Below are 72089 nucleotides of genomic sequence, written 5' to 3' on the forward strand. Positions count from 1 at the left end.
CACACACACACCCACAGACACACTTACACTGACACACACACAAATGACACACACACAGACACAGACACACACACTCACAGACATACACAGAAACACACACACACAGACACAGACACACACACACACACACTCACACAGACACACACAAACAGACACAGACACAAACACTCACACACACACACCGACACACACACACACTTACACTGACAAAGACACAGACACACATACTGACAGACACAAACACATAGACACAGCCACACACACACAGACACACACACACACACAGACACACACACAGACACACACACTCACATACACACACAGACACAGACACACACACACACACACACACAGACACAGACACAGACAGACACACACACAGACACACACACAGACACAGACACACACACACTTACACTGACACACATAAAGACACACACACACAGACAAAGACACACACACACAGACACAGACACACACACAGACACACACACACACAGACACAGACACACACACTCACACACGCAGAGACACACACACTGTCACACACACTCACACACAGACACAAACACACAGACACAGACTGACACACACCCACACACACACAGACTCACACAAAAAGACACAGACACACACACTCACACAGACACTCACACAGACACAGACACACACACTCACACACACACAGACACACACACACAGACACAAGCACATAGACACAGACACACACATTCACACACACACACACACACAGACACACACAGACACACACACTCACACAGACACACACACACCCACAGACACACTTACACTGACACACACACAAATAGACACACACACAGACACACAGACACAGACACACACACTCACACAGACACACACACTCACAGACAAACACAGACACACACACAAACACACTTACACTGATACACACTCACACACAGACACAAACACACAGACACAGACACACACACTCACACACACAGACACACACAGAGACACAGACACTCACACACACAGACACACACACACACTCACACACACACACAGACACACACACACACACACAAGCACATAGACACAGACACAAACACACACACTCACACACACACAGACACACACAGAGACACAGACACTCACACTCACACAGACACACACACACACTCACACACACAGACACACAGACACACACACACAGACACAGACACACACACTCACACAGACACACACACACACCCACAGACACAATTACACTGACACACACACAAATGACACACACACAGACACAGACACACACACTCACAGACATACACAGAAACACACACACACATACAATGACACAGACACACACACACTCACACAGACACACACAAACAGACACAGACACAAACACTCACACACACACACTTACACTGACAAAGACACAGACACACATACTCACAGACACAAACACATAGACACAGCCACACACACACAGACACACACACACACACACACACACACAGACACACACACAGACACACACACTCACATACACACACAGACACAGACACACACACTCACACACACACAAACTCACACACACAGACACACACACTCACACACACACACAAACGCACACACACACTTACACAGACACACACACAGACACAAACACATAGACACAGACACAAACACTCACACACACACACCGACACACACACACACTTACACTGACAAAGACACAGACACACATACTGACAGACACAAACACATAGACACAGCCACACACACACAGACACACACACACACACACAGACACACACACAGACACACACACTCACATACACACACAGACACAGACACACACACACACACACACACACACAGACACAGACACAGACAGACACACACACAGACACACACACAGACACAGACACACACACACTTACACTGACACACATAAAGACACACACACACAGACAAAGACACACACACACAGACACAGACACACACACAGACACACACACACACAGACACAGACACACACACTCACACACGCAGAGACACACACACTGTCACACACACTCACACACAGACACAAACACACAGACACAGACTGACACACACCCACACACACACAGACTCACACAAAAAGACACAGACACACACACTCACACAGACACTCACACAGACACAGACACACACACTCACACACACACAGACACACACACACAGACACAAGCACATAGACACAGACACACACATTCACACACACACACACACACAGACACACACAGACACACACACTCACACAGACACACACACACCCACAGACACACTTACACTGACACACACACAAATAGACACACACACAGACACACAGACACAGACACACACACTCACACAGACACACACACTCACAGACAAACACAGACACACACACAAACACACTTACACTGATACACACTCACACACAGACACAAACACACAGACACAGACACACACACTCACACACACAGACACACACAGAGACACAGACACTCACACACACAGACACACACACACACTCACACACACACAGACACACACACACACAAGCACATAGACACAGACACAAACACACACACTCACACACACACAGACACACACAGAGACACAGACACTCACACTCACACAGACACACACACACACTCACACACACAGACACACAGACACACACACACAGACACAGACACACACACTCACACAGACACACACACACACCCACAGACACACTTACACTGACACACACACAAATGACACACACACAGACACAGACACACACACTCACAGACATACACAGAAACACACACACACATACACAGACACAGACACACACACACTCACACAGACACACACAAACAGACACAGACACAAACACTCACACACACACACTTACACTGACAAAGACACAGACACACATACTCACAGACACAAACACATAGACACAGCCACACACACACAGACACACACACACACACACACACACACAGACACACACACAGACACACACACTCACATACACACACAGACACAGACACACACACTCACACACACACAAACTCACACACACAGACACACACACTCACACACACACACAAACGCACACACACACTTACACAGACACACACACAGACACAAACACATAGACACAGACACACACACTCACACAAGCAGACACACACACAGACACACACACACACAGACACACACACTCACGCTCACACACGCAGAGACACACACACTGTCACACACACTCACACACAGACACAAACACACAGACACAGACTCACACACACTCACACACACACAGACACACACACAAAGACACAGACACACACACTCACACAGACACTCACGAAGACACAGACACACACACTCACACACACACAGACACACACACACAGACACAAGCACATAGACACAGACACACACATTCACACACACGCAGACACACACACGCAGACACACACACTCACACAGACACACACACACCCACAGACACACTTACACTGACACACACACAAATTGACACACACACAGACACACAGACACAGACACACACACTCACACAGACACACACACACAGACACAGAGACACACACTCACAGACAAACACAGACACACACACAAACACACACACTGATACACACTCACACACAGACACAAACACACAGACACAGACACACACACTCACACACACACAGACACACACACAGACACAGACACTCACACTCACACAGACACACTCACACACACTCACACACACACAGACACACACAGACACACACACTCACACAGACCCACACACACCCACATACACACTTACACTGACACACACACAAACAGACACACACACAGACACAGACACACACACTCACACAGTCACACACACACACAGACACAGAGACACACACTCACAGAAAAACACAGACACACACACAAACACACTTACACTGATACACACTCACACACAGACACAAACACACAGACACAGACACACACACTCACACACACACAGACACAGACACTCACACTCACACAGACACACACACACACTCACACACACACAGACACACACACACAAGCACATAGACACAGACACACACACTCACACACACAAACACACAGACACACACACACAGACACAGACACACACACTCACACAGACACACACACACAACCACAGACACACTTACACTGACACACACACAAATGACACACACACAGACACAGACACACACACTCACAGACATACACAGAAAAACACACACACAGACACAGACACACACACACTCACACAGACACACACAAACAGACACAGACACAAACACTCACACACACACACCGACACACACACACACTTCCACTGACAAAGACACAGACACACATACTCACAGACACAGACACACACACTCACACACGCAGAGACACACACACTGTCACACACACTCACACACAGACACAAACACACAGACACAGACTGACACACACTCACACACACACAGACTCACACACAAAGACACAGACACACACACTCACACAGACACAGACACACACACTCACACACACACAGACTCACACACAAAGACACAGACACACACACTCACACAGACACTCACACAGACACAGACACACACACTCACACACACACAGACACAAGCACATAGACACAGACACACACATTCACACACACACACAGACACACACAGACACACACACTCACACAGACACACACACACCCACAGACACACTTACACTGACACACACACAAATAGACACACACACAGACACACAGACACAGATACTCACAGACACAGAGACACACACTCACAGACAAACACAGACACACACACAAACACACTTACACTGATACACACTCACACATAGACACAAACACACAGACACAGACACACACACTCACACACACACAGACACACACACAAATGACACACACACTCACACAGACACACACACACCCACAGACACAGACACACACACTCACAAACACACACACACAGACACAAAAACACACAAACACAGACACACACATTCACAGACACACACACTCACACACAGAGACACACACACAGACACAGACAGACACACTCACACAGACACACACACAGACACAGACACACACACACTCACACAGTCACACACACACGCACAGACACACACACAGACACACACAGACAGACACAGACACACACATACAGACACAGACACACACACACAGACACAGTCACACATATTCACTGACACACACAGACACACACACACACACACACACACACACAGACAGACACACACACAGACACACACGCAGACACAGACACACACACACTTACACGGACAGACACAAAGACACACACACACAGACACAGACACGCACACTCACACAGACACAGACACACAGACACAGACACACACACTCAGACACATACACAGACAAAGACACACACACACACAGACACAGACACACACACTCACACACACACTGACACAGACACACACACTCACACACGCAGAGACACACACACTGTCACACACACTCAAACACAGACACAAACACACAGACACAGACTGACACACACTCACACACACAGACTCACACACAAAGACACAGACACACACACTCACACAGACACTCACACAGACACAGACACACACACTCACACACACACAGACACACACACACAGACACAAGCACATAGACACAGACACACACATTCACACACACACACACAGACACACACACTCACACAGACACACACACACACCCACAGACACACTTACACTGACACACACACAAATAGACACACACACAGACACACAGACACAGACACACACACTCACACAGACACACACACTCACAGACAAACACAGACACACACACAAACACACTTACACTGATACACACTCACACACAGACACAAACACACACACTCACACACACACAGACACACACAGAGACACAGACACTCACACTCACACAGACACACACACACACTCACACACACACAGACACACAGACACACACACACAGACACAGACACACACACTCACACAGACACACACACACACCCACAGACACACTTACACTGACACACACACAAATGACACACACACAGACACAGACACACACACTCACAGACATACACAGAAACACACACACACAGTCACAGACACAGACACACACACACTCACACAGACACACACAAACAGACACAGACACAAACACTCACACACACACACTTACACTGACAAAGACACAGACACACATACTCACAGACACAAACACATAGACACAGCCACACACACACAGACACACACACACACACACACACACACAGACACACACACAGACACACACACTCACATACACACACAGACACAGACACACACACTCACACACACACAAACTCACACACACAGACACACACACTCACACACACACACAAACGCACACACACACTTACACAGACACACACACAGACACAAACACATAGACACAGACGCACACACTCACACAAGCAGACACACACACAGACACACACACACACATACACACACTCACGCTCACACACGCAGAGACACACACACTGTCACACACACTCACACACAGACACAAACACACAGACACAGACTCACACACACTCACACACACAGACACACACACAAAGACACAGACACACACACTCACACAGACACTCACGAAGACACAGACACACACACTCACACACACACAGACACACACACACACAGACACAAGCACATAGACACAGACACACACATTCACACACACACGCAGACACACACACGCAGACACACACACTCACACAGACACACACACACCCACAGACACACTTACACTGACACACACACAAATTGACACACACACACAGACACACAGACACAGACACACACACTCACACAGACACACACACACAGACACAGAGACACACACACAAACACACACTCTGATACACACTCACACACAGACACAAACACACAGACACAGACACACACACTCACACACACACAGACACACACACAGACACAGACACTCACACTCACACAGACACACTCACACACACTCACACACACACAGACACACACAGACACACACACTCACACAGACCCACACACACCCACAGACACACTTACACTGACACACACACAAATAGACACACACACAGACACAGACACACACACTCACACAGGCACACACACACACAGACACAGAGACACACACTCACAGAAAAACACAGACACACACACAAACACACTTACACTGATACACACTCACACACAGACACAAACACACAGACACAGACACACACACTCACACACACACAGACACAGACACTCACACTCACACAGACACACACACACACTCACACACACACAGACACACACACACACAAGCACATAGACACAGACACACACACTCACACACACAAACACACAGACACACACACACAGACACTGACACACACACTCACACAGACACACACACACACAACCACAGACACACTTACACTGACACACACACAAATGACACACACACAGACACAGACACACACACTCACAGACATACACAGAAAAACACACACACAGACACAGACACAGACACACACACACTCACACAGACACACACAAACAGACACAGACACAAACACTCACACACACACACCGACACACACACACACTTACACTGACAAAGACACAGACACACATACTCACAGACACAGACACACACACTCACACACGCAGAGACACACACACTGTCACACACACTCACACACAGACACAAACACACAGACACAGACTGACACACACTCACACACACACAGACTCACACACAAAGACACAGACACACACACTCACACAGACACACACACACACCCACAGACACACTTACACTGACACACACACAAATGACACACACACAGACACAGACACACACACTCACAGACATACACAGAAACACACACACACATACACAGACACAGACACACACACACTCACACAGACACACACAAACAGACACAGACACAAACACTCACACACACACACTTACACTGACAAAGACACAGACACACATACTCACAGACACAAACACATAGACACAGCCACACACACACAGACACACACACACACACACACACACACAGACACACACACAGACACACACACTCACATACACACACAGACACAGACACACACACTCACACACACACAAACTCACACACACAGACACACACACTCACACACACACACAAACGCACACACACACTTACACAGACACACACACAGACACAAACACATAGACACAGACACACACACTCACACAAGCAGACACACACACAGACACACACACACACAGACACACACACTCACGCTCACACACGCAGAGACACACACACTGTCACACACACTCACACACAGACACAAACACACAGACACAGACTCACACACACTCACACACACACAGACACACACACAAAGACACAGACACACACACTCACACAGACACTCACGAAGACACAGACACACACACTCACACACACACAGACACACACACACAGACACAAGCACATAGACACAGACACACACATTCACACACACGCAGACACACACACGCAGACACACACACTCACACAGACACACACACACCCACAGACACACTTACACTGACACACACACAAATTGACACACACACAGACACACAGACACAGACACACACACTCACACAGACACACACACACAGACACAGAGACACACACTCACAGACAAACACAGACACACACACAAACACACACACTGATACACACTCACACACAGACACAAACACACAGACACAGACACACACACTCACACACACACAGACACACACACAGACACAGACACTCACACTCACACAGACACACTCACACACACTCACACACACACAGACACACACAGACACACACACTCACACAGACCCACACACACCCACATACACACTTACACTGACACACACACAAACAGACACACACACAGACACAGACACACACACTCACACAGTCACACACACACACAGACACAGAGACACACACTCACAGAAAAACACAGACACACACACAAACACACTTACACTGATACACACTCACACACAGACACAAACACACAGACACAGACACACACACTCACACACACACAGACACAGACACTCACACTCACACAGACACACACACACACTCACACACACACAGACACACACACACACAAGCACATAGACACAGACACACACACTCACACACACAAACACACAGACACACACACACAGACACAGACACACACACTCACACAGACACACACACACAACCACAGACACACTTACACTGACACACACACAAATGACACACACACAGACACAGACACACACACTCACAGACATACACAGAAAAACACACACACAGACACAGACACACACACACTCACACAGACACACACAAACAGACACAGACACAAACACTCACACACACACACCGACACACACACACACTTCCACTGACAAAGACACAGACACACATACTCACAGACACAGACACACACACTCACACACGCAGAGACACACACACTGTCACACACACTCACACACAGACACAAACACACAGACACAGACTGACACACACTCACACACACACAGACTCACACACAAAGACACAGACACACACACTCACACAGACACAGACACACACACTCACACACACACAGACTCACACACAAAGACACAGACACACACACTCACACAGACACTCACACAGACACAGACACACACACTCACACACACACAGACACAAGCACATAGACACAGACACACACATTCACACACACACACAGACACACACAGACACACACACTCACACAGACACACACACACCCACAGACACACTTACACTGACACACACACAAATAGACACACACACAGACACACAGACACAGATACTCACAGACACAGAGACACACACTCACAGACAAACACAGACACACACACAAACACACTTACACTGATACACACTCACACATAGACACAAACACACAGACACAGACACACACACTCACACACACACAGACACACACACAAATGACACACACACTCACACAGACACACACACACCCACAGACACAGACACACACACTCACAAACACACACACACAGACACAAAAACACACAAACACAGACACACACATTCACAGACACACACACTCACACACAGAGACACACACACAGACACAGACAGACACACTCACACAGACACACACACAGACACAGACACACACACACTCACACAGTCACACACACGCACAGACACACACACAGACACACACAGACAGACACAGACACACACATACAGACACAGACACACACACACAGACACAGTCACACATATTCACTGACACACACAGACACACACACACACACACACACACACACAGACAGACACACACACAGACACACACGCAGACACAGACACACACACACTTACACGGACAGACACAAAGACACACACACACAGACACAGACACGCACACTCACACAGACACAGACACACAGACACAGACACACACACTCAGACACATACACAGACAAAGACACACACACACACAGACACAGACACACACACTCACACACACACTGACACAGACACACACACTCACACACGCAGAGACACACACACTGTCACACACACTCAAACACAGACACAAACACACAGACACAGACTGACACACACTCACACACACAGACTCACACACAAAGACACAGACACACACACTCACACAGACACTCACACAGACACAGACACACACACTCACACACACACAGACACACACACACAGACACAAGCACATAGACACAGACACACACATTCACACACACACACACAGACACACACACTCACACAGACACACACACACACCCACAGACACACTTACACTGACACACACACAAATAGACACACACACAGACACACAGACACAGACACACACACTCACACAGACACACACACTCACAGACAAACACAGACACACACACAAACACACTTACACTGATACACACTCACACACAGACACAAACACACACACTCACACACACACAGACACACACAGAGACACAGACACTCACACTCACACAGACACACACACACACTCACACACACACAGACACACAGACACACACACACAGACACAGACACACACACTCACACAGACACACACACACACCCACAGACACACTTACACTGACACACACACAAATGACACACACACAGACACAGACACACACACTCACAGACATACACAGAAACACACACACACAGTCACAGACACAGACACACACACACTCACACAGACACACACAAACAGACACAGACACAAACACTCACACACACACACTTACACTGACAAAGACACAGACACACATACTCACAGACACAAACACATAGACACAGCCACACACACACAGACACACACACACACACACACACACACAGACACACACACAGACACACACACTCACATACACACACAGACACAGACACACACACTCACACACACACAAACTCACACACACAGACACACACACTCACACACACACACAAACGCACACACACACTTACACAGACACACACACAGACACAAACACATAGACACAGACGCACACACTCACACAAGCAGACACACACACAGACACACACACACACATACACACACTCACGCTCACACACGCAGAGACACACACACTGTCACACACACTCACACACAGACACAAACACACAGACACAGACTCACACACACTCACACACACAGACACACACACAAAGACACAGACACACACACTCACACAGACACTCACGAAGACACAGACACACACACTCACACACACACAGACACACACACACACAGACACAAGCACATAGACACAGACACACACATTCACACACACACGCAGACACACACACGCAGACACACACACTCACACAGACACACACACACCCACAGACACACTTACACTGACACACACACAAATTGACACACACACACAGACACACAGACACAGACACACACACTCACACAGACACACACACACAGACACAGAGACACACACACAAACACACACTCTGATACACACTCACACACAGACACAAACACACAGACACAGACACACACACTCACACACACACAGACACACACACAGACACAGACACTCACACTCACACAGACACACTCACACACACTCACACACACACAGACACACACAGACACACACACTCACACAGACCCACACACACCCACAGACACACTTACACTGACACACACACAAATAGACACACACACAGACACAGACACACACACTCACACAGGCACACACACACACAGACACAGAGACACACACTCACAGAAAAACACAGACACACACACAAACACACTTACACTGATACACACTCACACACAGACACAAACACACAGACACAGACACACACACTCACACACACACAGACACAGACACTCACACTCACACAGACACACACACACACTCACACACACACAGACACACACACACACAAGCACATAGACACAGACACACACACTCACACACACAAACACACAGACACACACACACAGACACTGACACACACACTCACACAGACACACACACACAACCACAGACACACTTACACTGACACACACACAAATGACACACACACAGACACAGACACACACACTCACAGACATACACAGAAAAACACACACACAGACACAGACACAGACACACACACACTCACACAGACACACACAAACAGACACAGACACAAACACTCACACACACACACCGACACACACACACACTTACACTGACAAAGACACAGACACACATACTCACAGACACAGACACACACACTCACACACGCAGAGACACACACACTGTCACACACACTCACACACAGACACAAACACACAGACACAGACTGACACACACTCACACACACACAGACTCACACACAAAGACACAGACACACACACTCACACAGACACAGACACACACACTCACACACACACAGACTCACACACAAAGACACAGACACACACACTCACACAGACACTCACACAGACACAGACACACACACTCACACACACACAGACACAAGCACATAGACACAGACACACACATTCACACACACACACAGACACACACAGACACACACACTCACACAGACACACACACACCCACAGACACACTTACACTGACACACACACAAATAGACACACACACAGACACACAGACACAGATACACACAGACACAGAGACACACACTCACAGACAAACACAGACACACACACAAACACACTTACACTGATACACACTCACACATAGACACAAACACACAGACACAGACACACACACTCACACACACACAGACACACACACAGACACAGACACTCACACTCACACAGACACACACACACACTCACACACACACAGACACACACACACAAGCACATAGACACAGACACACACACTCACACACACAAACACACAGACACACACACACAGACACAGACACACACACTCACACAGACACACACACACACCCACAGACACACTTACACTGACACACACACAAATGACACACACACAGACACAGACACACACACTCACAGACATACACAGAAACACACACACACAGACACAGACACACACACACACACTCACACAGACACACACAAACAGACACAGACACAAACACTCACACACACACACCGACACACACACACACTTACACTGACAAAGACACAGACACACATACTCACAGACACAAACACATAGACACAGCCACACACACACAGACACACACACACACACAGACACACACACAGACACACACACTCACATACACACACAGACACAGACACACACACACACACACACACAGACACAGACACAGACGGACACACACACAGACACACACACAGACACAGACACACACACACATACACTGACACACATAAAGACACACACACACAGACAAAGACACACACACACAGACACTGACACACACACAGACACACACACACACAGACACAGACACACACACTCACACACGCAGAGACACACACACTGTCACACACACTCACACACAGACACAAACACACAGACACAGACTGACACACACCCACACACACACAGACTCACACAAAATGACACAGACACACACACTCACACAGACACTCACACAGACACAGACACACACACTCACACACACACAGACACACACACACAGACACAAGCACATAGACACAGACACACACATTCACACACACACACACACACAGACACACACAGACACACACACTCACACAGACACACACACACCCACAGACACACTTACACTGACACACACACAAATAGACACACACACAGACACACAGACACAGACACACACACTCACACAGACACACACACTCACAGACAAACACAGACACACACACAAACACACTTACACTGATACACACTCACACACAGACACAAACACACAGACACAGACACACACACTCACACACACAGACACACACAGAGACACAGACACTCACACACACAGACACACACACACACTCACACACACACAGACACACACACACACAAGCACATAGACACAGACACAAACACACACACTCACACACACAGACACACACAGAGACACAGACACTCACACTCACACAGACACACACACACACTCACACACACAGACACACAGACACACACACACAGACACAGACACACACACTCACACAGACACACACACACACCCACAGACACACTTACACTGACACACACACAAATGACACACACACAGACACAGACACACACACTCACAGACATACACAGAAACACACACACACAGACACAGACACAGACACACACACACTCACACAGACACACACAAACAGACACAGACACAAACACTCACACACACACACTTACACTGACAAAGACACAGACACACATACTCACAGACACAAACACATAGACACAGCCACACACACACAGACACACACACACACACACACACACACAGACACACACACAGACACACACACTCACATACACACACAGACACAGACACACACACTCACACACACACAAACTCACACACACAGACACACACACTCACACACACACACAAACGCACACACACACTTACACAGACACACACACAGACACAAACACATAGACACAGACACACACACTCACACAAGCAGACACACACACAGACACACACACACACAGACACACACACTCACGCTCACACACGCAGAGACACACACACTGTCACACACACTCACACACAGACACAAACACACAGACACAGACTCACACACACTCACACACACACAGACACACACACAAAGACACAGACACACACACTCACACAGACACTCACGAAGACACAGACACACACACTCACACACACACAGACACACACACAGACACAAGCACATAGACACAGACACACACATTCACACACACGCAGACACACACACGCAGACACACACACGCAGACACACACACTCACACAGACACACACACACCCACAGACACACTTACACTGACACACACACAAATTGACACACACACAGACACACAGACACAGACACACACACTCACACAGACACACACACACAGACACAGAGACACACACTCACAGACAAACACAGACACACACACAAACACACACACTGATACACACTCACACACAGACACAAACACACAGACACAGACACACACACTCACACACACACAGACACACACACAGACACAGACACTCACACTCACACAGACACACTCACACACACTCACACACACACAGACACACACAGACACACACACTCACACAGACCCACACACACCCACATACACACTTACACTGACACACACACAAATAGACACACACAGACACAGACACACACACTCAAACAGGCACACACACACACAGACACAGAGACACACACTCACAGAAAAACACAGACACACACACAAACACACTTACACTGATACACACAAAGACACACACACACACAGACACAGACACGCACACTCACACAGACACAGACACACAGACACAGACACACACACTCAGACACATACACAGACAAAGACACACACACACACACAGACACAGACACACAGACAGACACACACACACAGACACAGACACACACACTCACACACGCAGAGACACACACACTGTCACACACACTCACACACAGACACAAACACACAGACACAGACTGACACACACTCACACACACAGACTCACACACAAAGACACAGACACACACACTCACACAGACACTCACACAGACACAGACACACACACTCACACACACACAGACACACACACAGACACAAGCACATAGACACAGACACACACATTCACACACACACACACAGACACACACAGACACACACACTCACACAGACACTTTTACTCTGACACACACTCACACAGACTCACACACAAAGACACAGACACACACACTCACACACACACAGACACACACACACAGACACAAGCACATAGACACAGACACACACATTCACACACACACACACAGACACACACAGACACACACACTCACACAGACACACACACACCCACAGACACACTTACACTGACACACACACAAATAGACACACACACAGACACACAGACACAGACACACACACACACACAGACACACACACTCACAGACAAACACAGACACACACACAACCACACTTATACTGATACACACTCACACACAGACACAAACACACAGACACAGGCACACACACTCACACACACACAGACACACACAGAGACAAAGACACTCACACTCACACAGACACACACACACACTCACACACACACAGACACACACACACAAGCACATAGACACAGACACACACACACTCACACAAACAAACACACAGACACACACACAGACACAGACACACACACTCACACAGACACACACACACCCACAGACACACTTACACTGACACACACACAAATGACACACACACAGACACAGACACACACACTCACAGACATACACAGAAACACACACACACAGACACAGACACAGACACACACACACTCACACAGACACACACAAACAGACACAGACACAAACACTCACACACACACACTTACACTGACAAAGACACAGACACACATACTCACAGACACAAACACATAGACACAGCCACACACACACAGACACACACACACACAAGCACATAGACACAGACACACACACTCACACACACAAACACACAGACACACACACACAGACACAGACACACACACTCACACAGACACACACACACAACCACAGACACACTTACACTGACACACACACAAATGACACACACACAGACACAGACACACACACTCACAGACATACACAGAAAAACACACACACAGACACACTCACACACACTCACACACACACAGAGACACACACACACACACAAGCACATAGACACAGACACACACACACTCACACACACAAACACAGACACACACACACAGACACAGATACACACACTCACACAGACACACACACACACCCACAGACACCCTTACACTGACACACACACAATTGACACACACACACAGACACAGACACACACACTCACAGACATACACAGAAACACACAAACTCACACACAGACACAAACACACAGACTCAGACGCACACACTCACACACACACAGACACACACACACAGACACAAGCACATAGACACAGACACACACATTCACACACACACACACAGACACACACACACAGACAAACACACACCCACAGACACACTTACACTGACACACACACAAATAGACACACACACACACAAATAGACACACACAGACACACAGACACAGACACACACACAGACACAGAGACACACACTCACAGACAAACACAGACACACACACAAACACACTTACACTGATACACACTCACACACAGACACAAACACACAGACACAGACACACACACTCACACACACACAGACACACACACAGACACAGACACTCACACACAAACAGACACACATACAGACACAGACACACACACTCACACAGACACACAAACACACCCACAGACACAGACATACACACTCACAAACTCACACACAGACACAGACAGACACAAACACAGACAAAGACACACACATTCACAGACACACACACACACACTCACACACACAGACACACACACAGACACAGACACACACACTCACAGACACACACAGACACACACACACAGACACAGACACACACACTCGCACAGACACACACACACACAGACACACACACTCGCACAGACACCCACACACTCACACTCACACACACAGTTACACTGACACACACACAGACTCAGACACACACACTCACAGACACACACAGACACACACAGACACATTTACTCTGACACACACACATACAGACACACACACTCACAGACACACACAGACACACACAGACACTTTTACTCTGACACACACACAGACACAGACACACACACACTTACACTGACACACACAAAGACACACACACACACAGACACAGACACGCACACTCACACAGACACAGACACACAGACACAGACACACACACTCAGACACATACACAGACAAAGACACACACACACACAGACACAGACACACAGACAGACACACACACACAGACACAGACACACACACTCACACACGCAGAGACACACACACTGTCACACACACTCACACACAGACACAAACACACAGACACAGACTGACACACACTCACACACACAGACTCACACACAAAGACACAGACACACACACTCACACAGACACTCACACAGACACAGACACACACACTCACACACACACAGACACACACACAGACACAAGCACATAGACACAGACACACACATTCACACACACACACACAGACACACACAGACACACACACTCACACAGACACTTTTACTCTGACACACACTCACACAGACTCACACACAAAGACACAGACACACACACTCACACAGACACTCATACAGACACAGACACACAAACTCACACACACACAGACACACACACACAGACACAAGCACATAGACACAGACACACACATTCACACACACACACACAGACACACACAGACACACACACTCACACAGACACACACACACCCACAGACACACTTACACTGACACACACACAAATAGACACACACACAGACACACAGACACACACACACACACACACACACACAGACACACACACTCACAGACAAACACAGACACACACACAACCAAACTTATACTGATACACACTCACACACAGACACAAACACACAGACACAGACACACACACTCACACACACACAGACACACACAGAGACAAAGACACTCACACTCACACAGACACACACACACACACTCACACACACACAGACACACACACACAAGCACATAGACACAGACACACACACACTCACACAAACAAACACACAGACACACACACAGACACAGACACACACACTCACACAGACACACACACACCCACAGACACACTTACACTGACACACACACAAATGACACACACACAGACACAGACACACACACTCACAGACATACACAGAAACACACACACACAGACACAGACACAGACACACACACTCACACAGACACACACAAACAGACACAGACACAAACACTCACACACACACACCGACACACACACACACACTTACACTGACAAAGACACAGACACACATACTCACAGACACAAACACATAGACACAGCCACACACACACAGACACACACACACACACACACACACACAGACACACACACAGACACACACACAGACACAGACACACACACTCACACACACACAAACTCACACACACAGACACACACACTCACAGACACACACAAACGCACACACACACTTACACAGACACACACACACAGACACAAACACATAGACACAGACACACACACTCACACAAGCAGACACACACACACAGACACAGACACACACACTCACACAGACACACACACACAACCACAGACACACTTACACTGACACACACACAAATGACACACACACAGACACAGACACACACACTCACAGACATACACAGAAACACACACACACAGACACAGACACACACACACTCACACAGACACACACAAACAGACACAGACACAAACACTCACACACACACACACCGACACACACACACTTACACTGACAAAGACACAGACACACATACTCACAGACACAAACACATAGACACAGCCACACACACACAGACACACACACACACACAGACACACACACAGACACACACACAGACACACACTCACATACACACACAGACACAGACACACACACTCACACACACACACACACTCACACACACACAGACACACACACTCACAGGCACACACAAACGCACAAACACACTTACACAGACACACACACAGACACAAACACATAGACACAGACACACACACTCACACAAGCAGACACACACACAGACACACACAGACACAGACACAGACACACACACTCACGCTCACACACGCAGAGACACTCATACTGTCACACACACTCACACACAGACACAAACACACAGACACAGACTCACACACACTCACACACACACAGACACACACACAAAGACACAGACACACACACTCACACAGACACTCACAAAGACACAGAAACACACACTCACACACACACAGACACAGAGACACAGACACAAGCACATAGACACAGACACACATTCACACACACACAGACACACACACGCAGACACACACACTCACACAGACAAACACACACCCACAGACACACTTACACTGACACACACACAAATTGACACACACACAGACACACAGACACAGACACACACACTCACACAGACACACACACACACAGACACACACACACACAGAGACACACACACACACACAAGCACATAGACACAGACACACACACACTCACACACACAAACACACAGACACACACACACAGACACGGACACACACACTCACACAGACACACACACACACCCACAGACACACTTACACTGACACACACACACAAATGACACACACACAGACACAGACACACACACACTCACAGACATACACAGAAACACACACACTCACACACAGACACAAACACACAGACACAGACGCACACACTCACACACACAGACACACACACACAGACACAAGCACATAGACACAGACACACACATTCACACACACACACACACACACAGACACACACACACACACAGACACACACACACCCACAGACACACTTACACTGACACACACACAAATAGACACACACACACACAAATAGACACACACACAGACACACAGACACAGACACACACACACAGACACAGAGACACACACTCACAGACAAACACAGACACACACACAAACACACTTACACTGATACACACTCACACACAGACACAAACACACAGACACAGACACACACACTCACACACACACAGACACACACACAGACACAGACACTCACACACAAACAGACACACATACAGACACAGACACACACACTCACACAGACACACAAACACACCCACAGACACAGACAGACACAAACACAGACAAAGACACACACATTCACAGACACACACACACAGACACACACACTCACACACACAGCCACACACACAGACACAGACACACACACTCACACAAGCAGACACACACACAGACACACACACACACAGACACAGACACACACACTCGCACAGACACACACACACACAGACACACACACTCGCACAGACACCCACACACTCACACTCACACACACAGTTACACTGACACACACACAGACTCAGACACACACACTCACAGACACACACAGACACACACAGACACATTTACTCTGACACACACACACATACAGACACACACACTCACAGACACACACAGACACACACACACAGACACAGACACGCACACTCGCACAGAAACACACAGACACACACAGACACACACACTCACACACACAGACACACACACACTGACAGATACACACAGACACACACACACTTACACTGACACACACACAGACACAGACACACACACTCGCACAGACACACACACACTCAGACACACACAGACAGAAACACATAGACACAGATACACGCTCACAGACACACACAGACACACACACAGACACAGTCACACACACTCACACAGACACACACACACCCACAGACACAGACACACACACTCACAAACACACACACACAGACACAAAAACACACAAACACAGACACACACATTCACAGACACACACACTCACACACAGAGACACACACACAGACACAGACAGACACACTCACACAGACACACACACAGACACAGACACACACACACTCACACACTCACACACACACGCACAGACACACACACAGACACACACAGACAGACACAGACACACACATACAGACATAGACACACACACACACAGACACAGTCACACATATTCACTGACACACACAGACACACACACACACACACACACAGACAGACACACACACAGACACACACGCAGACACAGAAACACACACACTTACACGGACAGACACAAAGACACACACACACAGACACAGACACGCACACTCACACAGACACAGACACACAGACACAGACACACACACTCAGACACATACACAGACAAAGACACACACACACACAGACACAGACACACACACTCACACACACACTGACACAGACACACACACTCACACACGCAGAGACACACACATTGTCACACACACTCAAACACAGACACAAACACACAGACACAGACTGACACACACTCACACACACAGACTCACACACAAAGACACAGACACACACACTCACACAGACACTCACACAGACACAGACACACACACTCACACACACACAGACACACACACACAGACACACTTACACTGACACACACACAAATAGACACACACACAGACACACAGACACAGACACACACACTCACACAGACACACACACTCACAGACAAACACAGACACACACACAAACACACACACTGATACACACTCACACACAGACACAAACACACACACTCACACACACACAGACACACACACTCACACACACACACACAGACACACACACTCTCACAGACACACACACACACCCACAGACACACTTACACTGACACACACACAAATAGACACACACAGACACACAGACACAGACACACACACTCACACAGACACACACACTCACAGACAAACACAGACACACACACAAACACACTTACACTGATACACACTCACACACAGACACAAACACACACACTCACACACACACAGACACACACAGAGACACAGACACTCACACTCACACAGACACACACACACACTCACACACACACAGACACACAGACACACACACACAGACACAGACACACACACTCACACAGACACACACACACACCCACAGACACACTTACACTGACACACACACAAATGACACACACACAGACACAGACACACACACTCACAGACATACACAGAAACACACACACACAGTCACAGACACAGACACACACACACTCACACAGACACACACAAACAGACACAGACACAAACACTCACACACACACACTTACACTGACAAAGACACAGACACACATACTCACAGACACAAACACATAGACACAGCCACGCACACACAGACACACACACACACACACACACACACACAGACACACACACAGACACACACACTCACATACACACACAGACACAGACACACACACTCACACACACACTAACTCACACACACAGACACACACACTCACACACACAAACAAACGCACACACACACTTACACAGACACACACACAGACACAAACACATAGACACAGACACACACACTCACACAAGCAGACACACACACAGACACACACACACACAGACAGACACAAACACACAGACACAGACTCACACACACTCACACACACACAGACACACACACAAAGACTCAGACACACACACTCACACAGACACTCACGAAGACACAGACACACACACTCACACACACACAGACACACACACACACAGACACAAGCACATAGACACAGACACACACATTCACACACACACGCAGACACACACACGCAGACACACACACTCACACAGACACACACACACCCACAGACACACTTACACTGACACACACACAAATTGACACACACACACAGACACACAGACACAGACACACACACTCACACAGACACACACACACAGACACAGAGACACACACACAAACACACACTCTGATACACACTCACACACAGACACAAACACACAGACACAGACACACACACTCACACACACACAGACACACACACAGACACAGACACTCACACTCACACAGACACACTCACACACACTCACACACACACAGACACACACAGACACACACACTCACACAGACCCACACACACCCACAGACACACTTACACTGACACACACACAAATAGACACACACACAGACACAGACACACACACTCACACAGGCACACACACACACAGACACAGAGACACACACTCACAGAAAAACACAGACACACACACAAACACACTTACACTGATACACACTCACACACAGACACAAACACACAGACACAGACACACACACTCACACACACACAGACACAGACACTCACACTCACACAGACACACACACACACTCACACACACACAGACACACACACACACAAGCACATAGACACAGACACACACACTCACACACACAAACACACAGACACACACACACAGACACTGACACACACACTCACACAGACACACACACACAACCACAGACACACTTACACTGACACACACACAAATGACACACACACAGACACAGACACACACACTCACAGACATACACAGAAAAACACACACACAGACACAGACACAGACACACACACACTCACACAGACACACACAAACAGACACAGACACAAACACTCACACACACACACCGACACACACACACACTTACACTGACAAAGACACAGACACACATACTCACAGACACAGACACACACACTCACACACGCAGAGACACACACACTGTCACACACACTCACACACAGACACAAACACACAGACACAGACTGACACACACTCACACACACACAGACTCACACACAAAGACACAGACACACACACTCACACAGACACAGACACACACACTCACACACACACAGACTCACACACAAAGACACAGACACACACACTCACACAGACACTCACACAGACACAGACACACACACTCACACACACACAGACACAAGCACATAGACACAGACACACACATTCACACACACACACAGACACACACAGACACACACACTCACACAGACACACACACACCCACAGACACACTTACACTGACACACACACAAATAGACACACACACAGACACACAGACACAGATACACACAGACACAGAGACACACACTCACAGACAAACACAGACACACACACAAACACACTTACACTGATACACACTCACACATAGACACAAACACACAGACACAGACACACACACTCACACACACACAGACACACACACAGACACAGACACTCACACTCACACAGACACACACACACACTCACACACACACAGACACACACACACAAGCACATAGACACAGACACACACACTCACACACACAAACACACAGACACACACACACAGACACAGACACACACACTCACACAGACACACACACACACCCACAGACACACTTACACTGACACACACACAAATGACACACACACAGACACAGACACACACACTCACAGACATACACAGAAACACACACACACAGACACAGACACACACACACACACTCACACAGACACACACAAACAGACACAGACACAAACACTCACACACACACACCGACACACACACACACTTACACTGACAAAGACACAGACACACATACTCACAGACACAAACACATAGACACAGCCACACACACACAGACACACACACACACACAGACACACACACAGACACACACACTCACATACACACACAGACACAGACACACACACACACACACACACACAGACACAGACACAGACGGACACACACACAGACACACACACAGACACAGACACACACACACATACACTGACACACATAAAGACACACACACACAGACAAAAACACACACACACAGACACTGACACACACACAGACACACACACACACAGACACAGACACACACACTCACACACGCAGAGACACACACACTGTCACACACACTCACACACAGACACAAACACACAGACACAGACTGACACACACCCACACACACACAGACTCACACAAAATGACACAGACACACACACTCACACAGACACTCACACAGACACAGACACACACACTCACACACACACAGACACACACACACAGACACAAGCACATAGACACAGACACACACATTCACACACACACACACACACAGACACACACAGACACACACACTCACACAGACACACACACACCCACAGACACACTTACACTGACACACACACAAATAGACACACACACAGACACACAGACACAGACACACACACTCACACAGACACACACACTCACAGACAAACACAGACACACACACAAACACACTTACACTGATACACACTCACACACAGACACAAACACACAGACACAGACACACACACTCACACACACAGACACACACAGAGACACAGACACTCACACACACAGACACACACACACACTCACACACACACAGACACACACACACACAAGCACATAGACACAGACACAAACACACACACTCACACACACAGACACACACAGAGACACAGACACTCACACTCACACAGACACACACACACACTCACACACACAGACACACAGACACACACACACAGACACAGACACACACACTCACACAGACACACACACACACCCACAGACACACTTACACTGACACACACACAAATGACACACACACAGACACAGACACACACACTCACAGACATACACAGAAACACACACACACAGACACAGACACAGACACACACACACTCACACAGACACACACAAACAGACACAGACACAAACACTCACACACACACACTTACACTGACAAAGACACAGACACACATACTCACAGACACAAACACATAGACACAGCCACACACACACAGACACACACACACACACACACACACACACAGACACACACACAGACACACACACTCACATACACACACAGACACAGACACACACACTCACACACACACAAACTCACACACACAGACACACACACTCACACACACACACAAACGCACACACACACTTACACAGACACACACACAGACACAAACACATAGACACAGACACACACACTCACACAAGCAGACACACACACAGACACACACACACACAGACACACACACTCACGCTCACACACGCAGAGACACACACACTGTCACACACACTCACACACAGACACAAACACACAGACACAGACTCACACACACTCACACACACACAGACACACACACAAAGACACAGACACACACACTCACACAGACACTCACGAAGACACAGACACACACACTCACACACACACAGACACACACACAGACACAAGCACATAGACACAGACACACACATTCACACACACGCAGACACACACACGCAGACACACACACGCAGACACACACACTCACACAGACACACACACACCCACAGACACACTTACACTGACACACACACAAATTGACACACACACAGACACACAGACACAGACACACACACTCACACAGACACACACACACAGACACAGAGACACACACTCACAGACAAACACAGACACACACACAAACACACACACTGATACACACTCACACACAGACACAAACACACAGACACAGACACACACACTCACACACACACAGACACACACACAGACACAGACACTCACACTCACACAGACACACTCACACACACTCACACACACACAGACACACACAGACACACACACTCACACAGACCCACACACACCCACATACACACTTACACTGACACACACACAAATAGACACACACAGACACAGACACACACACTCAAACAGGCACACACACACACAGACACAGAGACACACACTCACAGAAAAACACAGACACACACACAAACACACTTACACTGATACACACAAAGACACACACACACAGACACAGACACGCACACTCACACAGACACAGACACACAGACACAGACACACACACTCAGACACATACACAGACAAAGACACACACACACACACAGACACAGACACACAGACAGACACACACACACAGACACAGACACACACACTCACACACGCAGAGACACACACACTGTCACACACACTCACACACAGACACAAACACACAGACACAGACTGACACACACTCACACACACAGACTCACACACAAAGACACAGACACACACACTCACACAGACACTCACACAGACACAGACACACACACTCACACACACACAGACACACACACAGACACAAGCACATAGACACAGACACACACATTCACACACACACACACAGACACACACAGACACACACACTCACACAGACACTTTTACTCTGACACACACTCACACAGACTCACACACAAAGACACAGACACACACACTCACACAGACACACACACACTCAGACACACACAGACAGAAACACATAGACACAGATACACGCTCACAGACACACACAGACACACACACAGACACAGTCACACACACTCACACAGACACACACACACCCACAGACACAGACACACACACTCACAAACACACACACACAGACACAAAAACACACAAACACAGACACACACATTCACAGACACACACACTCACACACAGAGACACACACACAGACACAGACAGACACACTCACACAGACACACACACAGACACAGACACACACACACTCACACACTCACACACACACGCACAGACACACACACAGACACACACAGACAGACACAGACACACACATACAGACATAGACACACACACACACAGACACAGTCACACATATTCACTGACACACACAGACACACACACACACACACACACAGACAGACACACACACAGACACACACGCAGACACAGAAACACACACACTTACACGGACAGACACAAAGACACACACACACAGACACAGACACGCACACTCACACAGACACAGACACACAGACACAGACACACACACTCAGACACATACACAGACAAAGACACACACACACACAGACACAGACACACACACTCACACACACACTGACACAGACACACACACTCACACACGCAGAGACACACACATTGTCACACACACTCAAACACAGACACAAACACACAGACACAGACTGACACACACTCACACACACAGACTCACACACAAAGACACAGACACACACACTCACACAGACACTCACACAGACACAGACACACACACTCACACACACACAGACACACACACACAGACACACTTACACTGACACACACACAAATAGACACACACACAGACACACAGACACAGACACACACACTCACACAGACACACACACTCACAGACAAACACAGACACACACACAAACACACACACTGATACACACTCACACACAGACACAAACACACACACTCACACACACACAGACACACACACTCACACACACACACACAGACACACACACTCTCACAGACACACACACACACCCACAGACACACTTACACTGACACACACACAAATAGACACACACAGACACACAGACACAGACACACACACTCACACAGACACACACACTCACAGACAAACACAGACACACACACAAACACACTTACACTGATACACACTCACACACAGACACAAACACACACACTCACACACACACAGACACACACAGAGACACAGACACTCACACTCACACAGACACACACACACACTCACACACACACAGACACACAGACACACACACACAGACACAGACACACACACTCACACAGACACACACACACACCCACAGACACACTTACACTGACACACACACAAATGACACACACACAGACACAGACACACACACTCACAGACATACACAGAAACACACACACACAGTCACAGACACAGACACACACACACTCACACAGACACACACAAACAGACACAGACACAAACACTCACACACACACACTTACACTGACAAAGACACAGACACACATACTCACAGACACAAACACATAGACACAGCCACGCACACACAGACACACACACACACACACACACACACACAGACACACACACAGACACACACACTCACATACACACACAGACACAGACACACACACTCACACACACACTAACTCACACACACAGACACACACACTCACACACACAAACAAACGCACACACACACTTACACAGACACACACACAGACACAAACACATAGACACAGACACACACACTCACACAAGCAGACACACACACAGACACACACACACACAGACAGACACAAACACACAGACACAGACTCACACACACTCACACACACACAGACACACACACAAAGACTCAGACACACACACTCACACAGACACTCACGAAGACACAGACACACACACTCACACACACACAGACACACACACACACAGACACAAGCACATAGACACAGACACACACATTCACACACACACGCAGACACACACACGCAGACACACACACTCACACAGACACACACACACCCACAGACACACTTACACTGACACACACACAAATTGACACACACACACAGACACACAGACACAGACACACACACTCACACAGACACACACACACAGACACAGAGACACACACACAAACACACACTCTGATACACACTCACACACAGACACAAACACACAGACACAGACACACACACTCACACACACACAGACACACACACAGACACAGACACTCACACTCACACAGACACACTCACACACACTCACACACACACAGACACACACAGACACACACACTCACACAGACCCACACACACCCACAGACACACTTACACTGACACACACACAAATAGACACACACACAGACACAGACACACACACTCACACAGGCACACACACACACAGACACAGAGACACACACTCACAGAAAAACACAGACACACACACAAACACACTTACACTGATACACACTCACACACAGACACAAACACACAGACACAGACACACACACTCACACACACACAGACACAGACACTCACACTCACACAGACACACACACACACTCACACACACACAGACACACACACACACAAGCACATAGACACAGACACACACACTCACACACACAAACACACAGACACACACACACAGACACTGACACACACACTCACACAGACACACACACACAACCACAGACACACTTACACTGACACACACACAAATGACACACACACAGACACAGACACACACACTCACAGACATACACAGAAAAACACACACACAGACACAGACACAGACACACACACACTCACACAGACACACACAAACAGACACAGACACAAACACTCACACACACACACCGACACACACACACACTTACACTGACAAAGACACAGACACACATACTCACAGACACAGACACACACACTCACACACGCAGAGACACACACACTGTCACACACACTCACACACAGACACAAACACACAGACACAGACTGACACACACTCACACACACACAGACTCACACACAAAGACACAGACACACACACTCACACAGACACAGACACACACACTCACACACACACAGACTCACACACAAAGACACAGACACACACACTCACACAGACACTCACACAGACACAGACACACACACTCACACACACACAGACACAAGCACATAGACACAGACACACACATTCACACACACACACAGACACACACAGACACACACACTCACACAGACACACACACACCCACAGACACACTTACACTGACACACACACAAATAGACACACACACAGACACACAGACACAGATACACACAGACACAGAGACACACACTCACAGACAAACACAGACACACACACAAACACACTTACACTGATACACACTCACACATAGACACAAACACACAGACACAGACACACACACTCACACACACACAGACACACACACAGACACAGACACTCACACTCACACAGACACACACACACACTCACACACACACAGACACACACACACAAGCACATAGACACAGACACACACACTCACACACACAAACACACAGACACACACACACAGACACAGACACACACACTCACACAGACACACACACACACCCACAGACACACTTACACTGACACACACACAAATGACACACACACAGACACAGACACACACACTCACAGACATACACAGAAACACACACACACAGACACAGACACACACACACACACTCACACAGACACACACAAACAGACACAGACACAAACACTCACACACACACACCGACACACACACACACTTACACTGACAAAGACACAGACACACATACTCACAGACACAAACACATAGACACAGCCACACACACACAGACACACACACACACACAGACACACACACAGACACACACACTCACATACACACACAGACACAGACACACACACACACACACACACACAGACACAGACACAGACGGACACACACACAGACACACACACAGACACAGACACACACACACATACACTGACACACATAAAGACACACACACACAGACAAAGACACACACACACAGACACTGACACACACACAGACACACACACACACAGACACAGACACACACACTCACACACGCAGAGACACACACACTGTCACACACACTCACACACAGACACAAACACACAGACACAGACTGACACACACCCACACACACACAGACTCACACAAAATGACACAGACACACACACTCACACAGACACTCACACAGACACAGACACACACACTCACACACACACAGACACACACACACAGACACAAGCACATAGACACAGACACACACATTCACACACACACACACACACAGACACACACAGACACACACACTCACACAGACACACACACACCCACAGACACACTTACACTGACACACACACAAATAGACACACACACAGACACACAGACACAGACACACACACTCACACAGACACACACACTCACAGACAAACACAGACACACACACAAACACACTTACACTGATACACACTCACACACAGACACAAACACACAGACACAGACACACACACTCACACACACAGACACACACAGAGACACAGACACTCACACACACAGACACACACACACACTCACACACACACAGACACACACACACACAAGCACATAGACACAGACACAAACACACACACTCACACACACAGACACACACAGAGACACAGACACTCACACTCACACAGACACACACACACACTCACACACACAGACACACAGACACACACACACAGACACAGACACACACACTCACACAGACACACACACACACCCACAGACACACTTACACTGACACACACACAAATGACACACACACAGACACAGACACACACACTCACAGACATACACAGAAACACACACACACAGACACAGACACAGACACACACACACTCACACAGACACACACAAACAGACACAGACACAAACACTCACACACACACACTTACACTGACAAAGACACAGACACACATACTCACAGACACAAACACATAGACACAGCCACACACACACAGACACACACACACACACACACACACACACAGACACACACACAGACACACACACTCACATACACACACAGACACAGACACACACACTCACACACACACAAACTCACACACACAGACACACACACTCACACACACACACAAACGCACACACACACTTACACAGACACACACACAGACACAAACACATAGACACAGACACACACACTCACACAAGCAGACACACACACAGACACACACACACAGACACACACACTCACGCTCACACACGCAGAGACACACACACTGTCACACACACTCACACACAGACACAAACACACAGACACAGACTCACACACACTCACACACACACAGACACACACACAAAGACACAGACACACACACTCACACAGACACTCACGAAGACACAGACACACACACTCACACACACACAGACACACACACAGACACAAGCACATAGACACAGACACACACATTCACACACACGCAGACACACACACGCAGACACACACACGCAGACACACACACTCACACAGACACACACACACCCACAGACACACTTACACTGACACACACACAAATTGACACACACACAGACACACAGACACAGACACACACACTCACACAGACACACACACACAGACACAGAGACACACACTCACAGACAAACACAGACACACACACAAACACACACACTGATACACACTCACACACAGACACAAACACACAGACACAGACACACACACTCACACACACACAGACACACACACAGACACAGACACTCACACTCACACAGACACACTCACACACACTCACACACACACAGACACACACAGACACACACACTCACACAGACCCACACACACCCACATACACACTTACACTGACACACACACAAATAGACACACACAGACACAGACACACACACTCAAACAGGCACACACACACACAGACACAGAGACACACACTCACAGAAAAACACAGACACACACACAAACACACTTACACTGATACACACAAAGACACACACACACAGACACAGACACGCACACTCACACAGACACAGACACACAGACACAGACACACACACTCAGACACATACACAGACAAAGACACACACACACACACAGACACAGACACACAGACAGACACACACACACAGACACAGACACACACACTCACACACGCAGAGACACACACACTGTCACACACACTCACACACAGACACAAACACACAGACACAGACTGACACACACTCACACACACAGACTCACACACAAAGACACAGACACACACACTCACACAGACACTCACACAGACACAGACACACACACTCACACACACACAGACACACACACAGACACAAGCACATAGACACAGACACACACATTCACACACACACACACAGACACACACAGACACACACACTCACACAGACACTTTTACTCTGACACACACTCACACAGACTCACACACAAAGACACAGACACACACACTCACACACACACAGACACACACACACAGACACAAGCACATAGACACAGACACACACATTCACACACACACACACAGACACACACAGACACACACACTCACACAGACACACACACACCCACAGACACACTTACACTGACACACACACAAATAGACACACACACAGACACACAGACACAGACACACACACACACACAGACACACACACTCACAGACAAACACAGACACACACACAACCACACTTATACTGATACACACTCACACACAGACACAAACACACAGACACAGGCACACACACTCACACACACACAGACACACACAGAGACAAAGACACTCACACTCACACAGACACACACACACACTCACACACACACAGACACACACACACAAGCACATAGACACAGACACACACACACTCACACAAACAAACACACAGACACACACACAGACACAGACACACACACTCACACAGACACACACACACCCACAGACACACTTACACTGACACACACACAAATGACACACACACAGACACAGACACACACACTCACAGACATACACAGAAACACACACACACAGACACAGACACAGACACACACACACTCACACAGACACACACAAACAGACACAGACACAAACACTCACACACACACACTTACACTGACAAAGACACAGACACACATACTCACAGACACAAACACATAGACACAGCCACACACACACAGACACACACACACACAAGCACATAGACACAGACACACACACTCACACACACAAACACACAGACACACACACACAGACACAGACACACACACTCACACAGACACACACACACAACCACAGACACACTTACACTGACACACACACAAATGACACACACACAGACACAGACACACACACTCACAGACATACACAGAAAAACACACACACAGACACACTCACACACACTCACACACACACAGAGACACACACACACACACAAGCACATAGACACAGACACACACACACTCACACACACAAACACAGACACACACACACAGACACAGATACACACACTCACACAGACACACACACACACCCACAGACACCCTTACACTGACACACACACAATTGACACACACACACAGACACAGACACACACACTCACAGACATACACAGAAACACACAAACTCACACACAGACACAAACACACAGACTCAGACGCACACACTCACACACACACAGACACACACACACAGACACAAGCACATAGACACAGACACACACATTCACACACACACACACAGACACACACACACAGACAAACACACACCCACAGACACACTTACACTGACACACACACAAATAGACACACACACACACAAATAGACACACACAGACACACAGACACAGACACACACACAGACACAGAGACACACACTCACAGACAAACACAGACACACACACAAACACACTTACACTGATACACACTCACACACAGACACAAACACACAGACACAGACACACACACTCACACACACACAGACACACACACAGACACAGACACTCACACACAAACAGACACACATACAGACACAGACACACACACTCACACAGACACACAAACACACCCACAGACACAGACATACACACTCACAAACTCACACACAGACACAGACAGACACAAACACAGACAAAGACACACACATTCACAGACACACACACACACACTCACACACACAGACACACACACAGACACAGACACACACACTCACAGACACACACAGACACACACACACAGACACAGACACACACACTCGCACAGACACACACACACACAGACACACACACTCGCACAGACACCCACACACTCACACTCACACACACAGTTACACTGACACACACACAGACTCAGACACACACACTCACAGACACACACAGACACACACAGACACATTTACTCTGACACACACACATACAGACACACACACTCACAGACACACACAGACACACACAGACACTTTTACTCTGACACACACACAGACACAGACACACACACACTTACACTGACACACACAAAGACACACACACACACAGACACAGACACGCACACTCACACAGACACAGACACACAGACACAGACACACACACTCAGACACATACACAGACAAAGACACACACACACACAGACACAGACACACAGACAGACACACACACACAGACACAGACACACACACTCACACACGCAGAGACACACACACTGTCACACACACTCACACACAGACACAAACACACAGACACAGACTGACACACACTCACACACACAGACTCACACACAAAGACACAGACACACACACTCACACAGACACTCACACAGACACAGACACACACACTCACACACACACAGACACACACACAGACACAAGCACATAGACACAGACACACACATTCACACACACACACACAGACACACACAGACACACACACTCACACAGACACTTTTACTCTGACACACACTCACACAGACTCACACACAAAGACACAGACACACACACTCACACAGACACTCATACAGACACAGACACACAAACTCACACACACACAGACACACACACACAGACACAAGCACATAGACACAGACACACACATTCACACACACACACACAGACACACACAGACACACACACTCACACAGACACACACACACCCACAGACACACTTACACTGACACACACACAAATAGACACACACACAGACACACAGACACACACACACACACACACACACACACAGACACACACACTCACAGACAAACACAGACACACACACAACCAAACTTATACTGATACACACTCACACACAGACACAAACACACAGACACAGACACACACACTCACACACACACAGACACACACAGAGACAAAGACACTCACACTCACACAGACACACACACACACACTCACACACACACAGACACACACACACAAGCACATAGACACAGACACACACACACTCACACAAACAAACACACAGACACACACACAGACACAGACACACACACTCACACAGACACACACACACCCACAGACACACTTACACTGACACACACACAAATGACACACACACAGACACAGACACACACACTCACAGACATACACAGAAACACACACACACAGACACAGACACAGACACACACACACTCACACAGACACACACAAACAGACACAGACACAAACACTCACACACACACACCGACACACACACACACACTTACACTGACAAAGACACAGACACACATACTCACAGACACAAACACATAGACACAGCCACACACACACAGACACACACACACACACACACACACACAGACACACACACAGACACACACACAGACACAGACACACACACTCACACACACACAAACTCACACACACAGACACACACACTCACAGACACACACAAACGCACACACACACTTACACAGACACACACACACAGACACAAACACATAGACACAGACACACACACTCACACAAGCAGACACACACACACAGACACAGACACACACACTCACACAGACACACACACACAACCACAGACACACTTACACTGACACACACACAAATGACACACACACAGACACAGACACACACACTCACAGACATACACAGAAACACACACACACAGACACAGACACACACACACTCACACAGACACACACAAACAGACACAGACACAAACACTCACACACACACACACCGACACACACACACTTACACTGACAAAGACACAGACACACATACTCACAGACACAAACACATAGACACAGCCACACACACACAGACACACACACACACACACAGACACACACACAGACACACACACAGACACACACTCACATACACACACAGACACAGACACACACACTCACACACACACACACACTCACACACACACAGACACACACACTCACAGGCACACACAAACGCACAAACACACTTACACAGACACACACACAGACACAAACACATAGACACAGACACACACACTCACACAAGCAGACACACACACAGACACACACAGACACAGACACAGACACACACACTCACGCTCACACACGCAGAGACACTCATACTGTCACACACACTCACACACAGACACAAACACACAGACACAGACTCACACACACTCACACACACACAGACACACACACAAAGACACAGACACACACACTCACACAGACACTCACAAAGACACAGAAACACACACTCACACACACACAGACACAGAGACACAGACACAAGCACATAGACACAGACACACATTCACACACACACAGACACACACACGCAGACACACACACTCACACAGACAAACACACACCCACAGACACACTTACACTGACACACACACAAATTGACACACACACAGACACACAGACACAGACACACACACTCACACAGACACACACACACACAGACACACACACACACAGAGACACACACACACACACAAGCACATAGACACAGACACACACACACTCACACACACAAACACACAGACACACACACACAGACACGGACACACACACTCACACAGACACACACACACACCCACAGACACACTTACACTGACACACACACACAAATGACACACACACAGACACAGACACACACACACTCACAGACATACACAGAAACACACACACTCACACACAGACACAAACACACAGACACAGACGCACACACTCACACACACAGACACACACACACAGACACAAGCACATAGACACAGACACACACATTCACACACACACACACACACACAGACACACACACACACACAGACACACACACACCCACAGACACACTTACACTGACACACACACAAATAGACACACACACACACAAATAGACACACACACAGACACACAGACACAGACACACACACACAGACACAGAGACACACACTCACAGACAAACACAGACACACACACAAACACACTTACACTGATACACACTCACACACAGACACAAACACACAGACACAGACACACACACTCACACACACACAGACACACACACAGACACAGACACTCACACACAAACAGACACACATACAGACACAGACACACACACTCACACAGACACACAAACACACCCACAGACACAGACAGACACAAACACAGACAAAGACACACACATTCACAGACACACACACACAGACACACACACTCACACACACAGCCACACACACAGACACAGACACACACACTCACACAAGCAGACACACACACAGACACACACACACACACAGACACAGACACACACACTCGCACAGACACACACACACACAGACACACACACTCGCACAGACACCCACACACTCACACTCACACACACAGTTACACTGACACACACACAGACTCAGACACACACACTCACAGACACACACAGACACACACAGACACATTTACTCTGACACACACACACATACAGACACACACACTCACAGACACACACAGACACACACACACAGACACAGACACGCACACTCGCACAGAAACACACAGACACACACAGACACACACACTCACACACACAGACACACACACACTGACAGATACACACAGACACACACACACTTACACTGACACACACACAGACACAGACACACACACTCGCACAGACACACACACACTCAGACACACACAGACAGAAACACATAGACACAGATACACGCTCACAGACACACACAGACACACACACAGACACAGTCACACACACTCACACAGACACACACACACCCACAGACACAGACACACACACTCACAAACACACACACACAGACACAAAAACACACAAACACAGACACACACATTCACAGACACACACACTCACACACAGAGACACACACACAGACACAGACAGACACACTCACACAGACACACACACAGACACAGACACACACACACTCACACACTCACACACACACGCACAGACACACACACAGACACACACAGACAGACACAGACACACACATACAGACATAGACACACACACACACAGACACAGTCACACATATTCACTGACACACACAGACACACACACACACACACACACAGACAGACACACACACAGACACACACGCAGACACAGAAACACACACACTTACACGGACAGACACAAAGACACACACACACAGACACAGACACGCACACTCACACAGACACAGACACACAGACACAGACACACACACTCAGACACATACACAGACAAAGACACACACACACACAGACACAGACACACACACTCACACACACACTGACACAGACACACACACTCACACACGCAGAGACACACACATTGTCACACACACTCAAACACAGACACAAACACACAGACACAGACTGACACACACTCACACACACAGACTCACACACAAAGACACAGACACACACACTCACACAGACACTCACACAGACACAGACACACACACTCACACACACACAGACACACACACACAGACACACTTACACTGACACACACACAAATAGACACACACACAGACACACAGACACAGACACACACACTCACACAGACACACACACTCACAGACAAACACAGACACACACACAAACACACACACTGATACACACTCACACACAGACACAAACACACACACTCACACACACACAGACACACACACTCACACACACACACACAGACACACACACTCTCACAGACACACACACACACCCACAGACACACTTACACTGACACACACACAAATAGACACACACAGACACACAGACACAGACACACACACTCACACAGACACACACACTCACAGACAAACACAGACACACACACAAACACACTTACACTGATACACACTCACACACAGACACAAACACACACACTCACACACACACAGACACACACAGAGACACAGACACTCACACTCACACAGACACACACACACACTCACACACACACAGACACACAGACACACACACACAGACACAGACACACACACTCACACAGACACACACACACACCCACAGACACACTTACACTGACACACACACAAATGACACACACACAGACACAGACACACACACTCACAGACATACACAGAAACACACACACACAGTCACAGACACAGACACACACACACTCACACAGACACACACAAACAGACACAGACACAAACACTCACACACACACACTTACACTGACAAAGACACAGACACACATACTCACAGACACAAACACATAGACACAGCCACGCACACACAGACACACACACACACACACACACACACACAGACACACACACAGACACACACACTCACATACACACACAGACACAGACACACACACTCACACACACACTAACTCACACACACAGACACACACACTCACACACACAAACAAACGCACACACACACTTACACAGACACACACACAGACACAAACACATAGACACAGACACACACACTCACACAAGCAGACACACACACAGACACACACACACACAGACAGACACAAACACACAGACACAGACTCACACACACTCACACACACACAGACACACACACAAAGACTCAGACACACACACTCACACAGACACTCACGAAGACACAGACACACACACTCACACACACACAGACACACACACACACAGACACAAGCACATAGACACAGACACACACATTCACACACACACGCAGACACACACACGCAGACACACACACTCACACAGACACACACACACCCACAGACACACTTACACTGACACACACACAAATTGACACACACACACAGACACACAGACACAGACACACACACTCACACAGACACACACACACAGACACAGAGACACACACACAAACACACACTCTGATACACACTCACACACAGACACAAACACACAGACACAGACACACACACTCACACACACACAGACACACACACAGACACAGACACTCACACTCACACAGACACACTCACACACACTCACACACACACAGACACACACAGACACACACACTCACACAGACCCACACACACCCACAGACACACTTACACTGACACACACACAAATAGACACACACACAGACACAGACACACACACTCACACAGGCACACACACACACAGACACAGAGACACACACTCACAGAAAAACACAGACACACACACAAACACACTTACACTGATACACACTCACACACAGACACAAACACACAGACACAGACACACACACTCACACACACACAGACACAGACACTCACACTCACACAGACACACACACACACTCACACACACACAGACACACACACACACAAGCACATAGACACAGACACACACACTCACACACACAAACACACAGACACACACACACAGACACTGACACACACACTCACACAGACACACACACACAACCACAGACACACTTACACTGACACACACACAAATGACACACACACAGACACAGACACACACACTCACAGACATACACAGAAAAACACACACACAGACACAGACACAGACACACACACACTCACACAGACACACACAAACAGACACAGACACAAACACTCACACACACACACCGACACACACACACACTTACACTGACAAAGACACAGACACACATACTCACAGACACAAACACATAGACACAGCCACACACACACAGACACACACACACACAGACACACACACAGACACACACACTCACATACACACACAGACACAGACACACACACACACACACACACACAGACACAGACACAGACAGACACACACACAGACACAGACACACACACACTTACACTGACACACATAAAGACACACACACACAGACAAAGACACACACACACAGACACAGACACACACACAGACACACACACACAGACACAGACACACACACTCACACACGCAGAGACACACACACTGTCACACACACTCACACACAGACACAAACACACAGACACAGACTGACACACACCCACACACACACAGACTCACACAAAAAGACACAGACACACACACTCACACAGACACTCACACAGACACAGACACACACACTCACACACACACAGACACACACACAGACACAAGCACATAGACACAGACACACACATTCACACACACACACACACAGACACACACAGACACACACACTCACACAGACACACACACACCCACAGACACACTTACACTGACACACACACAAATAGACACACACACAGACACACAGACACAGACACACACACTCACACAGACACACACACTCACAGACAAACACAGACACACACACAAACACACTTACACTGATACACACTCACACACAGACACAAACACACAGACACAGACACACACACTCACACACACAGACACACACAGAGACACAGACACTCACACACACAGACACACACACACACTCACACACACACACAGACACACACACACAAGCACATAGACACAGACACAAACACACACACTCACACACACACAGACACACACAGAGACACAGACACTCACACTCACACAGACACACACACACACACTCACACACACAGACACACAGACACACACACACAGACACAGACACACACACTCACACAGACACACACACCCACCCACAGACACACTTACACTGACACACACACAAATGACACACACACAGACACAGACACACACACTCACAGACATACACAGAAACACACACACACAGACACAGACACAGACACACACACACTCACACAGACACACACAAACAGACACAGACACAAACACTCACACACACACACTTACACTGACAAAGACACAGACACACATACTCACAGACACAAACACATAGACACAGCCACACACACACAGACACACACACACACACACACACACACACACAGACACACACACAGACACACACACTCACATACACACACAGACACAGACACACACACTCACACACACACAAACTCACACACACAGACACACACACTCACACACACACACAAACGCACACACACACTTACACAGACACACACACAGACACAAACACATAGACACAGACACACACACTCACACAAGCAGACACACACACAGACACACACACACACAGACACACACACTCACGCTCACACACGCAGAGACACACACACTGTTACACACACTCACACACAGACACAAACACACAGACACAGACTCACACACACACACACACACACTCACACACACAGACACACACATTCACACACACACGCAGACACACACACTCACACAGACACACACACACCCACAGACACACTTACACTGACACACACACAAATTGACACACACACACAGACACACAGACACAGACACACACACTCACACAGACACACACACACAGACACAGAGACACACACTCACAGACAAACACAGACACACACACAAACACACACACTGATACACACTCACACACAGACACAAACACACAGACACAGACACACACACTCACACACACAGACACGCACACAGACACAGACACTCACACTCACACAGACACACTCACACACACTCACACACACACAGACACACACACTCACACAGACCCACACACACCCACAGACACACTTACACTGACACGCACACAAATAGACACACACACAGACACAGACACACACACTCACAAAGGCACACACACACACAGACACAGAGACACACACTCACAGAAAAACACAGACACACACACAAACACACTTACACTGATACACACTCACACACAGACACAAACACACAGACACAGACACACACACACACACAGACACAGACACTCACACTCACACAGACACACACACACACTCACACACACACAGACACACACACACAAGCACATAGACACAGACACACACACTCACAGACATACACAGAAGCACACACACACAGACACAGACACACACACACTCACACAGACACACACAAACAGACACAGACACAAACACTCACACACACACACACCGACACACACACACTTACACTGACAAAGACACAGACACACATACTCACAGACACAAACACATAGACACAGCCACACACGCACAGACACACACACACACACAGACACACACACAGACACACACACAGACACACACTCACATACACACACAGACACAGACACACACACTCACACACACACACACACTCACACACACACAGACACACACACTCACAGACACACACAAACGCACAAACACACTTACACAGACACACACACAGACACAAACACATAGACACAGACACACACACTCACACAAGCAGACACACACACAGACACACACAGACACAGACACAGACACACACACTCACGCTCACACACGCAGAGACACTCACACTGTCACACACACTCACACACAGACACAAACACACAGACACAGACTCACACACACTCACACACACACAGACACACACAAAGACACAGACACACACACTCACACAGACACTCACAAAGACACAGACACACACACTCACACACACACAGACACAGAGACACAGACACAAGCACATAGACACAGACACACATTCACACACACACACAGACACACACACGCAGACACACACACTCACACAGACACACACACACCCACAGACACACTTACACTGACACACACACAAATTGACACACACACAGACACACAGACACAGACACACACACTCACACAGACACACACACACACAGACACAGAGACACACACTCACAGACAAACACAGACACACACACAAACACACTTACACTGATACACACACACACAGACACAAACACACAGACACAGACACACACACTCACACACACAAACACAGACACTCACACTCACACAGACACACTCACACACACTCACACACACACAGAGACACACACACACACACAAGCACATAGACACAGACACACACACACTCACACACACAAACACACAGACACACACACACAGACACGGACACACACACTCACACAGACACACACACACACCCACAGACACACTTACACTGACACACACACACAAATGACACACACACAGACACAGACACACACACTCACAGACATACACAGAAACACACACACTCACACACAGACACAAACACACAGACACAGACGCACACACTCACACACACAGACACACACACACAGACACAAGCACATAGACACAGACACACACATTCACACACACACACACACACAGACACACACACACACACAGACACACACACACCCACAGACACACTTACACTGACACACACACAAATAGACACACACACACACAAATAGACACACACACAGACCCACAGACACAGACACACACACACACAGACACAGAGACACACACTCACAGACAAACACAGACACACACACAAACACACTTACACTGATACACACTCACACACAGACACAAACACACAGACACAGACACACACACTCACACACACACAGACACACACACAGACACAGACACTCACACACAAACAGACACACATACAGACACAGACACACACACTCACACAGACACACAAACACACCCACAGACACAGACAGACACAAACACAGACAAAGACACACACATTCACAGACACACACACACAGACACACACACTCACACACACAGACACAGACACACACACTCACACAAGCAGACACACACACAGACACACACACACAGACACAGACACACACACTCGCACAGACACACACACACACAGACACACACACTCGCACAGACACCCACACACTCACACTCACACACACAGTTACACTGACACACACACAGACTCAGACACACACACTCACAGACACACACAGACACACACAGACACATTTACTCTGACACACACACACATACAGACACACACACTCACAGACACACACAGACACACACACAGACACAGACACGCACACTCGCACAGAAACACACAGACACACACAGACACACATTCACACACACAGACACACACACACTGACAGATACACACAGACACACACACACTTACACTGACACACACACAGACACAGACACACACACTCGCACAGACACACACACACTCAGACACACACAGACAGAAACACATAGACACAGATACACGCTCACAGACACACACAGACACACACACAGACACAGTCACACACACTCACCCACAGACACAGACACACACACTCACAAACACACACACACACAGACACAAAAACACACAAACACAGACACACACATTCACAGACACACACACTCACACACAGAGACACACACACAGACACAGACAGACACACTCACACAGACACACACACAGACACAGACACACACACACTCACACAGTCACACACACACGCACAGACACACACACAGACACACACAGACAGACACAGACACACACATACAGACACAGACACACACACACACAGACACAGTCACACATATTCACTGACACACACAGACACACACACACACACACACAGACAGACACACACACAGACACACACGCAGACACAGACACACACACACTTACACGGACAGACACAAAGACACACACACACAGACACAGACACGCACACTCACACAGACACAGACACACAGACACAGACACACACACTCAGACACATACACAGACAAAGACACACACACACACAGACACAGACACACACACTCACACACACACTGACACAGACACACACACTCACACACGCAGAGACACACACACTGTCACACACACTCAAACACAGACACAAACACACAGACACAGACTGACACACACTCACACACACAGACTCACACACAAAGACACAGACACACACACTCACACAGACACTCACACAGACACAGACACACACACTCACACACACACAGACACACACACACAGACACAAGCACATAGACACAGACACACACATTCACACACACACACACAGACACACACACTCACACAGACACACACACACACCCACAGACACACTTACACTGACACACACACAAATAGACACACACAGAGACACACAGACACAGACACACACACTCACACAGACACACACACTCACAGACAAACACAGACACACACACAAACACACTTACACTGATACACACTCACACACAGACACAAACACACACACTCACACACACACAGACACACACAGAGACACAGACACTCACACTCACACAGACACACACACACACTCACACACACACAGACACACAGACACACACACACAGACACAGACACACACACTCACACAGACACACACACACACCCACAGACACACTTACACTGACACACAAACAAATGACACACACACAGACACACACACTCACAGACATACACAGAAACACACACACACAGTCACAGACACAGACACACACACACTCACACAGACACACACAAACAGACACAGACACAAACACTCACACACACACACTTACACTGACAAAGACACAGACACACACACTCACACAGACACTCACACAGACACAGACACACACACTCACACACACACAGACACAAGCACATAGACACAGACACACACATTCACACACACACACAGACACACACAGACACACACACTCACACAGACACACACACACCCACAGACACACTTACACTGACACACACACAAATAGACACACACACAGACACACAGACACAGATACACACAGACACAGAGACACACACTCACAGACAAACACAGACACACACACAAACACACTTACACTGATACACACTCACACATAGACACAAACACACAGACACAGACACACACACTCACACACACACAGACACACACACAGACACAGACACTCACACTCACACAGACACACACACACACTCACACACACACAGACACACACACACAAGCACATAGACACAGACACACACACTCATACACACAAACACACAGACACACACACACAGACACAGACACACACACTCACACATACACACACACACACACCCACAGACACACTTACAATGACACACACACAAATGACACACACACAGACACAGACACACACACTCACAGACATACACAGAAACACACACACACAGACACAGACACACACACACACACTCACACAGACACACACAAACAGACACAGACACAAACACTCACACACACACACCGACACACACACACACTTACACTGACAAAGACACAGACACACATACTCACAGACACAAACACATAGACACAGCCACACACACACAGACACACACACACACAGACACACACACAGACACACACACTCACATACACACACAGACACAGACACACACACACACACACACACACAGACACAGACACAGACAGACACACACACAGACACAGACACACACACACTTACACTGACACACATAAAGACACACACACACAGACAAAGACACACACACACAGACACAGACACACACACAGACACACACACACACAGACACAGACACACACACTCACACACGCAGAGACACACACACTGTCACACACACTCACACACAGACACAAACACACAGACACAGACTGACACACACCCACACACACACAGACTCACACAAAAAGACACAGACACACACACTCACACAGACACTCACACAGACACAGACACACACACTCACACACACACAGACACACACACAGACACAAGCACATAGACACAGACACACACATTCACACACACACACACACAGACACACACAGACACACACACTCACACAGACACACACACACCCACAGACACACTTACACTGACACACACACAAATAGACACACACACAGACACACAGACACAGACACACACACTCACACAGACACACACACTCACAGACAAACACAGACACACACACAAACACACTTACACTGATACACACTCACACACAGACACAAACACACAGACACAGACACACACACTCACACACACAGACACACACAGAGACACAGACACTCACACACACAGACACACACACACACTCACACACACACACAGACACACACACACAAGCACATAGACACAGACACAAACACACACACTCACACACACACAGACACACACAGAGACACAGACACTCACACTCACACAGACACACACACACACACTCACACACACAGACACACAGACACACACACAGACACAGACACACACACTCACACAGACACACACACCCACCCACAGACACACTTACACTGACACACACACAAATGACACACACACAGACACAGACACACACACTCACAGACATACACAGAAACACACACACACAGACACAGACACAGACACACACACACTCACACAGACACACACAAACAGACACAGACACAAACACTCACACACACACACTTACACTGACAAAGACACAGACACACATACTCACAGACACAAACACATAGACACAGCCACACACACACAGACACACACACACACACACACACACACAGACACACACACAGACACACACACTCACATACACACACAGACACAGACACACACACTCACACACACACAAACTCACACACACAGACACACACACTCACACACACACACAAACGCACACACACACTTACACAGACACACACACAGACACAAACACATAGACACAGACACACACACTCACACAAGCAGACACACACACAGACACACACACACACAGACACACACACTCACGCTCACACACGCAGAGACACACACACTGTTACACACACTCACACACAGACACAAACACACAGACACAGACTCACACACACACACACACACTCACACACACAGACACACACATTCACACACACACGCAGACACACACACTCACACAGACACACACACACCCACAGACACACTTACACTGACACACACACAAATTGACACACACACACAGACACACAGACACAGACACACACACTCACACAGACACACACACACAGACACAGAGACACACACTCACAGACAAACACAGACACACACACAAACACACACACTGATACACACTCACACACAGACACAAACACACAGACACAGACACACACACTCACACACACAGACACGCACACAGACACAGACACTCACACTCACACAGACACACTCACACACACTCACACACACACAGACACACACACTCACACAGACCCACACACACCCACAGACACACTTACACTGACACGCACACAAATAGACACACACACAGACACAGACACACACACTCACAAAGGCACACACACACACAGACACAGAGACACACACTCACAGAAAAACACAGACACACACACAAACACACTTACACTGATACACACTCACACACAGACACAAACACACAGACACAGACACACACACACACACAGACACAGACACTCACACTCACACAGACACACACACACACTCACACACACACAGACACACACACACAAGCACATAGACACAGACACACACACTCACAGACATACACAGAAGCACACACACACAGACACAGACACACACACACTCACACAGACACACACAAACAGACACAGACACAAACACTCACACACACACACACCGACACACACACACTTACACTGACAAAGACACAGACACACATACTCACAGACACAAACACATAGACACAGCCACACACGCACAGACACACACACACAGACACACACACAGACACACACACAGACACACACTCACATACACACACAGACACAGACACACACACTCACACACACACACACACTCACACACACACAGACACACACACTCACAGACACACACAAACGCACAAACACACTTACACAGACACACACACAGACACAAACACATAGACACAGACACACACACTCACACAAGCAGACACACACACAGACACACACAGACACAGACACAGACACACACACTCACGCTCACACACGCAGAGACACTCACACTGTCACACACACTCACACACAGACACAAACACACAGACACAGACTCACACACACTCACACACACAGACACACACAAAGACACAGACACACACACTCACACAGACACTCACAAAGACACAGACACACACACTCACACACACACAGACACAGAGACACAGACACAAGCACATAGACACAGACACACATTCACACACACACACAGACACACACACGCAGACACACACACTCACACAGACACACACACACCCACAGACACACTTACACTGACACACACACAAATTGACACACACACAGACACACAGACACAGACACACACACTCACACAGACACACACACACACAGACACAGAGACACACACTCACAGACAAACACAGACACACACACAAACACACTTACACTGATACACACACACACACAGACACAAACACACAGACACAGACACACACACTCACACACACAAACACAGACACTCACACTCACACAGACACACTCACACACACTCACACACACACAGAGACACACACACACACACAAGCACATAGACACAGACACACACACACTCACACACACAAACACACAGACACACACACACAGACACGGACACACACACTCACACAGACACACACACACACCCACAGACACACTTACACTGACACACACACACAAATGACACACACACAGACACAGACACACACACTCACAGACATACACAGAAACACACACACTCACACACAGACACAAACACACAGACACAGACGCACACACTCACACACACAGACACACACACACAGACACAAGCACATAGACACAGACACACACATTCACACACACACACACACACAGACACACACACACACACAGACACACACACACCCACAGACACACTTACACTGACACACACACAAATAGACACACACACACACAAATAGACACACACACAGACCCACAGACACAGACACACACACACACAGACACAGAGACACACACTCACAGACAAACACAGACACACACACAAACACACTTACACTGATACACACTCACACACAGACACAAACACACAGACACAGACACACACACTCACACACACACAGACACACACACAGACACAGACACTCACACACAAACAGACACACATACAGACACAGACACACACACTCACACAGACACACAAACACACCCACAGACACAGACAGACACAAACACAGACAAAGACACACACATTCACAGACACACACACACAGACACACACACTCACACACACAGACACAGACACACACACTCACACAAGCAGACACACACACAGACACACACACACACAGACACAGACACACACACTCGCACAGACACACACACACACAGACACACACACTCGCACAGACACCCACACACTCACACTCACACACACAGTTACACTGACACACACAGACTCAGACACACACACTCACAGACACACACAGACACACACAGACACATTTACTCTGACACACACACACATACAGACACACACACTCACAGACACACACAGACACACACACAGACACAGACACGCACACTCGCACAGAAACACACAGACACACACAGACACACACATTCACACACACAGACACACACACACTGACAGATACACACAGACACACACACACTTACACTGACACACACACAGACACAGACACACACACTCGCACAGACACACACACACTCAGACACACACAGACAGAAACACATAGACACAGATACACGCTCACAGACACACACAGACACACACACAGACACAGTCACACACACTCACACAGACACACACACACCCACAGACACAGACACACACACTCACAAACACACACACACACAGACACAAAAACACACAAACACAGACACACACATTCACAGACACACACACTCACACACAGAGACACACACACAGACACAGACAGACACACTCACACAGACACACACACAGACACAGACACACACACACTCACACAGTCACACACACACGCACAGACACACACACAGACACACACAGACAGACACAGACACACACATACAGACACAGACACACACACACACAGACACAGTCACACATATTCACTGACACACACAGACACACACACACACACACACAGACAGACACACACACAGACACACACGCAGACACAGACACACACACACTTACACGGACAGACACAAAGACACACACACACAGACACAGACACGCACACTCACACAGACACAGACACACAGACACAGACACACACACTCAGACACATACACAGACAAAGACACACACACACACAGACACAGACACACACACTCACACACACACTGACACAGACACACACACTCACACACGCAGAGACACACACACTGTCACACACACTCAAACACAGACACAAACACACAGACACAGACTGACACACACTCACACACACAGACTCACACACAAAGACACAGACACACACACTCACACAGACACTCACACAGACACAGACACACACACTCACACACACACAGACACACACACACAGACACAAGCACATAGACACAGACACACACATTCACACACACACACACAGACACACACACTCACACAGACACACACACACACCCACAGACACACTTACACTGACACACACACAAATAGACACACACAGAGACACACAGACACAGACACACACACTCACACAGACACACACACTCACAGACAAACACAGACACACACACAAACACACTTACACTGATACACACTCACACACAGACACAAACACACACACTCACACACACACAGACACACACAGAGACACAGACACTCACACTCACACAGACACACACACACACTCACACACACACAGACACAGACACACACACACACACACACACACAGACACAGACACAGACAGACACACACACAGACACAGACACACACACACTTACACTGACACACATAAAGACACACACACACAGACAAAGACACACACACACAGACACAGACACACACACAGACACACACACACAGACACAGACACACACACTCACACACGCAGAGACACACACACTGTCACACACACTCACACACAGACACAAACACACAGACACAGACTGACACACACCCACACACACACAGACTCACACAAAAAGACACAGACACACACACTCACACAGACACTCACACAGACACAGACACACACACTCACACACACACAGACACACACACAGACACAAGCACATAGACACAGACACACACATTCACACACACACACACACAGACACACACAGACACACACACTCACACAGACACACACACACCCACAGACACACTTACACTGACACACACACAAATAGACACACACACAGACACACAGACACAGACACACACACTCACACAGACACACACACTCACAGACAAACACAGACACACACACAAACACACTTACACTGATACACACTCACACACAGACACAAACACACAGACACAGACACACACACTCACACACACAGACACACACAGAGACACAGACACTCACACACACAGACACACACACACACTCACACACACACACAGACACACACACACAAGCACATAGACACAGACACAAACACACACACTCACACACACACAGACACACACAGAGACACAGACACTCACACTCACACAGACACACACACACACACTCACACACACAGACACACAGACACACACACACAGACACAGACACACACACTCACACAGACACACACACCCACCCACAGACACACTTACACTGACACACACACAAATGACACACACACAGACACAGACACACACACACACAGACATACACAGAAACACACACACACAGACACAGACACAGACACACACACACTCACACAGACACACACAAACAGACACAGACACAAACACTCACACACACACACTTACACTGACAAAGACACAGACACACATACTCACAGACACAAACACATAGACACAGCCACACACACACAGACACACACACACACACACACACACACAGACACACACACAGACACACACACTCACATACACACACAGACACAGACACACACACTCACACACACACAAACTCACACACACAGACACACACACTCACACACACACACAAACGCACACACACACTTACACAGACACACACACAGACACAAACACATAGACACAGACACACACACTCACACAAGCAGACACACACACAGACACACACACACACAGACACACACACTCACGCTCACACACGCAGAGACACACACACTGTTACACACACTCACACACAGACACAAACACACAGACACAGACTCACACACACACACACACACACTCACACACACAGACACACACATTCACACACACACGCAGACACACACACTCACACAGACACACACACACCCACAGACACACTTACACTGACACACACACAAATTGACACACACACACAGACACACAGACACAGACACACACACTCACACAGACACACACACACAGACACAGAGACACACACTCACAGACAAACACAGACACACACACAAACACACACACTGATACACACTCACACACAGACACAAACACACAGACACAGACACACACACTCACACACACAGACACGCACACAGACACAGACACTCACACTCACACAGACACACTCACACACACTCACACACACACAGACACACACACTCACACAGACCCACACACACCCACAGACACACTTACACTGACACGCACACAAATAGACACACACACAGACACAGACACACACACTCACAAAGGCACACACACACACAGACACAGAGACACACACTCACAGAAAAACACAGACACACACACAAACACACTTACACTGATACACACTCACACACAGACACAAACACACAGACACAGACACACACACACACACAGACACAGACACTCACACTCACACAGACACACACACACACTCACACACACACAGACACACACACACAAGCACATAGACACAGACACACACACTCACAGACATACACAGAAGCACACACACACAGACACAGACACACACACACTCACACAGACACACACAAACAGACACAGACACAAACACTCACACACACACACACCGACACACACACACTTACACTGACAAAGACACAGACACACATACTCACAGACACAAACACATAGACACAGCCACACACGCACAGACACACACACACACACAGACACACACACAGACACACACACAGACACACACTCACATACACACACAGACACAGACACACACACTCACACACACACACACACTCACACACACACAGACACACACACTCACAGACACACACAAACGCACAAACACACTTACACAGACACACACACAGACACAAACACATAGACACAGACACACACACTCACACAAGCAGACACACACACAGACACACACAGACACAGACACAGACACACACACTCACGCTCACACACGCAGAGACACTCACACTGTCACACACACTCACACACAGACACAAACACACAGACACAGACTCACACACACTCACACACACACAGACACACACAAAGACACAGACACACACACTCACACAGACACTCACAAAGACACAGACACACACACTCACACACACACAGACACAGAGACACAGACACAAGCACATAGACACAGACACACATTCACACACACACACAGACACACACACGCAGACACACACACTCACACAGACACACACACACCCACAGACACACTTACACTGACACACACACAAATTGACACACACACAGACACACAGACACAGACACACACACTCACACAGACACACACACACACAGACACAGAGACACACACTCACAGACAAACACAGACACACACACAAACACACTTACACTGATACACACACACACAGACACAAACACACAGACACAGACACACACACTCACACACACAAACACAGACACTCACACTCACACAGACACACTCACACACACTCACACACACACAGAGACACACACACACACACAAGCACATAGACACAGACACACACACACTCACACACACAAACACACAGACACACACACACAGACACGGACACACACACTCACACAGACACACACACACACCCACAGACACACTTACACTGACACACACACACAAATGACACACACACAGACACAGACACACACACTCACAGACATACACAGAAACACACACACTCACACACAGACACAAACACACAGACACAGACGCACACACTCACACACACAGACACACACACACAGACACAAGCACATAGACACAGACACACACATTCACACACACACACACACACAGACACACACACACACACAGACACACACACACCCACAGACACACTTACACTGACACACACACAAATAGACACACACACACACAAATAGACACACACACAGACCCACAGACACAGACACACACACACACAGACACAGAGACACACACTCACAGACAAACACAGACACACACACAAACACACTTACACTGATACACACTCACACACAGACACAAACACACAGACACAGACACACACACTCACACACACACAGACACACACACAGACACAGACACTCACACACAAACAGACACACATACAGACACAGACACACACACTCACACAGACACACAAACACACCCACAGACACAGACAGACACAAACACAGACAAAGACACACACATTCACAGACACACACACACAGACACACACACTCACACACACAGACACAGACACACACACTCACACAAGCAGACACACACACAGACACACACACACAGACACAGACACACACACTCGCACAGACACACACACACACAGACACACACACTCGCACAGACACCCACACACTCACACTCACACACACAGTTACACTGACACACACACAGACTCAGACACACACACTCACAGACACACACAGACACACACAGACACATTTACTCTGACACACACACACATACAGACACACACACTCACAGACACACACAGACACACACACAGACACAGACACGCACACTCGCACAGAAACACACAGACACACACAGACACACATTCACACACACAGACACACACACACTGACAGATACACACAGACACACACACACTTACACTGACACACACACAGACACAGACACACACACTCGCACAGACACACACACACTCAGACACACACAGACAGAAACACATAGACACAGATACACGCTCACAGACACACACAGACACACACACAGACACAGTCACACACACTCACCCACAGACACAGACACACACACTCACAAACACACACACACACAGACACAAAAACACACAAACACAGACACACACATTCACAGACACACACACTCACACACAGAGACACACACACAGACACAGACAGACACACTCACACAGACACACACACAGACACAGACACACACACACTCACACAGTCACACACACACGCACAGACACACACACAGACACACACAGACAGACACAGACACACACATACAGACACAGACACACACACACACAGACACAGTCACACATATTCACTGACACACACAGACACACACACACACACACACAGACAGACACACACACAGACACACACGCAGACACAGACACACACACACTTACACGGACAGACACAAAGACACACACACACAGACACAGACACGCACACTCACACAGACACAGACACACAGACACAGACACACACACTCAGACACATACACAGACAAAGACACACACACACACAGACACAGACACACACACTCACACACACACTGACACAGACACACACACTCACACACGCAGAGACACACACTGTCACACACACTCAAACACAGACACAAACACACAGACACAGACTGACACACACTCACACACACAGACTCACACACAAAGACACAGACACACACACTCACACAGACACTCACACAGACACAGACACACACACTCACACACACACAGACACACACACACAGACACAAGCACATAGACACAGACACACACATTCACACACACACACACAGACACACACACTCACACAGACACACACACACACCCACAGACACACTTACACTGACACACACACAAATAGACACACACAGAGACACACAGACACAGACACACACACTCACACAGACACACACACTCACAGACAAACACAGACACACACACAAACACACTTACACTGATACACACTCACACACAGACACAAACACACACACTCACACACACACAGACACACACAGAGACACAGACACTCACACTCACACAGACACACACACACACTCACACACACACAGACACACAGACACACACACACAGACACAGACACACACACTCACACAGACACACACACACACCCACAGACACACTTACACTGACACACAAACAAATGACACACACACAGACACACACACTCACAGACATACACAGAAACACACACACACAGTCACAGACACAGACACACACACACTCACACAGACACACACAAACAGACACAGACACAAACACTCACACACACACACTTACACTGACAAAGACACAGACACACACACTCACACAGACACTCACACAGACACAGACACACACACTCACACACACACAGACACAAGCACATAGACACAGACACACACATTCACACACACACACAGACACACACAGACACACACACTCACACAGACACACACACACCCACAGACACACTTACACTGACACACACACAAATAGACACACACACAGACACACAGACACAGATACACACAGACACAGAGACACACACTCACAGACAAACACAGACACACACACAAACACACTTACACTGATACACACTCACACATAGACACAAACACACAGACACAGACACACACACTCACACACACACAGACACACACACAGACACAGACACTCACACTCACACAGACACACACACACACTCACACACACACAGACACACACACACAAGCACATAGACACAGACACACACACTCATACACACAAACACACAGACACACACACACAGACACAGACACACACACTCACACATACACACACACACACACCCACAGACACACTTACAATGACACACACACAAATGACACACACACAGACACAGACACACACACTCACAGACATACACAGAAACACACACACACAGACACAGACACACACACACACACTCACACAGACACACACAAACAGACACAGACACAAACACTCACACACACACACCGACACACACACACACTTACACTGACAAAGACACAGACACACATACTCACAGACACAAACACATAGACACAGCCACACACACACAGACACACACACACACAGACACACACACAGACACACACACTCACATACACACACAGACACAGACACACACACACACACACACACACAGACACAGACACAGACAGACACACACACAGACACAGACACACACACACTTACACTGACACACATAAAGACACACACACACAGACAAAGACACACACACACAGACACAGACACACACACAGACACACACACACACAGACACAGACACACACACTCACACACGCAGAGACACACACACTGTCACACACACTCACACACAGACACAAACACACAGACACAGACTGACACACACCCACACACACACAGACTCACACAAAAAGACACAGACACACACACTCACACAGACACTCACACAGACACAGACACACACACTCACACACACACAGACACACACACAGACACAAGCACATAGACACAGACACACACATTCACACACACACACACACAGACACACACAGACACACACACTCACACAGACACACACACACCCACAGACACACTTACACTGACACACACACAAATAGACACACACACAGACACACAGACACAGACACACACACTCACACAGACACACACACTCACAGACAAACACAGACACACACACAAACACACTTACACTGATACACACTCACACACAGACACAAACACACAGACACAGACACACACACTCACACACACAGACACACACAGAGACACAGACACTCACACACACAGACACACACACACACTCACACACACACACAGACACACACACACAAGCACATAGACACAGACACAAACACACACACTCACACACACACAGACACACACAGAGACACAGACACTCACACTCACACAGACACACACACACACACTCACACACACAGACACACAGACACACACACAGACACAGACACACACACTCACACAGACACACACACCCACCCACAGACACACTTACACTGACACACACACAAATGACACACACACAGACACAGACACACACACTCACAGACATACACAGAAACACACACACACAGACACAGACACAGACACACACACACTCACACAGACACACACAAACAGACACAGACACAAACACTCACACACACACACTTACACTGACAAAGACACAGACACACATACTCACAGACACAAACACATAGACACAGCCACACACACACAGACACACACACACACACACACACACACAGACACACACACAGACACACACACTCACATACACACACAGACACAGACACACACACTCACACACACACAAACTCACACACACAGACACACACACTCACACACACACACAAACGCACACACACACTTACACAGACACACACACAGACACAAACACATAGACACAGACACACACACTCACACAAGCAGACACACACACAGACACACACACACACAGACACACACACTCACGCTCACACACGCAGAGACACACACACTGTTACACACACTCACACACAGACACAAACACACAGACACAGACTCACACACACACACACACACTCACACACACAGACACACACATTCACACACACACGCAGACACACACACTCACACAGACACACACACACCCACAGACACACTTACACTGACACACACACAAATTGACACACACACACAGACACACAGACACAGACACACACACTCACACAGACACACACACACAGACACAGAGACACACACTCACAGACAAACACAGACACACACACAAACACACACACTGATACACACTCACACACAGACACAAACACACAGACACAGACACACACACTCACACACACAGACACGCACACAGACACAGACACTCACACTCACACAGACACACTCACACACACTCACACACACACAGACACACACACTCACACAGACCCACACACACCCACAGACACACTTACACTGACACGCACACAAATAGACACACACACAGACACAGACACACACACTCACAAAGGCACACACACACACAGACACAGAGACACACACTCACAGAAAAACACAGACACACACACAAACACACTTACACTGATACACACTCACACACAGACACAAACACACAGACACAGACACACACACACACACAGACACAGACACTCACACTCACACAGACACACACACACACTCACACACACACAGACACACACACACAAGCACATAGACACAGACACACACACTCACAGACATACACAGAAGCACACACACACAGACACAGACACACACACACTCACACAGACACACACAAACAGACACAGACACAAACACTCACACACACACACACCGACACACACACACTTACACTGACAAAGACACAGACACACATACTCACAGACACAAACACATAGACACAGCCACACACGCACAGACACACACACACAGACACACACACAGACACACACACAGACACACACTCACATACACACACAGACACAGACACACACACTCACACACACACACACACTCACACACACACAGACACACACACTCACAGACACACACAAACGCACAAACACACTTACACAGACACACACACAGACACAAACACATAGACACAGACACACACACTCACACAAGCAGACACACACACAGACACACACAGACACAGACACAGACACACACACTCACGCTCACACACGCAGAGACACTCACACTGTCACACACACTCACACACAGACACAAACACACAGACACAGACTCACACACACTCACACACACAGACACACACAAAGACACAGACACACACACTCACACAGACACTCACAAAGACACAGACACACACACTCACACACACACAGACACAGAGACACAGACACAAGCACATAGACACAGACACACATTCACACACACACACAGACACACACACGCAGACACACACACTCACACAGACACACACACACCCACAGACACACTTACACTGACACACACACAAATTGACACACACACAGACACACAGACACAGACACACACACTCACACAGACACACACACACACAGACACAGAGACACACACTCACAGACAAACACAGACACACACACAAACACACTTACACTGATACACACACACACACAGACACAAACACACAGACACAGACACACACACTCACACACACAAACACAGACACTCACACTCACACAGACACACTCACACACACTCACACACACACAGAGACACACACACACACACAAGCACATAGACACAGACACACACACACTCACACACACAAACACACAGACACACACACACAGACACGGACACACACACTCACACAGACACACACACACACCCACAGACACACTTACACTGACACACACACACAAATGACACACACACAGACACAGACACACACACTCACAGACATACACAGAAACACACACACTCACACACAGACACAAACACACAGACACAGACGCACACACTCACACACACAGACACACACACACAGACACAAGCACATAGACACAGACACACACATTCACACACACACACACACACAGACACACACACACACACAGACACACACACACCCACAGACACACTTACACTGACACACACACAAATAGACACACACACACACAAATAGACACACACACAGACCCACAGACACAGACACACACACACACAGACACAGAGACACACACTCACAGACAAACACAGACACACACACAAACACACTTACACTGATACACACTCACACACAGACACAAACACACAGACACAGACACACACACTCACACACACACAGACACACACACAGACACAGACACTCACACACAAACAGACACACATACAGACACAGACACACACACTCACACAGACACACAAACACACCCACAGACACAGACAGACACAAACACAGACAAAGACACACACATTCACAGACACACACACACAGACACACACACTCACACACACAGACACAGACACACACACTCACACAAGCAGACACACACACAGACACACACACACACAGACACAGACACACACACTCGCACAGACACACACACACACAGACACACACACTCGCACAGACACCCACACACTCACACTCACACACACAGTTACACTGACACACACAGACTCAGACACACACACTCACAGACACACACAGACACACACAGACACATTTACTCTGACACACACACACATACAGACACACACACTCACAGACACACACAGACACACACACAGACACAGACACGCACACTCGCACAGAAACACACAGACACACACAGACACACACATTCACACACACAGACACACACACACTGACAGATACACACAGACACACACACACTTACACTGACACACACACAGACACAGACACACACACTCGCACAGACACACACACACTCAGACACACACAGACAGAAACACATAGACACAGATACACGCTCACAGACACACACAGACACACACACAGACACAGTCACGCACACTCACACAGACACACACACACCCACAGACACAGACACACACACTCACAAACACACACACACACAGACACAAAAACACACAAACACAGACACACACATTCACAGACACACACACTCACACACAGAGACACACACACAGACACAGACAGACACACTCACACAGACACACACACAGACACAGACACACACACACTCACACAGTCACACACACACGCACAGACACACACACAGACACACACAGACAGACACAGACACACACATACAGACACAGACACACACACACACAGACACAGTCACACATATTCACTGACACACACAGACACACACACACACACACACAGACAGACACACACACAGACACACACGCAGACACAGACACACACACACTTACACGGACAGACACAAAGACACACACACACAGACACAGACACGCACACTCACACAGACACAGACACACAGACACAGACACACACACTCAGACACATACACAGACAAAGACACACACACACACAGACACAGACACACACACTCACACACACACTGACACAGACACACACACTCACACACGCAGAGACACACACACTGTCACACACACTCAAACACAGACACAAACACACAGACACAGACACACACACTCACACAGACACTCACACAGACACAGACACACACACTCACACACACACAGACACACACACACAGACACAAGCACATAGACACAGACACACACATTCACACACACACACACAGACACACACACTCACACAGACACACACACACACCCACAGACACACTTACACTGACACACACACAAATAGACACACACAGAGACACACAGACACAGACACACACACTCACACAGACACACACACTCACAGACAAACACAGACACACACACAAACACACTTACACTGATACACACTCACACACAGACACAAACACACACACTCACACACACACAGACACACACAGAGACACAGACACTCACACTCACACAGACACACACACACACTCACACACACACAGACACACAGACACACACACACAGACACAGACACACACACTCACACAGACACACACACACACCCACAGACACACTTACACTGACACACAAACAAATGACACACACACAGACACAGACACACACACTCACAGACATACACAGAAACACACACACACAGTCACAGACACAGACACACACACACTCACACAGACACACACAAACAGACACAGACACAAACACTCACACACACACACTTACACTGACAAAGACACAGACACACATACTCACAGACACAAACACATAGACACAGCCACACACACACAGACACACACACACACACACACACACACACACACAGACACACACACAGACACACACACTCACATACACACACAGACACAGACACACACACTCACACACACACAAACTCACACACACAGACACACACACTCACACACACACACAAACGCACACACACACTTACACAGACACACACACAGACACAAACACATAGACACAGACACACACACTCACACAAGCAGACACACACACAGACACACACACACACAGACACACACACTCACGCTCACACACGCAGAGACACACACACTGTCACACACACTCACACACAGACACAAACACACAGACACAGACTCACACACACTCACACACACACAGACACACACACAAAGACACAGACACACACACTCACACAGACACTCACGAAGACACAGACACACACACTCACACACACACAGACACACACACACACAGACACAAGCACATAGACACAGACACACACATTCACACACACACGCAGACACACACACGCAGACACACACACTCACACAGACACACACACACCCACAGACACACTTACACTGACACACACACAAATTGACACACACACACAGACACAGACACACACACTCACACAGACACACACACACAGACACAGAGACACACACGCACAGACAAACACAGACACACACACAAACACACACACTGATACACACTCACACACAGACACAAACACACAGACACAGACACACACACTCACACACACACACAGACACACACACAGACACAGACACTCACACTCACACAGACACACTCACACACACTCACACACACACAGACACACACAGACACACACACTCACACAGACCCACACACACCCACAGACACACTTACACTGACACACACACAAATAGACACACACACAGACACAGACACACACACTCACACACTCACACACACACAGACACACACAGAGACACAGACACTCACACTCACACAGACACACACACACACTCACACACACACAGACACACAGACACACACACACAGACACAGACACACACACTCACACAGACACACACACACACCCACAGACACACTTACACTGACACACAAACAAATGACACACACACAGACACAGACACACACACTCACAGACATACACAGAAACACACACACACAGTCACAGACACAGACACACACACACTCACACAGACACACACAAACAGACACAGACACAAACACTCACACACACACACTTACACTGACAAAGACACAGACACACATACTCACAGACACAAACACATAGACACAGCCACACACACACAGACACACACACACACACACACACACACACACACAGACACACACACAGACACACACACTCACATACACACACAGACACAGACACACACACTCACACACACACAAACTCACACACACAGACACACACACTCACACACACACACAAACGCACACACACACTTACACAGACACACACACAGACACAAACACATAGACACAGACACACACACTCACACAAGCAGACACACACACAGACACACACACACACAGACACACACACTCACGCTCACACACGCAGAGACACACACACTGTCACACACACTCACACACAGACACAAACACACAGACACAGACTCACACACACTCACACACACACAGACACACACACAAAGACACAGACACACACACTCACACAGACACTCACGAAGACACAGACACACACACTCACACACACACAGACACACACACACACAGACACAAGCACATAGACACAGACACACACATTCACACACACACGCAGACACACACACGCAGACACACACACTCACACAGACACACACACACCCACAGACACACTTACACTGACACACACACAAATTGACACACACACACAGACACAGACACACACACTCACACAGACACACACACACAGACACAGAGACACACACGCACAGACAAACACAGACACACACACAAACACACACACTGATACACACTCACACACAGACACAAACACACAGACACAGACACACACACTCACACACACACACAGACACACACACAGACACAGACACTCACACTCACACAGACACACTCACACACACTCACACACACACAGACACACACAGACACACACACTCACACAGACCCACACACACCCACAGACACACTTACACTGACACACACACAAATAGACACACACACAGACACAGACACACACACTCACACAGGCACACACACACACAGACACAGAGACACACACTCACAGAAAAACACAGACACACACACAAACACACTTACACTGATACACACTCACACACAGACACAAACACACAGACACAGACACACACACTCACACACAGACACAGACACTCACACTCACACAGACACACACACACACTCACACACACACAGACACACACACACACAAGCACATAGACACAGACACACACACTCACACACACAAACACACACACTCACACACACACAGACTCACACACAAAGACACAGACACACACACTCACACAGACACTCACACAGACACAGACACACACACTCACACACACACAGACACAAGCACATAGACACAGACACACACATTCACACACACACACAGACACACACAGACACACACACTCACACAGACACACACACACCCACAGACACACTTACACTGACACACACACAAATAGACACACACACAGACACACAGACACAGATACACACAGACACAGAGACACACACTCACAGACAAACACAGACACACACACAAACACACTTACACTGATACACACTCACACATAGACACAAACACACAGACACACACACACACACTCACACACACACAGACACACACACAGACACAGACACTCACACTCACACAGACACACACACACACTCACACACACACAGACACACACACAAGCACATAGACACAGACACACACACTCACACACACAAACACACAGACACACACACACAGACACAGACACACACACTCACACATACACACACACACACACCCACAGACACACTTACAATGACACACACACAGACACAGACACACACACTCACAGACATACACAGAAACACACACACACAGACACAGACACACACACACACACTCACACAGACACACACAAACAGACACAGACACAAACACTCACACACACACACCGACACACACACACACTTACACTGACAAAGACACAGACACACATACTCACAGACACAAACACATAGACACAGCCACACACACACAGACACACACACACAGACACACACACAGACACACACACTCACATACACACACAGACACAGACACACACACACACACACACACACACACACAGACACAGACACAGACAGACACACACACAGACACACACACAGACACAGACACACACACACTTACACTGACACACATAAAGACACACACACACAGACAAAGACACACACACACAGACACAGACACACACACAGACACACACACACACAGACACAGACACACACACTCACACACGCAGAGACACACACACTGTCACACACACTC

Source organism: Hemitrygon akajei, chromosome 28 (genome assembly GCF_048418815.1).
Source record: "Hemitrygon akajei chromosome 28, sHemAka1.3, whole genome shotgun sequence".
NCBI lineage: Eukaryota > Metazoa > Chordata > Chondrichthyes > Myliobatiformes > Dasyatidae > Hemitrygon > Hemitrygon akajei.